Source organism: Cajanus cajan, chromosome 9, assembly GCF_000230855.2.
Source record: "Cajanus cajan strain Asha chromosome 9, NIPB_CcT2T_4, whole genome shotgun sequence".
NCBI classification, from domain to species: Eukaryota; Viridiplantae; Streptophyta; class Magnoliopsida; order Fabales; family Fabaceae; genus Cajanus; species Cajanus cajan.
Window position 1 is genome coordinate 20,435,056 of NC_138525.1, and position 72,089 is coordinate 20,507,144.

At 31.5% G+C, this 72,089-nt stretch overlaps 5 protein-coding genes across 5 annotated transcripts; 3 read left to right on the forward strand and 2 right to left on the reverse strand.

Annotated features, from left to right (window-relative positions):
• The first annotated feature begins 14,541 nt into the window (after window positions 1-14,541).
• On the forward strand, window positions 14,542-16,190 carry LOC145952000 (uncharacterized). Its single transcript, XM_083064216.1, has 2 exons — window positions 14,542-15,553; window positions 15,820-16,190. Exons 1-2 carry the CDS (start codon window positions 14,542-14,544, stop codon window positions 16,188-16,190), a joined length of 1,383 nt encoding a protein of 460 aa, XP_082920342.1.
• A 1,148-nt stretch (window positions 16,191-17,338) lies between these two features.
• LOC109810075 (transposon Tf1-107 polyprotein) lies at window positions 17,339-19,060 on the forward strand. Its single transcript, XM_083064217.1, has 2 exons — window positions 17,339-17,654; window positions 17,997-19,060. Exons 1-2 carry the CDS (start codon window positions 17,339-17,341, stop codon window positions 19,058-19,060), a joined length of 1,380 nt encoding a protein of 459 aa, XP_082920343.1.
• A 16,764-nt stretch (window positions 19,061-35,824) lies between these two features.
• On the forward strand, window positions 35,825-37,512 carry LOC109795068 (CBL-interacting serine/threonine-protein kinase 11). Its single transcript, XM_020354478.3, has one exon. The coding sequence runs from the start codon at window positions 36,035-36,037 to the stop codon at window positions 37,343-37,345; it is 1,311 nt and encodes a 436-aa protein (XP_020210067.2). The 5' UTR covers window positions 35,825-36,034; the 3' UTR covers window positions 37,346-37,512.
• Window positions 37,513-47,114: 9,602 nt separating this feature from the next.
• LOC109806461 (uncharacterized) lies at window positions 47,115-48,666 on the reverse strand. The gene is made up of 3 exons (XM_020368881.3): window positions 48,247-48,666; window positions 48,061-48,107; window positions 47,115-47,709 (listed from the first exon to the last, which is right to left on the reverse strand). Exons 1-3 carry the CDS (start codon window positions 48,419-48,421, stop codon window positions 47,458-47,460), a joined length of 474 nt encoding a protein of 157 aa, XP_020224470.2. The 5' UTR covers window positions 48,422-48,666; the 3' UTR covers window positions 47,115-47,457.
• A 12,501-nt stretch (window positions 48,667-61,167) lies between these two features.
• LOC109789617 (CBL-interacting serine/threonine-protein kinase 2) lies at window positions 61,168-63,826 on the reverse strand. Its single transcript, XM_020348618.2, has 2 exons — window positions 63,670-63,826; window positions 61,168-63,158 (listed from the first exon to the last, which is right to left on the reverse strand). The coding sequence occupies exon 2, from the start codon at window positions 62,772-62,774 to the stop codon at window positions 61,368-61,370; it is 1,407 nt and encodes a 468-aa protein (XP_020204207.1). The 5' UTR covers window positions 62,775-63,158; window positions 63,670-63,826; the 3' UTR covers window positions 61,168-61,367.
• Between the last annotated feature and the right edge of the window lie 8,263 nt (window positions 63,827-72,089).

Genomic DNA, 72,089 nt, shown 5'->3' on the forward strand with positions numbered 1-72,089 from the left:
CTACTATTTTACGAAATATTTTTATGATATAAAGTAAAAAACAAATACTTAACTAAATTAAATTTTATTTAAAATGATGAAGCTAGCTAAATTACATAATTACAACAATATAAGAATTACAAAGTAAAAAAAAAACGTACATAATTAAGATAATAACTAATTTTGTGAATTATCGTTAAATAAAAAAATAAATCAAAGAAATAATTGAAAGTAGATAAAATTGACTTAAAAAGGGATTTTAAGAGATAAAGAGTTAAAGAGAAGAAGAAAAATCAGGATGTTGGTGAGTAAAAAATATACAATAAATTTTATTTATACAAATATTGATATATAAAATTATATTAAAAAACAATTTTATACCGTTAAAAAAATATAAGAATAATATTACTGTATAACGTTAGCTTTTTAACAAAAAAGTTTACCGAATAAAATTTTAAAAATATATTATAATTATAATTTTTAATTAAAAAATAGAAGCTCTCGTGCTTATGTAAGCATCATGTGTGTAATAAAAATTAACCGCAGTGAGAGATGGAAGCTGCATGGATCTTACCATCAACTTTTGAGACTTAACTCAAAAATTATATAATTATAAAATTTAGGAGTTAAAATTGTATAATTGTGATATTTGAGAAATTAAATTATTTAATTAAAATTTAGAAGATTGAAATTATATAATTATGATATTTTAAAAAATAAAATTATTTAATTAAAATTTTAGAGATGAAAATCGTATAATTATAATATTAGAAAAATAGAAAAAGCAATTAACCCTTAAATATTTTATGTGAAGCAAATCCAATTTGGGAAGAAGAGAATGAATGGTTCCTAAAAGTAACTAAAGTAAACGTCAAGATCACAAGCTATGGACAGGTCAAGATATGGGAAGTAGGACCCATGGTCAACCTTAGGAAGGTGATGCTTCAATTATGGGACAAAGGAATTCACGCCAATAATATAAAATAAACAGACATGAAAGTGTGTTTGAAAGTTCAAACCACAATTTGGACACCACATCACTCCCTTCTACATCAGATTAGGTTGTAATGTCTGGTGTTTAATTAATTTCAGCCTATTCTATTTTTTTTATTATATTTTTAACTATATTATTAGTGTGAACTATTTCTCAAAGAATCTGGTTCATTATATATCTTTAATGAAGTCACTCTTTTTAATTATTTTATTTTCATTTAAAAGACTCAATCCTTGTTTAAGAAACAAAATTAATAATTCTCTAGTTTTTAAAAGATAAAATTTTATCAAGCACAAATTGTATATTTAAGAATTGATTTATACAGGTAAGTTACTTACAAAATCCAAAGTTTAGTAATTGCATACACAAATTAATTATGAAATTAATTTAAAACCTATTTTGTTAATATCATTATTTCAAAAATATATATATATATTACATGTGCTAATACCACAAATTTATGATTCAAACAAATAAATTAAATTTATTATTTCTATTTTTTGTTGGATTAGAGAATTAAATATCAAAGAACACAAATAGATAATGAGTACACCACATAAGCTTTATAATCCAAAATCTTGAAACATTAGGTAGATAAGTCTTTTTCACTTATATATTACTTAACATGTTTAACTTTAATTGGTATAAGATTTATTTCATACTTAAATTCCAACAATTCAAATTGTCCAATAATTCAATATATATTTTTAAATAAGTATTTATATTTTAGAGTTAAATATTTTACTCTATTTTTTCATTTATTTTAATCCTCTTATCTAGTATATCATGCATGTATGATTAGTTTAGGTGAAGAAATTAATGAGATATCTAAATTATTAGTTGCAAAAATTGTTATATATTAATTAAAATAATATCAATGTTAGGAATTGATTTAACTATTGGCTAAAATTACTATAAAAAATGAAGAAATTTATGTTTGTGCTAATATATAAATTTAAAAAATATTTTGCAAAAAACAAGATAATGTGGGAGAAAAAATTGAAAGTGTAATAATTTATTTTTACTTAACAATAACATTATAATAACAAATCCTATCTTAATCAGATTAGATAAGTTTAAATTGGCTAAACATTTTTAAAAATCATTTTATTCTCGTTAATGTCTCAATTTGAAAGTGGGGTTATATACATGAGCACATTTGATTTAACATTTCTTTCTCATTACATCTCGATTTGAAAGTGAATCTTTTTCATTTTATAAAAATATTATTTATTTTAGACAAGATTTTTGCGATAATCAAATAAGAATTAAATTTAAAATAATTACCATATAAAACCAAAAATTTTCCCAATAAGCAAATTAGAAGAACAATCGAAATAATTAAAACTAACAACATTTTATTTATATAAAAAAAATGTTTAATTATGACAAGGAAATAAATTAGTAATTAATAGAATATTTGTCAACTTATTTCTACCGATTAATTTTTATTAGATATCATTACCTATTGATAAACAAAAAATATCTCTAATGTTTTATGATACTTAAATGATACTTATTTAAATTGTTATTACATTAATCCCAAATTCCATCCGAAGAGGTATGATTTTCTAAAAAATTATTCATGTAGAAAAAAAAATATCATGTAACAGATGAAGAAAAAAAATTGCATGCAATCAAATCTAGCCTAAGCAGATAATGTGTAACCCAATAAAAAATAAATGGTGAAATGGAGTTGAGGCAACATACCTTTCGTTGTTCGTTTGGTTTGACTAATATAACTGATTCCTGATTGATTGTTTTTTCACTATTTACTCCTCCACAGAAGCTATCCACTTTCTGCATTCTTTTGTGTCTTTGGTTTCTCTATTTTTATTTTTACTTGAATCATTTCATTTAATGATTCTCTTTTGACGTAGTAATATAACTTGTAATATATATATATATATTTTCACAAGGTATTAGAAAGAAGATATTAGAGACCCTGTCCTGGAATTTTTCTTTCACTTTTTATAGTTTAGATGCAAATGAGTTTCCAAATACAAAAATCGAGCAATTTTATTTATTAGTTTTTATGTAATTTTTAAATTTTCTGAAAGGAACTGGCATGAGGTTACCCAATTGGACTAGAAGAAAAGAAAATAAAATGGGCCTTTAGTTTTCTGTCAACCCAATAAGACATGACATAAGGATTCTTGAGCTATTGGCCCAAATTGAGTGGAAAAGTACCGATAGAAAAAGGAAATAAAAACTGTTGCTGGCTCATCAACAACGGAATCCATGCTCTACAAGTGCAGTAAGTTATTAATTTTGTGACATTGTGTAAATTATATTTATGGACAAAAAAGAAAAGTCATCTAATTATAGGAGAAGAGAGAAAAGGCATTAACATAAAAAGGATAAAATAGAGAAAATGTCATATAAAATAATATGTTCATGAAATAATATGGAACTCCCTTGCATCATATCTGCGCATCCTAGTAAGAAGCAACTGCGAAATCATTAAAAATGTTGCAAGCTAGAAACCAAACTCAAGGAAGGGAAGAGAGTAAGAAGAGGAAGAGAGAAACTGAAAAGAAAGCTAGCATGATTTCCGATAATGACACACCATGGAAGTGTTAATTCAATGTGTTTATCTCTTGTTAATTCTATCATTATTATTAGTTTAAAATGTTAATAAATTCTGCTTAGGAGAGAGAACTATTAAATAAAATACAAAACTTACATAATGTTTAAAATTTCAATGGAAGCAACTTATTTAAGTTGCTTCATGCATTGAAAAATGAAAAAGGTGGTCCTTAGTGTGCCATGTCAGTATTAAACAACTCAAATACAAATTTACTCCAATGGTAAGAAACTTTAAGAAATTTAACTTTTAAAAATTTTTTTCTAATCATTTATTAACCAATTTTAAATTTTTATTAAAAAAGATAATTGCACTACAATGAAAGAAAATAAATTACGAGAAAAAATACACAATAAATAAGTAGATATTAAAAATAAAATAAAGCAATAATAAATATATAGACATTATACAAAATTAATTTTCATCATTATTATTTTCGAAACGTTCCCAAATATGTTCAATAAGATCTGCTTGAAATCTGGTAAGGAACCGTTGCTTGAAGAAGCAACTCTCTCTCTTCTTCAAGCAACTCATGTTGCCACATCAGAGTTCTCCAATAACAAAAAATCGGAGCTTAAGTTGCTGCATAGGACAAGTAACTCCCATTAGAGTTGCTCTTAGTACCTGGCTCAAACAATAATTAATTAATTATCAATGAAATTCCCTTCTACTATGGAGCAAATATTGTAGCCTTTCCCTCTACATCGGAAATACCTCGCCTTACACAGTGACGTTTATAGGAAATTAATCAATTATTGAGTTGGTAAGTGGATGAAGTGTGCACTGTGCATTTATCACTTATCACACGTCTTTGGACAGCTGGATAGATGCCTCACTATCTTCATTAAATTGAGTTGAATATAAAGCAATTGATTTTTTGAGAATGAGAAGTGTAAAGTAATAAAGTAAGAATATATTTATGTTAATTTATTTTAAATAAAAATATGAGTAATATATTTACTAATATAAAGTAATCTTAGTTTATAATAAAGGATATTAACAATCGATATATTTTTATCCATTTTACATTGTTCCTTACTTCAAAGAAATATGTGACTCCGGTTGACAACACACCAAACTTGTAGGGAAAGACTAATTACATAGCTAGATTCACTCAAAACAAATATTTAGAAAGAGATGAGAAGAATGTCCGAGGAAACTTTAAGCATGTTGAACTGGCATATCGACGATCTGTTTAAAAAGAAGATACATATTTCCAAGTCCCACTTGAGAACTCACTACAAGAAATGTTATATATAGTGACATATAAAAAGTGTCATTATAAGTACAATATATGTAGGTATATGTCTATTTGACATATAGTTACACACAATTTTAGTGTTAATTTTGAAAGAGATTTAACAATATATTTTGTGTGTCACTATAGTCTATACCCACACTTTTTAATAATATACTAACATATATTGTAGTTATTGTGTGGGTAAAATTAATTTTTAGAGACATGTATAGTGTCACTATAGGGTGTGTGTCACTATATGACAATTTTGTTGTAGTGACTAGAAGCTTTGATTATGATTATTAAAATAACTAATATACAATTATAAGGAATGATACAAAATTAATTATTAAAATCTTGATAATAAATTATATAAACAAATTATAAAGTTAAAATTTTAATCATTAATATTGTAACACCATGATTTCTAGAGTATTGTTGTACTTTTCTTTGAAGTATATGTTGTTATGTTGATATATTGTTCTATGTTGAAAGACTCTGAATTAAGAAATTCTTTATGAGTTTCAAGTTGGTTGAAAGTTTTTTTTTAGTAGAGATTCAATTTGACCCTAGAGAGATGTGTATATAAGGTTTCAATTTAGAATTGAGCTTGATAAGTTCTAATTCTCAAAAAACATAGAGGGAAGAGCTTTGGTCCTAAAAGCCCTACTTCTCCTCCCCTCTAACCCCAGAAACTTGGAACTTGTAGTTGGGTAGTTGATTGGTGATCCCAAACTATTGAGATGGAGGATTAGAGTTGTGTGGAGTTGTCTTTTATCGTTCTTAGCTTCCTTTTCATTTCTTTCTCTTCTTCTACCTTGGAGTAGCTTGGAGTTCTTCCCCAATTCACTTCATTTTGACGTAACGGAAGCTAAAATTCTTGTTTTAGTTGAGTTGTTGAATGAGTTATGAGTTGAATGTTGTTTGAATCTTTGAGATATGTATTTATGTGGATTTATTTCGGAGTGGGTTGCATGTTGAAATTAGGGTTTTGATGTTCTCTTGAATGAGTTAAGCAAAAATGGGTAATTTTGATACTTTGATGGTTGCATGTGGTATTTAATGAAATTTTTTAGTTGTATGATGATAGTAGATGACTATTTATGAGTTGCATGTATAAATCTTGTAGTTGGATGAGTGGATTTCTGGAATGATTTGGTTGTTCTTCCTTTGTTATGTTCGTTGTTGAATCCATGCATGTTTTTTGGGTTTGATTGCTTAGAGCATCATGGGAGGTCACTCAAAGCAAGCATGTACGACCAAACCAAAAGTAATCTTTAGCTTGGCTTGTTTAGAGAGAATTATGATCGCTCAAAGCAAGATACATTAGCTTAAAGTAAGAAATGACTCGCTCAAAACAGGGTGAAATGGTGTTGCAAAGGTAGTCTCTAATTGCATTCACTTGGAGCTAATTGTTTCTAAGCGAATTACGCCTGCTTGGAGTGATGGATGGCTTGCTTGAAGTTATCAGATAGGGGTTCCCAGAGGTGTTTTCTGTTTGGGCTTACTCCAAGCAAATTTTAGACGCTTAAAGCGAGTTCTCGTTGCTCAGAGTGAGCCTAAGGGTACTTGAAGTGCTAGTTCATTATCTATTTTTGGAAATGTTTTTCTATATGATGTGTGAGGAAGAATCAATGTAGTTATTGTATGTTGATTGATGGACATGAATATAGTAGATCAATTTATTGCATGTGTTGAGATGAAATTTTTGTTCTTGTTATACATATTGACCTATGAAAATGATGTTACATATGATGCTAGTTGAAATTTGAGTGAAATTGTATGTTGTGTGATTGTGTAACTGTGTTGAATATGTATGGTGTTGTTATGTTGCTAAGATGTTAAATGCTGAGAGTACTTTAAGTATTTAGGCATGGTATTGAAAACTATGTTGGTCAACTTAAGACTAGAAGAGAGTTTGTGTTTCAAAGTTGCATATCTCATAGAGTAGATACTGTGCTATAGTGCTCCGAGAGCCTAATTTGTTGAAAACCTTTCTTAGGAAGTTGACCCTTGAAGAGGATAATTGAGTCTCCTCTAGGACCTTAGTTGATACTGTGTGGACAAGGTTGAGAAACACATGTATAAAGTTATCAATTAAGTAAAGCACGATATCAAAACTTAATTCCTAATTGAGTATCAGAAGAACATAATATTTGGAGCGTAATCAGTGAGTTAATTCCATAGGGAGCTTAGTTAAGCTAGCTAATGTCATGGTAGGCTCATATGCAACTATTTTATCTTTACAGAGTACTATACTTCTTAATTTAAGTGGCGACATCCAAGAAACCAAGTTGTTGTATTTTGAATTGATATCCAAAATTTGTTTGTTGACCTAGCTAGATTGAAAAGGTCCCTTTGAGTTGTTGGTTCGATAAGATTAAGTTACTTAAACTGCTTACCATGTGTTGTAAGAGATCTCCTAGTTAAAATGAATGATAACGCATATAGTTATTGTGTTGTTGTGCATATTTGATGTGTTGCTTAAACTATGAATTTTATATGCAATATTGATTTATAATGAAAAAAGTTTATGTGTTGAGTTATGAGATGTTAATATGTGTTACTTGTATTGACCTTGGATTGTTATATACTGAGTTGCTTATGTTGATAATGTTAAATATTGTTGGAGTAGTTGATGCTAGTAAATATGAATTATGTTATTACAAATATATTATGATTGTAACTATATTTATTTTGAAAATATTTTTCATAATTTTATAAGAGTTAAATCTACGAAATTAACTCTTAACAGAAAAATTATGTCAGAAAATATCAAATAAATGCCTCATGATATTTATAATAGTCGAAAGAAAATTTAACAGACAAAAAAACGAAAGGCTAATAATAAAATTGAAAAATTACTATTAAGTAAATATAAAATATAAAATATAAAATAAAAACTTAGGACATTTGTTTGAAGTTGGAATTTTATCAACGTGAAACATCGTACTCTATACTAACGACAGAATGAGATATTTGTTGAATATTTTATTTTAGTCTTATTTACGTTTATTTTCTAGAAATGAATGGAATGAAGTGTATTATATTATAAAATAAAATAGAAGAAAAAGGTAATGAAATTGACGCGTGTCTGTTACCTCACGTGGCATGAAACCATCGTGGTTGATTCTGGGTCCACGTGACGTTCTCACCATCCAAGGCAGTGTTTGGTTCCACCGCGTTCACCACTTTTCAGTTTTCCCACACGTGAATTCCGCTGCCGCTGCCGCTGCCAGATTGGATCCTACCACGTGTTGCTTCTAACTTACTCACTGCACTGCAATCATCTCTTGCTCCATGCATACTATGTTTCTTTTTCTCATCTTACTATGTGAAATTTTTTGCCTTTTTTTTTTTTTTTTTTTTTTTTTTTTTAATTTATGAATATTAACAAATGATAATAAAACCTTACCTACTGAATGAGTAATGATTATCACGCAAATTCAAAGTATAGAAAATAAGAAAAATACTTTAAATAATGATAATGCATGTTAATTACAATATGAGTATATTAATTAGTGAAATACTTTAAATTGAACGAGTATATTCAATCGTTTATTATATGAATATATAATGTTTTAAAATTGTCATATGATTGAAATTTGTATTATGAACTGTATATGACACAGAGTGTGAGAGAGAAATTATAATAACGTTGTCCCAATAATCGTATACTCGTTTATTTATTTATTTTAATTATTCTTTTTGTAGGTTTAAGAGTATCATATTTATTAGAAATGAATATTGCAATAAATGAAACCAATTGACACATCGATTTCACGTATCCCCTCCCCCTCCCTCTCTCTCTCTCTCTCACTACCATTAGTTTCAAGGAGTAATCATGAAATCAGTAATAAATTTCAAAAGAAACAAAAATTAACCAAAATGAATTTATTTATTTATTTTACGTGTGAACTAGCAAGAGATAGCGTCTAAAGTGTGTCTTCAACGTTCTTTCAGCACGTGTCTTTCTTCATTAGTATATGTTTAATTGAATGTAGGTTGGAAACTAGGGATGCATAAATTTAGAAGCAGAAATAAACAGGTTAAAATGTCAAGATCAATTAATCTTAAATTGGTACTATAACAAATGACGTGTCAATATTGAGCGGGTAGAATAATTAATGGGAGGATATAGTACTTTCATATTAATTAAATTTAGATATATGTTATGCCAATATATATGTAGAATTCTTCATTTCAAATGTTTATTTTATCCGCAGTACCCCCGTCTCCATAGAAGCGATGGCAAAGCATTGTATTAATATTCTCCACATGCATGGTCCATAATAACTCATATATATCGAGGAAGTTATCCGAATATAATACATATCAATTATTGTGATTAATTGTCGCTTGTTAATATGTTTGAAAATGAGTTGAGTTACATTTAGTTCAATTTAATTAAATTTGACAAGAATTAATTCAGTTTTAAATTTGATACAAATTTAATATATTTCTAACTCGAATTTGATTGATTTAAGGTTATGAATGAAACGATTTTAATTGTTAGTTGAAGCACATAAACTAAGAGTTAAAATAATTTAGATTCTTTAGACATTTCAAATTTGTAATTTGTTTTTAGTTTTAAGATAAAATATTCCTAATTAATACATTTGAACGTAGAGCTGGCAATATTCTCATTCTAATAAATTTTAATAAGACTAAAATTATAAATTTCATAGAAATATTTTATTTTATTGTGATTGTCACGTGACTAAATTACCATACGTGGTTTATTATATTATTATAATGTTATAAAGTATTTTTTATATTTATACTTAATAAAATTTAAAATTATGATTGTTATATTTATTTATTTTTGTAATACATTTTATTGATTGTTGATTTTTATTAATTTAACTGTTTCAATTAGTTGTTTATTTGTGTAAATTCTAAGAATTTGGAAATTTTTATGAGTTTTGTCGTTTAAGAGTTGTTTTAAGTCAAAGTTGACTGATTAGGAAAAAATATATAAGATTTTTCTTAAGATGTGTATTTCATAAGTTTATTTCTTAAGAAAAGTTAAGGAAAAATTAGAGAGATGAGCTTTGGAGCTTAAGAGAATTTTTTTTTCTATAAGTCTATCAAAAAGATTTAGAACCCTTCCTATAGTGAATTATTTAGCTATGTAGAAATTTGAAGCCTCTGTAGCTGAGAATCAAAGACCTTAGAAGAGTGGTGCGAAGTTCTCCTAAAGAGTTTCAATCTTCTTCCTTTCCTCTATTATAGGCAACTAGAGGTAAAGGAAGCTTGTATGTTGATTTTATTGTGGTGTATGAGTTGTATGCTTCTTGAATTCATTAAATTTGTGATTGTGTTGATGATTGGGAGGGAAAATTCTTATATGTGGGTTTTAGTACTACTTGAACATGTTGAGGTGAAATTGGTGTTTTGATCATATGTTGGTTGCATGTTGTTATTCTAGTTGGAATTGAAGTGCTTATGAAGTGTATATGGTTTCTTGAGTTGCATGTTGGTAAATTTATGAGTTTCAAGTGGATTGAGCCAAAATCATAATTATACTAAGTGCAAAAATCACCATCATGTTGGGTGCAATTCATCGCGTCAAGTATATGATGTAGGCCAGAGGCTCTCTACCTCACTAACACTGGGCGCAAGATTGGTAGCATCAGATGTGAGTTGGAGGAGGGCTCTCTAATTTGGTCACATCTATTTGACATGGGTTAAGGGGCATCGAGTGTGGTTGCCTCAAGGGCTCTCTAACTTGGTGACGCCAGACCCTAGTTGAGTGGCACCAGGTGTGATAAAGGTAGTAACTCTCTAGTTGGATGACGTCGAACATGAGTTGAATAGCATTAGACATGTGTCAAGCAAAGGCCTTTGTCTAAATGATGTGAATGTGAGTTTAGTTACGTTAGGCATGATTAACATAGGAACTCTCTACCTCATTCACGTTGGGCACAAATGGATTGGCATTTGACGTGGGTAAGCTAGAGGCTTTCTGCATCAATGACATTGGGCATGTGAAAAATGGCGTTGAGAGTGGACTACCAAATGGAAATGTGATGTTTATTTGACTAAGTGTTGAACATGTATGTAATAAATTGAATTATTCATATGAATTATGTTGTTATATGATTCTAACTCTTTATGCATTGATCTGGAATGATATATATTGATGCTTAAGTTGCTTAAAAATAATAAGTTGGTTATGAGCGAAAGTTTAAATGTAGTGGAGTTGTATGTTGCGTAATGTTGAAAGTAGCTATGTTGAGAATGCTTGAAGCATATAGTTGAGTTTTGTTGATTGACTTAGGACTTTTGGAGAGATATTGTTTTAAAAGATTACTATCTCATTATGAAAATATGGTGTTATGGTGCTTTGTGAGTTTAGTTGTTGAAAAACTCTTCTTGAGTAGTTAACTTTTGAAATAAAATTTTAAGTCTCCTATAGGTCTTTAATTGACACAATTTGGGGGTCAAATCAAGACATACTGATTATAAAGTGACCAAATGTAGAACCATATGGGGCAAGGTCGATTCGTACATGTATGAAGTGACCAATCAAGTAAGGTACAAGGTTATGGACTCGAAATCCTTAATTAAGTACCGAAAAGGGCGTAATACTTGAAGGACAATCCATGAACAAAATCCATAATAAGTTTAGTTATGCATGCTAAGGTCGTGGTAGACTCAAGTTGTCCTAACCCTCATAAGAATAATGAACTATTCTAATTTAAGAGGCAAAATCCAAGAAACCATGTCATGATGTGGATTTTTATCTAATTTTGTGATTGATCTAGTAAGTTCAAAAAGACTACGTTGTTAAGTTGATTTGGTAGGATCAAACTACTTAAACTGTTCACCTGTATTGTAAGAGATCTCTTAGTTGAATGCGTGACAATACATACAATTGTTGTGTTGTTCATATGCTAGGTTGATATATTGATAAATTGTATGGTTGTGTTGTAAGTTGAGATGTTGTTATGTTGTTTATGTTAAAAATATTGATGAGTTGTATTGTGTTGTTCATATGTGGTGTTGACGTATTAAAAGTTGTTAATAGGAGTCGTTGTGTTGATTCTATAATTGTTGAGATGTTGATTTTGATAGTATAATTGTACTTACTTTTGTACCTGTTGTGTTGTCTTCTATAAGTTTACCCATGAATTTTTTCTTCTTCTTGTGGATGGATTGCAATAATTATACTTGTTATAAGAGTAAATAGACTTACTTTAAGGTAAGTTTACCTAAACTTACTTTATTCAATAAACTCATGTTCTATATCAAATTTCAACAATCCAACCGTTAAATTAAAATTTTTTAATGTATAAATCAAGTCTACAAATTGTTAAATTTATATTTCATTATGTTTTCTTATCTAAACTTTATTAAATTAGGTGATTGTGCATCATTTTGTTTTATATATTAATTTCTATATTTTCCTTTGTTTAAAAAAGAAGTTATGAATAAAGCATTGGAACTCTTTTTACAAAATATTGATAAAAAGAACTTAATTATTTTTTCAATTTTTAGTTTAGTAAAATTGTTATATTATTTATTTATTTATATTCAAGATAAAAGGGTGTCATATTCCCAAACCAACATAAACAAAGTTGAGAGTTGTTAGTTGCGATGGGTGCAAGGAATTACATGATTGATGTGAAAAAGGTGGAATGAGGATATAAGATTGAGGGTTGGTTTGGTATTTTGGAGTTGTGGGACTTTTGTCCTGTAGTTTGTGGATGGTAGGGTTTAAATAAGAATGACTTTGACACTTTGTTTACTTGTCAATTATTTTTGGCGTATTTGTTTAGTTGGGGAACAAAAGAAAACCTTCAAGACTCTTCTGAGCTAGTTATTTGCGACTATTAGGCTGTTCTCTACATTAATGATGGTCATGCATGCGAGCCTTACTTTGTTCGACTTAATTGCCACAATTGATAAAAGGCATCAGAGAATGGACCATATAAGGTATTGGATAGTGAAATAAATAATTGTTGAAAATTGGCTTTATGCGGATACCATAAACTCTATTGCAACTACTTTTTTTTATTTAACACATTTATTGATTTCGATTTTGTTGATAGTACTGTATTTTAATTTTTTAACAATATTTTCTTGTTTACATTTGTTAAAATGTTACTATATATTATATAAATATATTATTTTGTAACATTTTTTTGAAAAATGTTATTATAGATAGAGTACCATTTTGTATTTCAATATTATTCTTTCTAATTGTTTTCAAAATCAATGTCCCATATTGAGTAAAAAAAATTTACGTAAGTTATTTTGCAATATTTTTTTGAAAAATGTTACTATAATTGCTTCTAAAATCAAAGTCTCACATCAAATAAAAAAATATATATTTTTCTTATATCTAATTATAACCCATAATTAAAGTCCCACATCAAACAGATTAATGACTCATAAAGAGTATATATACTCATATAGTTATATTTAGGATAAATGAAATTTGATATTCTATATATAATTAGTGGTGACTATAACTATAAAAATGTCTTTCTCTAAAAACTTAAGGAATTCCTAGAAGTTTAGGAGACATAGAAATATAATAATTGATAGTAATATTTAAATTAAAATTAATATTATTTTATAAGATTAACAAAATCTTTGCAACATCATTAAAATGTTACCTAATTATGCAAAAATGTTACTAAAAGTCTTTAGCAACATAGATATATACAACATTTGATAATATGTTGTTAAAACAAATTAGCAACATTTATATATAATTAAGTAACATTTTTCAAATGTTGCTAAATACCATTTGTGTTGTAGTGTATAAATTTAGTTGTTCATCTTTAATTTTTTAATAAGCTTTTTTCTAACCACGTTTTTTTATTTCAACTTGAATTTAAAACTTTATTTAAAACGATGAAGTTGAATTCAGCTTATCAAATGACTTGTTGGTAGATGCAATACATTGAATGGGAAACTAACATTTTGCACTAATAAATAACAAAGTTAAGATAGTAAATATGTTAAGTCAATATTTATTTAATTAAAAGTGTATGACTTTTCAAGTAATTAAAAAACTATATAATTAACGTCGACAGACATGTAATTTTTTAAATTTTGACATATTTATATGTGTACCGTCATGGTCGGATATCGACTCCCTCAAGCCTTCATGGTTACGGTCGGATACCGAGAGGGTGGACATGCGTACGGTGGCTTCGCTAGTGACTCAACCAGCTTCCCAAAGGTGAGCTCGGTTTTCAGCGGACTTGACACGGGAGCACCCCTTGTCGGATCTCTCTCGACACCTCGATCCCTCTCGTTTATGTGGGCTGAAAAGACTACTCGGTCGAAATCCGATTGGGTCCTCGGCATGGGCCCAATCAATCAGAACCTGACTGGGCCCTCGGCATGGCCCCTGTCGGTCAAAACCTGACTGGGCCCTCGGCATGGTCCCTGTCGGTCAGAACCTGGCTAAACCTGTTCCCTTTATTCCCGCGCCATCAAGATAATAACGGTTAGCAAAATCCCGCCATTCTCGGGGGCTAAGAGGTCCACGAACGACATACTATAAAACCCAAAACCCTAGAGTTGAGAAGGCAGATTACACTTTTAAATGCTCTGGCTCTAAGGCACGATCTAGGAAAAACCCTAGTCCACCCTTTGGCCGGAACATTTTGGCGCCCACCGTAGGCCTACGGTGAAACTTTTCCTACGCCCCAAGTCATACAGAAAGACCTACACTTTACCATGGCGAGAGGCGGCAACAACAACAACTCTCAACCCCCTACCATGGAGGAGATGATGGCCATGATCAATGGCCTACGGGAGGATAATGCACGCTCCAGGGAGAGAGAGGAGGCCATTCAGCGCGAGAACGAGGAGATCAGGAGGCGAGCGGATGAGTTACAGGCCAGAATAGAAGCCAACACCAGAACGTTGGAGGAGGATGTCATGATGGAAGTCCCAAGGGATTTTCGGCCTTTCTCGGAAGCCATAGAGGCCGAGGCCATCCCTAGGGATCATCGAATACCGCAGGTCGAACCTTTCGATGGATCGCAGGATCCTAGTCAACATCTAACGGATTTCCGAGCTCAGATGTTGATTTGCAGAGGGAGCATGGAAGTCCGTTGCAAGCTATTCATGGGAACGCTCAAAAAGGCGGCGCTTGATTGGTTTAGTGGCCTCCCCGATCGATCCATCACCGACTTTGACGTCTTCAGTCGGCTGTTTATGGCTCAATTTGCTGCTAATAAGAAGAAGCCACCGATCATGTCGGATTTATTTGATCTTAAGCAGCAACGGGAGGAGTCATTGAAGGATTTTCTGCAGAAATTCAATGAGGTTGCTCTAAGGATAGCATCGTTGGATGAGAGAATGGCGGTCATCGCGTTTCATAAAGGTTTGAGGTCCGGAGCCTTCGACATTGCACTTGAAAGGGCGAATTGCCAAACAATGTCGGAGGTGAGGGCTTTCGCCTTGAGCCACATCAAGACGGAGGAGAACCAGATCATTAAAAGGACAGCTGAGAACCGCGAAGCCGGGGGCAGCAATAAGGAGGGGAACAAGCATCTCCGACCGCGATCAGACTGGAACAAACGACGTGACCGGTACAACGTGAAGGACGACAATTACAGGCAGGCCGATCACGGTGGTCGGTCAAGGGGCGAGTGGACGCGCAGCAATGAAGAAGAGAAGTTTACTCCACTCACTGTACCTAGGCGACAGATACTCCACGATGCGCATCGTTGTTTGAGTTCCCGGCGGCGACGGAGCGTCAGTTGGGCCCTTTCAAAACCGATTGGTGTGAGTTCCATAGGACTCACGGGCACTCAACTAAAAATTGTTTTGTTTTGGGAAGACAGATCGAGCGCTTGATCAAGGAGGGACGACTAAAGGAGTTTGTGGCGAGAAAGCAGGAGGGAAGCTCGTCAGATAGGCGACCCAGGCGCACGTAAGATGACACCAGGAGGGATAGGCGTAGAGAGAGAACTCCTCCCAGAGATGCGCCAGCAAAGGTGTTGGAAGCCCATCAGCAACCCATCCATGGGGATTTCAACACCATCGCAGGGGGCTTCGCCGGCGGGGGAACTACCTCGGCAGCCCGAAAGAGGTACACTCGGTCAGTGCTGACGGTGTCGGAATTCAGGCGACCATCTCAGCCTGAGATTTCGTTCTCAGATGCGGATTACGAAGGAGTAGCCCCTCATGAGGATGACCCCGTCGTCGTATCGGCGATTGTCATGGGGTACAATGTGAAGCGCGTGTTGATTGACCAGGGAAGTTCCGCGGACATTTTATTCTGGGAAACCTTTGAGGGGATGAAAATACCTAACGACCGACTAATTCCTTATGCAGGGACTCTAGTTGGTTTTGCAGGAGACCAGGTCATCGCACGGGGATACGCCGATCTGGAGATGACCTTTGGCCAGGGAGCTTAGATGAAGACGGTGCTCGTTCGATATTTGGTGGTCGATGCTCAGTCATCGTACAGTATACTGATCGGCAGGCCGACTCTGAACAAGCTGGGAGCGATAGTGTCTACTCCCCATCTGAAGGTAAAGTACCCGTTGCCGAGTGGTGTTGTGGGGGTTCTCAGGGTGGACCAGAAGGTTGCTCGGAAATGCTACGGGGATAGTTTAAAGGCGCGAAGGCGACTGTACACTAAGCGGGTAGAGAAGGAGGTCCACTCTGTCGAACTGGATCCTAGAATGGGTCAGTTCGACCACCGACCCGCCCCAGCAGAAGACGTCAAAGAAGTGGAGGTAATGGAAGGGAGAAACGTGAAGATAGGTACCTCTTTGACTCCCGAAGACGAAGAGAAATTGGTGAGGGTCGTAAAGGACAATGTGTCGGCATTCGCATGGCACTCCAACGACATGCCTAGAATTGATCCAAATTTCTTGTGCCACAAGCTGGCCATAGACCCTAGCGCGAAGGCAGTGATCCAAAAGAGAAGGAAGTTTTGCGAGGAAAAACGAAGGGTTATCGCGGAAGAGACGCAGAAGTTAGTGATGGCAGGACACGTCCGAGAAATCCAATATCCGACCTAGTTGGCAAACGTAGTCATGGTGCGCAAGAGCAGCAGGAAGTGGAGAATGTGTACGGACTTCACCGACCTTAACAAGGCCTGCCCAAAAGACTCGTACCCGCTACCGAACATAGACTGCCTGGTGGATGGGGCATCGGGATACGAGTTGCTAAGCTTCATGGATGCCTACTCGGGGTACAACCAAATCCGAATGCATCCCGCAGACGAGGACAAGACCGCTTTCATAGCCGATCAAGCCAATTTCTGCTATAAGGTTATGCCGTTCGGTCTGAAGAACGCAGGGGCGACTTATCAGCGACTGATGGACAAAGTCCTTGTGAATCAACTAGGGCGGAATGTGGAAGCTTACGTAGATGACATGGTGGTGAAGTCGAAAAGCGTCAGTCGACACTTTGGCGACTTGCAGGAATTGTTCGACACCATTGGCAAGTACCAACTCAAACTGAATCCTGAGAAGTGCTCTTTCGGTGTCCAGGCGGGAAAGTTCCTCGATTTCCTGCTGACTCACCTGCGGACAAGTGCTCGGCGATCATCAACATGAGGAGCCCATCTACGGTGAAAGAGGTACAGCAATTGACGGGAAGGATGGCTTCTCTCTCCCGACTTCTATCAAGAGCAGCGGATAAAGCGCTGCCTCTTTTTCAATGTTTGAGGAAGAACGACCGGTTCGCTTGGACGACCGAGTGTGAAGAAGCCTTCTCCGAGCTCAAGAAGTCATTGGCATCCCCGCCGATCCTGACAAAACCACGACTAAACATGCCCTTGTTGGTGTACATCTCGATATCCGACCGAGCTGTCAGTTTAGTTCTGGTGCAAGAGCAAGAAGCTTCTCAAGTTCCTATTTACTTCGTAAGTAGAGTCTTGTAGGGAGCAGAGACAAGATATCAGAGGATCGAAAAGCTGGCCCTCGTGATACTGGTCACTGCGAGGAAGTTGAGGCACTACTTCCAGAGTTACGAAATGATAATTCGTACTGACCACCCGATTCGACAAGTCTTGCAAAAACCCGATCTGGCTGGCAGAATGATGAAGTGGTCGGTCGAGTTATCATAATTCTTCATCAAGTATGAGCCGAGAGGAGCAATCAAAGCTCAAGCATTAGCCGACTTCCTAATAGAGTTGACCCCTCAGGCCGAGGAGAATACGGTCAGTGAAACCTAGTGGATTTTATCGGTTGATGGTGCTTCAAATCTAGGAGGAAGTGGAGCGGGAATTGTCTTGGAAGGCCCGGGGGGAATACTACTAGAGCAGTCACTACGATTTGAATTCCAAGCAAGCAATAACCAGGCCGAGTACGAGGCGTTGTTGGCCGGCATGGCATTGGCGAAGGAAATGGGGGCGACGAGTTTATCAGCACGAAGTGACTCTCAATTGATCACGGGGCAGGTAGCAGGCACGTTCCAGGCAAAGGACCCTCAACTGGCAAAGTACTTGGAAAAAGTCAAGCTCCTATCGGAAAATTTCCGGGAGTTCACACTTAACCACGTATCCCGAGAGCAAAATTCGAGGGCTGATCTGCTCTCCAAGCTTGCTAGCACAAAAAAGCCGGGAGCCGCCCGATCGGTCATCCAAGAGACCTTAGCGCAACCAAGTATTAATGAACCACAGGGGAGTGTTCTTTTCATCGAAGAAGAGCTCAATTCATGGATGGGACCGTACATCACATACTTGACTCGGGGGGAATTGCTAGAGGACAAGAAGGAGGCGTCACTAATACAGAGGGAGTCAGCCAGGTTCGTAGTCATCAACGAGAGATTGTATCGAAGAGGTTTCAGCTCTCCCCTTCTAAGGTGTTTGACCACGTCGCAAGCGCAGAGAGTGATGGACGAAGTACATAGCGGAATGTGTGGAAGCCATATTGGAGGACGAGCTCTGGTATACAAAGTGGCGAGGGCAGGCTACTTTTGGCCGAGTCTGAGAAATGACTGCGTCAATTGGGTTAAAAAATGTGATGGATGTCAAAGGCATGCAACACTGCACCACTCCCCAACTGAACGACTCCACTCGATTTTGTCTCTTTGGCCATTCAACAAGTGGGGTATTGACATACTCGGTCCATTTCTGATTGCAGTGAGACAGCTGAAGTTCTTGATAGTGGTCGTGGACTACTTTAGCAAATGGATCGAGGCGGAGCCAGTTGCAACCATCTCGGCAGAAAAGGTCAGAACTTTTCTTTGGAAGAATGTGGTGTGCAGGTATGGAGTCCCTCAAATTCTCGTTTCCGATAATGGGACACAATTTGCAAGCGCAAGAGTTTGAGATTTTTGTAAAGAGGTCGGCATCTGAATGGCATTTACTTCCGTCGAACACCCACAGTCTAACGGTCAGGCGGAGTCGGCCAACAAGGTAATCCTTACAGGTTTGAAGAAGCGTGTGCAAGACTCAGGCGCTTCATGGGTGGAAGAGCTTCCCCGAGTGCTATGGTCGTATCACACGACTGTTCATTCAACGACCCAAGACTCTCCTTTCAATCTGGTATACGGAACCGACGCCATGATCCCGATCGAAATTGTAGAGCCTTCAGTGCGCACTACAGCTTTTTCTGAGGGAGAATCTGACCAGGGAAGACGAGTTGATTTGGAGTTGATCGCAAAGACAAGAGAAAAGGAAAGGATAAATCAAGTAGCGGCCTAGAGAAGAGCAGACTTCAAGAACAATGCAAAGGTAAATTCAAGAGACTTTGTCGTCGGCGACCTAGTTTTGAGGCGTGCTCAGCTAACACAGATGAGGAACAAGTTATCACCTAAGTGGGTCGGCCCTTACAAAATTGACGACGTGGTCGGCAAAGGGGCTTACCGACTTAGGACCTTGGATGGAGGGATGATACCAAGAACTTGGAACGCGGCCAATTTACGCTTCTATTATAGCTAATCTTTCTTCTTATTTTGTATTAGATGCACTCTTTTCCTAACTCAGTATTTTTTCCCCGTAAAAATAAGAGGGGTTTTGACTGAGAAGGTTTTTAACGAGGCACCACAGCTCAAGTCTATTATTCAATGAACATCATTATTCCTCATATAATTTTTCATGTTTTATATAGAAAAGACCGAAACTCGTGATCGTCGGCAAAATTCCGACTGGGCGAGTATAAATAACTCGAAGACTAAAACTCGTGATTGTCGGCAAAAGTCCGACTGGGCGAGTATAAATAACTCGAAGACTGAAACTCGTGATTGTCGGCAAAAGTCCGACTGGGCGAGTATAAATAACTCTAATATTGAATGATGGAAGATGGACGACTACACTTAACACATTCGGATATTGAACGACTTCTTCATACGAGTAAAGACGATTTCCCATACAGATATCGGGCGACTTTTTCGTACGAGTAATTTGACTCGTCGGTTTATGAAAGTCCATTTTCAACTTAAAGGGGTTCATTTTTAACTTAGACAAATTTGTCATTACTCAGGTCGGCATGTGGATGACTAGTTGCACTGGAATTCAACTTTTCACTTAGAAAAAATTTCGTCATTTTCTAGTCGGTGGTTGAACGACTACCTCCAACAAGGTTCAATTTATAACTTAGACAAGTTTTTGTTACTATTCAAATCGGCATGTGGATGACTAGTTCCATCAAGATTCAATTTTTAGACAAATTTGTCATTACTCAGGTCGGCATGTGGATGACTAGTTGCACTGGAATTCAACTTTTAACTTAGAAAAAATTTCATCATTTTCTAGTCGGTGGTTGAACGACTACCTCCAACAAGGTTCAATTTATAACTTAGACAAGTTTTTGTTACTATTCAAATCGGCATGTGGACGACTAGTTCCATCAAGATTCAATTTTTAGACAAATTTGTCATTACTCAGGTCGGCATGTGGATGACTAGGTGCACTGGAATTCAACTTTTAAACTTAGAAAAAATTTCGTCATTTTCTAGTCGGTAGTTGAACGACTACCTCCAACAAGATTCAATTTTTAACTTAGACAAGTTTTTTGTTACTATTCAAGTCGGCATGTGGACGACTGGTTCCATCATTTTCATTTTTAACTTAGAAAGTTTTTTGGCATCTTTCTAGTTGGTATTTTGGACGACTAGATGCTTTGAGATTCATTTTTACCTTAGATAAATTGTGGCATCTTTCCAGTCGGTATTTGGACGACTAGATGCTTCGATTTTCATTTTTAACTTAGAAAGTTTTTTGGCATCTTTCTAGTCGGTGTTTTGGACGACTAGATGCTTTGAGATTCATTTTTACCTTAGATAAATTGTGGCATCTTTCCAGTCGGTATTTGGACGACTAGATGCTTCGATTTTCATTTTTAACTTAGAAAATTTTTTGCGCGTTACGTGGGTCGGTATTTGGACGACTATGTTCATCTTTTGATCATTTTTCAATTAGCAAGTTTTATACACGCAAGGAGGACGGTATTTTACCGACTAAGGCCACCTTCTGAAAATTTTAAAAGAACAATTTTTACGCATTACGTGGGTCGGTATTTGGCCGACTATGTTCATCTTTTGATCATTTTTCAATTAGAAAGTTTTATACACGCAAGGAGGTTGGTATTTTACCGACTAAGGCCACCTTTTGAAAATTTTAACTTAAAATTTTTTTACGCATTACGTGGGTCGGTATTTGGCCGACTGTGTTCACATTTTGGTCATTTTTAACTTAAAATTTTTTTTTGCGCATTTAGGATGATCATGATTACACGCTCAGATTACTCGGAAAACATCATTCCCTTGAATTATACCAAAAAAGGAGTAAGTTCACATTGAGCTCAAAAAGGAAAGCACAACAATCGTTCTGAAAAACAACTAACAATAGTGCGAAAACACAACATCCTAAACAAAAAACTTAATCATCCTCGGGGGGATCCACCAGTTCTCCATCAACAATCTCTTTGAAGTACCCCACACCCCCAAGATCCAGGTCTGCATGGAGGAACTTCACTTGCTCAATCGCAGCATCAAAACCCGCAGTAAATTTCTTCAAGGCCTCAACCTTGGCAGCATGAAGTTCGGCCTCTGAGTTACTCATCTCAACTTTGAGTTTAGAGACGTCGGTCTCAAAAACTTGGGCAGCATCGGCATTCTTGTCCCGAGCGAGTCGAGTCTCTTCAAGTTCCTTCATCATCAGCTCTTTCTCCTCAGCCCATGCCTTTCTTTCACTTTCGAACTCTCGGCTTTTCTCTCTCATTAGACACCCATTTTAAGTCAGCTTTCCCTTTGTTCAAACTTTCTTCCAGGATGTTCACTCTCTTCCCTTGAAGCTTCAGTTCTCGCGTCAAGCTTCGGACTTTATCCTCATTAACTATGGAAAGAACAGAAAGTCGGTTAGACAGAGACTCGATGCCTTTCACAATGGAGAAAGCACTCATCTTCGACAAGTCTTCCTTGTCACCCTCCAACAGGTCCGTCCCACGAAAGTGGTCAGAATGGTTGAACTTCTCGTCCCAGAATGAAGAGATCTTTTCGCTCTCGTTTCCACGGTCTATGGGCTCCCACCCTTCACCGAGACACATACTCAAGGTCCTTTCGGCCGACTGAGCCTCATTCTCTTCATCCCTGTCACCACCCTCTTCATTGGCAACTATGGTTTCAAGATTCACGACTGATATCGACTTATCTACCTCTCGGCGACGCTTGAGCGGGGGGGCACCAGTTTGTTTCTGCGTAAATGGCGTACTCGACTCCCCCACCCTCTCGGTCGTCGACCCTTCAACACCGGCAGCCTTGGACGCTTCTTGCTCTTTTCACAGTTTCCTAAGCTCTCGGTTACTCAGGCTGGCCATGTTCTCTGCAAAAAGTTCAAAAACACACCATGTTCACAATAAAATTCGGAAAACAAAGCAACTGCATAATCGCAAGAAAAAATCGTAAGTACCTATGTAGATTTTCAGTTGAGTGGGCCTATTCTCTAAATCTAGAAGTTTGGCAGTGTTGAAGATGGTTTTGAGGTCTTCAAGTTTTTTTACATCCTTTCGGTCATTTTCCGATAATACATCAGCCTCTAACCCCTTAATAGGTGAAGGTTTCTCACACCAGTACAATGGATACCCTTCGAGTAAGTTTTCGTTACCCGTTGTACAACGAATCCGGAAGTAGGCCCTCTTAAAGTCTTTATAGGATTGCTGGAATAGGGATAATAACCCTTTGCCAGTAACTCCACCCACCGACACCCAACTACTACGCTTAGATATACGACTCTCAAAAAAGTAAAAGAACTTGTTGGTAGTAGGCGAAATACCGAGACCCGAGCATAAAATTTTGAACCCACGAACAAAGGCCCATCCATTCGGGTGAAGTTGGGTGGGAGCCACGTTTAACACTCGAAGCACTCCTTTCTCACACTCGGTAAGTGGCCACCTAACCTTAAGTTTGGAAATAAGTGTAGTATAACAAAATGTAAAGCGTTCTAACGGCGGGGCACTAGGGAAACTAACACAGACGGGTTCCCTATCTACACACGGCTCACAAATAATAATACCAGCGCCCTCCCTACACACTACATGCTCCCGACAAAAGCTATCTATGGCAGCACAAGAATTCAGGGTTGAGTCACATTTCAGCAAATCATCCCTAACCCATTTGTACAACTCCTTATAACTTACGGTGGCCATTTCCATTTTATAAACAAAACCTAACTTTACTGACGGTAGAGGAAGAATTTGGCTTCAAAATAAAAGCTACTAAGACAAGGGGATAGATGTGCGTACCTAGGGTTCACTCTCACAACCTTTTCCCACCCAACACAGGCACAGAACCGCCGTGCGCCGCCGTAGACCACAAGAAAGCAAGAAACTGTCACCGGAGGAACGGCATGCGCAGAGCAAGAGGCAAAAAACGAAATCAAAAGGTTCCCAAATGACGCATATTTATAAGAGCAAGCGCGCCGGGCTTGTTATCAGTAAAAATCATAGAGGTTTCAACTCTGATATCGCGCCGGGCTTGACTGATGTCGCGCCCGGCATGGTGGTTCCAGAGACCACAATTCGAGTCTTGCGCTGAGCGCGAGGTAAAACACGCCCGGTGCGTAACCTTGATATGGTCAGTTTTGCCTAAATTTACTTTGAAAGGAGGCCTTATAACCACCCGGAAACAGAGTTACCTCATTTCTCACACTCCAAACAAAATATACCCTATATTTACTCATTCAAACATGATTCAAACACTTAACAATTAATACAAACAACACATAACACAAACAACATATAACACAAAACTTATATACATATAAACAAAACAAGTCACAAATAGCTATAAATACTAAATCGCCATTCTAATCCCCGGCAACGGCGCCAAAAACTTGTTGAGATTTCCGTTGAAACACTTTTGTTAATATTTGTAAATTCGTTTAATTCTATCAACGGTCTCAAACACGGCAAGTATACTGGCCGTTCAAGTAGTAAAAATATCGTATCCACAGGGATTAGAAGGTAATATAAGCATTTATTGACTATTTGTGACTAAAGAATAATTCCAATTTATAGTTTGTCATGTAAATGTGAGATGAAGAGCATGACTATTGGAATGTTAAAATTATAAAAAGATTAGTTTTAGAATGGGAAAGAGTAGAAATGGGATAATGGTATTGTGAGGTTGTGGGGGTCAGATTTCACCGAACGTAACACTAATGTATCCTTAATCTCTTGTTGAATTCATTGCTTAGTCAACCCATAAGTTTACTCAAACCTAATCCCTTAGAGAAAGAGCCTAGGTGCGGATATTGAATATCAATCCCTTGAGTACCCAATATCTACACCCGCATTACGGGCTAGGGTTTAAGACTACTAATGGGTCAAGCTCTATCCCTAGATACAATCACCACTAGGCATATGTTTCAGAACTAGTTTCAAAGGTTATTTTCCAATACCCATGGAACCTTAAATCATGCAAAGGGTGATCAATCCAAAGCAAGCATTAAGAATAGAAACAAACACAACAAAGAATAAAACAACATGTATATATATCATTAAAATCGTAAAGATTACAATAGAGTACGTTGGTTACATCTAACCCCACAAAATGGGTGAAACCACTCAACAAAGAGGGCAAATACAAAATAGAGATGGAAGAGGAAGTGAAGAACCGAAGGAAAGATCCGCACACGGACGATCCCAAGCCCTGGGAATCCCTTCCGCAGTTCCTGGAGGCGCCCAATGTGAGAATGGAGGTTTCTCCCCCGAAAATGGCTTCAAATACGGGCCTGGGAGATCAGATTAGGGTTCCGCGCCCGGCGCACAATTCTTCGAGCCCGGCGCAAGTTCTTCCAGAGAAGTCAAGCACTCTCTGTCTCAACACAAGCCCGGCACAATTCCTTTTGCGCCCGGCGCAATATAACTGGCAGAGATGAAATACTCTGTTTTTGTCACGCCCAGCGCGGGTTATATTGAGCCCGACTTAGAACCTCTTCTCTGCTCCTTAGCTTCTTAGGTTTCCAATCCTAAGAGTCTTCAACTTTCCACTCTTCCTCAATACCTGCACAAAAAATGAGGTGGATTAAGGTATTGTTAGATGAATTTGGGTTAGTTATATCTGCACACAAAATGAACCAAAAATAGAACAATTATATTGCAATGGTTCAAAGGATGAGTGGAATTTGTTCAATAAGTCTCATCCAAGAAGAGGTAAAATTGAGACTTAACAACCGTCATGGTCGGATACCGACTCCCTCAAGCCCTCACGGTTACGGTCGGATACCGAGAGGGTGGACATGCGTACGGTGGCTTCGCTAGTGACTCAACCAGCTTCCCAAAGGTGAGCTCGGTTTTCAGCGGACTTGACACGGGAGCACCCCTTGTCGGATCTCTCTCGACACCTCGATCCCTCTCGTTTATGTGGGCTGAAAAGACTACTCAGCCGAAATCCGATTGGGTCCTCGGCATGGGCCCAATCAATCAGAACCTGACTGGGCCCTCGGCATGGCCCCTGTCGGTCAAAACCTGACTGGGCCCTCGGCATGGTCCCTGTCGGTCAGAACCTGGCTAAACCTGTTCCCTTTATTCCCGCGCCATCAAGATAATAACGGTTAGCAAAATCCCGCCATTCTCGAGGCCCAAGAGGTCCACAAACGACATACTATAAAACTTAAAACCCTAGAGTTGAGAAGGCAGATTACACTTTTGAATGCTCTGGCTCTAAGGCACGATCTAGGAAAAACCCTAGTCCACCCTTTGGCCGGAACAATATGTAAGTTTAGAATTTTAAAATTATGGGATGATAAGTATCCCATATGAATACGATGCCATTTGCCACCTGTTTTTATCCCGAGAATAGTTTTTGTTCTATAGGTAGAATAGTCAATAATAGTGCTCTTTTTTGAATGAAAAAGTTGGTAAAATATATTATTCTATGAAGATTTGGTAAAATATATTCTTAAGCACGAAGGTAGAAAGCTTTCACGAATCGCTATATACTATAGATGTCGACCGTGCCTTCCATGTTTACCATGTGCTTATCTCTTCGCAGTTCCGTGTAAAGCCTCTCGTAATTGTATTATTGACTTGGCTGTAAATAGTGGAACTTAATATTTTAATTAATTAACACATGTTTTATATTATGATGAAATAAAAATAATTTATCCTCATACAGAATGAACAGACATTTGGTACGTGTATACATGTTTTTGATCATTTTAAACTGCAATCCTTCACGTGAGATCATAGTTTTATTCTGGTGGTCAAACATATACTTTGATTCTCATCTAGACATCATTTTTTCATCTAATCGTACTATATTCACTATTTAGAGTAAACTTTTATTAAATATATAATTAACTTCGTTGAAGTAGGCACCACCTGAAGGATGTGCTTATTTAATGGAATTGCATCGTCTATAGTTAAGAAGGAATTTCAGGTTTTATATATAAATATATATAAAAGGTGCAGTTATATTTCAATGGTTGATATATATACATGACTTATAAAATAATTATCGTAAAAATTAATAAATCCATCATTAAAAATAATGATATATAATTGAATGACCGTATAAAACAATTTTATATATTAGTGATTAAGTTTTTTCTCTTAAATTTATCTCATAAGTTAAAATGTACTGCAACTTTTATATAATTTTTCTCCTTTAACAATTTTATAGTTTAAGGTACATAAGTTCATTTAACTTGTAAAAGAAGTTTGATTTTTTTTATTTCTATTTTATAAATATTTATAAAGAAATTTATCCAAATATTTGGTATAACACTAACATATAAACTAATAGCTAATTAAAGTTATAAGTTACAATTTAAAATCTTTTAAGTTAATTGATAGAATTGAAAATAAAATTAATTGATAAATATAAAATGTCATATTTTCTTATTTGAGATTAAAAAAAAAAGTTCAAATAAATTGTTAGAATAAAAATAATAGTTTCTTAAGTTAGTTTATTTTCATAATTGTCCAATTAATTTATAAAAATAAACTAAAAACTATTAATATAAACTTGTGTATCAAACAAACTTATAGATTAATCAAACTAATTTATAAGCTACTTCAACTCTTCTAAACACGGCAAAAAAATTTAAAGTAAAATTAAAACTTAATTAATCATTCTGGAACCAAACTCATCCCTCAATGTACTCAGTCTCCATAATGCAGCAGTGGCAAACCCTGGACCCTGGTCCGTATATATAGATCGATGAACTTGTCAGAATATACGATGCATATAATTTAATGTGATATGGTCACTTGCGAATGTGACTACATTAGATTGAATCAATATATTGTGGCTAACATTCGTAAGTTATCCGAATACGATGTAAAGCATATGATGGTTGAATGTGATTGTCACAAACATGATGAAGGTAACATTGTTCGATATGAAGAATATTGTTGTGGCCTGACACTCTTATGTTATCCATTCTCATCTTATCCAAATATATATATATATATATATATATATATATATATATATATTTCTCATAAATGATTAGACCAAGTGATTGTCACTTGCAAATTAATTTGTTGAAGACGACCTCTAGATATATATGAAATATGAGTGAACGCATGGTGGATAATGTTGTACATTTTGATGTTTGTGATTATTGTTGTTGCAGTAGACTATATAATATATCATTATCATGAACTATGAAGTGCTATCGAATCTGCGAATTAGATTGTTAACGAACAAAATATCTTATGAGGTTGATACGTATAACTTTATAGTTTATACTTTTAAGGATTTATTAACGATGAGCAAGTTTTTCAACATTTAAGAGCTTCTCCCAAGTTTGATATTGCTGGGTGCATGGAGATCAATATTGTTTGGTGAAGTGATACTGATTTAAGAGGGGTTTTTTTTTCTTTTCTTTTTTCTCTACATTATTTCCAAAATGGTTGCTCCAATATTTTAGGCAATGCTTGGTGATACTGACTTTAAGATCTTGAAGTTTGGAGTGACCTTAAGAATAAATTGTCCCTAAATTCATATTACTTGGTAGAAGCTACATCAATTTTAAAAACTTGAAGGCCAGAATGACCTCTAGAGAGTAATTTTGTTTGTCGTATTGTTGTTGATATGAAGAGTTTTCACATCATGAAGATCGAATACAGGATTTCATTTAAATTTATTTACATTTGAATAAAAATTATTCATAGAAAATATAAAAATAATTATACAATAAATATTTATTCTCATTAAATATGTATTTTAATTGTTATAAGTTTTAAAAAATTTGATTAAAATAATCAATACAAATATGATTAACTAATATAATTATTAATTTTATATAATTAATATTATAAATATTTGTATTTAGGATTAACCATTTAATTAAACAAATCTTCGAAGATATATCTATTCATTTAATTAACAAAATTATCATAAATAAATAGATACATATTTGGTTATAATAATATATATTTATATAATTTTATTTACACTAAATTACACTTTTAGTCTTCTTATAATATGAAATCTATAATTTTGATCTTTTAATTTTAAATTTTGTAACTTTAATTTTTTTAATTTTATAAAATTTGCAATTTTAATCTTCTTGATTGCTGAAATTTCATTTATTTATAATTAAAATTATAATGTTAGCTAGTCATAGTATGATATTAAAGAAATGACACGATAATTACTATGTATTAATATTTAAACTAAATTTCACTTTTAATTTCTATTTTTTTTAATCTCATTTCATATCATGTTACAACTTTTATGAGATAAAAATGTAAAATTAATATTAATATTTCAAATATTAATTTTTATATTATTTATTTATTGTCAAATCATAATTAAGGTTATAATTTTAACTATTAATAGATAAAAAATTAAAGAAAAGACCAAAATGATGAACTATGATTTCAAAATCAAAAATTGAAAGACCAAATTACGTATTACATATTATATAAGAAATAAAAGTACAATTTAAATTTTTATTTAATATGTAAAAATTCAATAAACTTAACTTTCTTACTGTATAATTAAATAATAGTATACAAATATTTATTTTATCAGTAGTAATTAAACTTGATAACATAAAATTTACTATATACCCATTCTCAACCACAACCGAGATAAACACCTCTAATACAGTATACAAATATAAATATTTTATATAAAAAAAATTTCAACAACTCACTCACGTAATCAATTGAATTAAATCCCTTGATATAATATAAAAATGAATAATAGTATAAAAATCTTTACTTTTTATTGAGCTCTTAAAAAGTCAATTTTATTGATAAGTGAAGTAATAATTAAGTTTGATTAAATTTAAATTATTAGCTATAAATGTACCATTAAATATTAAATTTCATGATAAAGAAATTTTTATTACAGATTGATTGCTCAATATATGCATATTTATATTTCTTAGTAGTTTCATTCACTATGTAAATAGAATATATTTTTTTAGTGGTATGTGAATAGTACTTAATTTATGACAATATGATAGATTTAACATTTACTTTTAAAATTTACTTAAAAATTAGCATTAAATATCAGCTTTTAGTCAAATCAAATATTTTATTTTATCATTTTACATAAAAGAAAAATATCATATTGTATTTTAATAAATTTATTTATTTTTCAACAAAAGTATACATGTATAGAATTATAAATAAGCATACAATTAATATGTATTTAAATATATCTTAATTTTTTTTCCTTCTGAAAAAAGGTGGTACAATGGAGAGAAAAATGTGTCTTAGATATAATTTTTAAAAATACTAACGTAAAATCAAATCTTATATATAAATCACAAATAATTATATTAAAATTCAGTTTTTGTTTATTGTAATTATTTATAAATAAAATTTTAATATTTTAAAATATTTTTACACTTTTATACCTCTGTATAAAATCAATTCTTATATATAAATCACAAATAATTATATTAAAAATTAATTTTTGTTTATTATAATTATTTATAAATAAAATTTTAATATTTTTAAAATAAATTATCAATAAATAAAAATAATCTTGTGTTATAATATAAATTATTTATCATAAATCTAAAATAAAATTTATATATATAAACATATATTTATTTAAAATTTCAATATAATTTATATATTCAAACATAATATTTATTTATATACATAATTTATTTTAAGTTTTAGTTATGTATAATAAATATTTAACCTATACATTGCACATACTAAAATACTAGTGATAAAAATACTTGAAGTTAAATATTTGTACGTGATTAAAAATTAAAGGGTGCGAATAATTTTGAGTAGTTATTTAAAAGGTGTGAGAAATTAAAAAAAAAAAAAAGTTACAAAGAAAGAGAATAAAAACTAAATAAAAAATATGAGAGAGAAATAATATTTAAAAAATCAAGAGATAAAACAGTAAGTAAAATATATACACCGAAAAGATGTATCATATTTATTAATAGTAAACATAAATTAATTAACATAAGCTATACAAATATAATCAAATATTATAATTACCATTATCATCTAATATATTAATTAACTAATATTATAAAAAAATGCTAAATAATTTGATATACATTAATTTGTTATTAGATGATTAATAAAATTATTTATAATATAAGTATATTTTAATTAAATTATTTTAACAAAAATGTTGAATATGTTTCATTGAATTTATATTGTTGAATCAATCTCCTATTACACAATTCTCTATCTTGTGTGATAGTATTTTTAAGAATTTTTCTTTAATGAGAGAATTTATAGAGATTTTTTAACTTCTTATGTAATTTAATTTTATTTATCATAATTATTTAAAAATTAAAATATAATATTTTAAATTAATAATCAATTAATAAAATTATTTTTTTGTTATAATACAAATTATTTATCATAAATCTAAAATATAATTTATATATTTAAAAATATTTATGTATAATAACTATAATGTTGAGCTTCTTGTCGAAGTTCTTGAGTTTTCTTCCCCTTCTCTTCTTAGTTGCACAAGCTATTTAGCGAAAGGAGAGTTTGCAACTAGAAGCTTGGTGGGAGAGCTTAAAACCTTGGAAGATTGCAATTGTGGTGCGGTGTAGAGTTGGTGGAGGTCGGAAGCTCGAAGCCTCCTTTGTTCTTCTTCCTTTCCCTCTCCTCATTTCAAAGGCTTGGAATCAAGGTAAAAGAAGCTAGACTCGACTCTTGATGAGTTGTATGTGCCTAAAATTATTTTAAATTCTTGGTTGTCCGGCAAAAGTTGAGGAGGGATTTTTGTGTATGTTGAGTTCTTGGCGTTTTGAGCTAATAGGGTGATTTTGGTGAATGATGCAAATTAACTTGCATGTGCTATTTCTTGATGATTTCGAGTCTTATATGGGGTGTGTGAGTTGTTGGATGCAATGCATGTGTTGGATTTTCTGTATTTTAGGTGAATGAGGCAATTTTTGTGATTTGCATTGTGTAAAAATCACAGTCACACTAGGTGTGCTTTCATGACGCCTGCAGACGCAGTTCCAACCAGGAGTCTGTGTCTCGTTCATGTCGAACACAAAATCGGTAGCATCGGGCTTAAGGAGAGAAACTCATCTTGGATTGGGAGAATAGGGTCGAGCATGAAAGCATAGGAAAGTCTCTAATTTGGTGACGCTAGACCCTAAATGGGTGGTGCCAAACGTGATCAAGACAAAGACTCCTTGCCTGAAGGACTTCACGCACCACTAAGATGATGTTGGACGTGCATCAGGTGGAGACTCTTTGCTTCATATGAGGTTGGATGTCAATTTTGCCATGCCAGACTTGAAATCCTAAGGAGTATCCACCTTGGCACGCCAGATGTAGTTTGGATGGTGTTGGGTGTGAGTGATGTAAAAAGTTTCTTGCCTCGATGGTGTTGCAAGCGAGGTATGTTGCATTAGGTGTGGGATGCTTGGATGATGAATGTGTTTTGGAATGTTGTATGATGAACATGAGTAGATATGTGAGTTTTATTGCATATTGTATGAAGTATGAGGATTGTAATTCTATACGTGTTGATTGGACATGACATATGTAAATGTTTGCATGGTATTAGATGATGATGAGCATATGTATGTTGTATGCATGTATATATGTTGTTGTTGATCTCTATATGCAGTGACGGATCCAAAAACTTTAGATAGTGGAGGCAATACTTATTCATATATTTGTAATATTAAAAAATTTATATATAATTTTTAAAAGTATAAATATATTTTATAAATATTTTTTACAAGTTTTTATATTTATAATTACGATTAAGGATGAAAATAAATTATGTTAGACTATATTATATTATAATTTAATATGTTTGAACCTAACTTTCTTTAAAAGATACATGTTCTAAATATGACATATTTATTTATCATAGACATTTTTTAAATATTTGGTTAAAATTATAATTTTAAAGACCTACTTTATAATAATTTAACACTAATAAAAATATAAAAATAAATATGTTAAATTTTATAAAAATCAAGTTTAATTTATTTATGATATAAACATGTTTTTAATATGTGATATAAATTTTTAGATATTAATTTATTTTAAAATATATTTTATAATAAAAATTATAAATAGAACATAAATCTTCCAATTTTTCCAATTTTGATTTTTTTAAAATTAACGTATACAATTTTACAATTTCTACTATTTTAATTTTTTTTATCATCATATACAATAAATAGAAAGAATTACTATATTACATTATATATGTGAGCATTAATATATATATATTATAATTAAACTTTTTAAAAAAATTTAATTTATTATTAAGAAATATTTTTTTATCACCTATGAAAACTAATTTCATTAAAAAATTTAACAAATATCAAATAAATGAGCAATTCTTCCAAATTTATATTTTATACATATGATAATTTAAATATATATATATATATATATATTATTAGAATATAATTTTTATTTTTTAAAATATATTATTTTTTTAATAAAAAAATTTGTATATGCAAAATGGTAGTGGGGGCAAGTGCCCCCACTCTCTTGTATGTAAATCCGTCTCTGTCTATATGTATTGACTGAACGTGATGCATATATATTATGTATGATGAGGTGTAGATGCTGAGAATGCAGTACAACGATAAAGCATGTTGGTTAACTTAGGACTTGAAGAGAGAAAATTGTTTTGACAAAAAAAAATCTCACATAAAAAATCTTGGAGTGGTGCTCGGGTAGGCCACTAATGAAAAATCCTCCTTGAGAAGGTGTGTCTCTTGTAGTGGGTTTTGAGGTGTGTTGATGTTTCCTCTAGGTTCTTAGTTAGTGGTTGAGTAAGATCAAATATCGAGAGTTACAATCCTTAACCAAGTACCTGGAAAGGTTGTGTAATTCCTTGAGGATGGTTAGTGAGCTAACTTCACATGTGACTAGATAATGCATGTCAAGGTTGTGGTATGTCTATACCCAGTTGTACCATTCCTAACGGTTAAACCGAATTTTCTTAGTATAAGTGACGATACCTGAGAAATCAACAATTAGGGATTGGTATCCCATTTTAGTTATGATTGAGTGACCATATTTTGGCCTGAAAATGATTAGGTTGGTTCGGTAGGATCAAACCACTTAGATTACTTTGATATGATAGGAGATCTTCGTAGGTGAATATGTGACGATGCATTAATTAAGACATATGTATATGATGTGTTGTTGATTGGTGTTCATATGCATTGGATGAATATATTATTGTATAATATGTCTTGGTGTGTGGTTCTCAAACACTGGTGTTGGGTTGTGTTAGTGAATGTTGTAAACTATGGTGTATTTTTGGTTTGTTTGCATGTTGAATAGTGATATAGATGTTTTTTCTTATACTATTGTGTTTTTGAAATCTAAATTGTCCTAATTTTTCATGTAATTTGGATTGTAATGATCATGATTTTTATGGGAGCGGGACAAGATTAGTCATAGTAGAATTCATGGAGATATTGTTGGGGCATTTTGGTAATGTAGTCTTAGACTACTTTTTATGGTCTATACAGTAGTGTTTGACCAACTCTTATGATTATATATTGTTTTATATTATATGATTATATATATATATATATATATATATATATATATTGTATATATTTATAGAATTATTCTTAGTTGCACTTATGATTATCATAATGTGCATATCTATGTAGAGTGAGTATAAAATCTTAGGCATGTGAATAGTTTTACTGCTAATTTATGATTCCACAAAATATAATAACCATGACAGATTGTTATAATAATTATAAATATAATTTATATATCCAATCATAATATTTGTATATATATATATATATATATATAATATTTTATAAATTTTAATTATTTTTTTATTCTAAAAATTTGATTATATTATATATAATAAATATATGTGTGTATTATATAAACCAAAAATACTAGCTTTTATCTATAAATATAATTGTATTATATTGTAATTGTCATGCTAAATATATTTGATTATAAATTGATCTGCATTTAAGTCATTCAAATTTAAATTAATATTTATCAATTTATAATGTAATTCAAACTCAAATTTAAATCTAAATTCACTTTAATAATACATGTTTCTTCATAAATGACATCGGTATTAAATCAAAAATAGGACTAAAAAAAATTATAATAATTACACTTTATTCAAAAATGAAACCGAGACATGACCATATGATTTTTTACTCGGTGCATTCAAGTCGCTCATTCAATCTATACTTGAAATATATTCAAACTCAAAATATAAACTTTTTAGTTTGTATCAATATATGCTCCATTGATATTAGTGGAAACTAATTCATTTTAAAATGTAGAGATCACTTTAACAGATTTTATCTCTTTTAATAAAATTATCTTTATATATTTTATTAGAGATCAAATTCTTATTAATGTGCTTAAACAACTCAACTATATCCTTATTTAATCACGATTCTTGATTATCGTAATTATTAATTTTTCATTAGTATCATTAAATATTTCTTTTTAAAAAAATGTAGTATTATTGAATATTATTATTTAAGAACTAGGTGCTTAAAACTTTGAATAGATATTCCTGAAATCTTTTGGACTGAGAAACCAGTCTCGTTATTTTAAGATCAGAATACATTGATATCCTTTTGATTGCTAATTACACATTTATGATCGGACTACCAGTAAAAGACTTAATCACGATGAGGTCTTTAAGTTCAAATTTAATAATATACCTCCGTCTTTAATTATAGAATCATTTTAACTCAATTATACTCTTTTAAAAAAGTAATTAATTAATAAGCAAAAATTAAGATATAGTATTTTAATTCTGTAAAGGAAAAGGTCCAAATAAAATATGTAAACCGTCTTTTTATTCCTTAATTAGTAGCAATGTCAACGAAATACAGGTCAATCTCAGGGAGGACAACTGTACAAGAGAAAAAACAAAACAAAACGACTTCCGTAATATTTTTCATAAAACCGGCACCGACGTGGCAATATCCTATTGCAATGTTCAACATCACGTCCCAATCAGAGAGCACCACGTGTATGGCCACAATTTTTTCACTAACACCAAACAAATCTGGAGAAAAAAAAAAAAAAAAAAAGGGAATCAAATCACGCTCTCACCAAGCAAAGCAGTATAGTAACTGACAGACACACGCAGTCATCACGCGTAAGGAAAAACGACCTTACTTATCATTTTTCATTTTCTTTATCTTTTCAATTTATTTATCCACACGCATTAAACATTACCAAATAAATAGCCTTTCGGTCCAGGTTCAAGCGTTCAACAATTAACAACAAAGCCAACTCATAAACTTCAACGCCGTTGTTTCCTGAAACTTCTCAAAACATCAACAAAACCACCCCAATTACGTTTCCACTAACCAAAAAGGAAAGCATAAATCATCAATTACGGTGCGGTGAAGGCAATGCCGGAGACCGAAAACGCGGCGGAGAGCGGCGCCCTGTTCGGAAAATACGAGGTGGGGAGACTCCTAGGATGCGGGGCGTTCGCGAAGGTGTACCACGCGCGGAACACGGAAACGGGGCAGAGCGTGGCTGTGAAAGTGATAAGCAAGAAGAAACTAAACTCCTCGGGTTTGGCCTCCAACGTGAAGCGCGAGATCTCAATCATGAGCCGCCTCCGCCACCCCAACATCGTCAAACTCCACGAAGTGTTGGCCACCAAAACCAAAATCTACTTCGTCTTGGAGTTCGCCAAAGGCGGCGAGCTTTTCGCCAGAATCGCCAAGGGCCGCTTCGGGGAAAATCTCGCCAGGCGCTATTTTCAGCAGCTTATCTCCGCCGTGGGGTACTGCCACGCGCGCGGCGTTTTCCACCGCGACCTGAAGCCGGAGAATCTCCTCGTGGACGAGAGCGGGAACCTTAAAGTCTCCGACTTTGGGCTGAGCGCGGTGAAGGAGCAAGTGGGGGTGGATGGGTTGCTGCACACGCTTTGCGGGACCCCCGCTTACGTGGCGCCGGAGATTTTAGGGAAGAAGGGTTACGATGGGGCCAAGGTTGATGTTTGGTCGTGTGGGATTATTCTCTTTGTGCTTGTCGCTGGCTACCTTCCGTTTAACGACCCCAATTTGATGGTCCTGTATAGGAAGATTTACAAAGGGGAGTTTCGGTGTCCGAGGTGGTTTTCGGTGGAGTTAAGGATGCTATTGGCCAAGTTGTTGGACACGAATCCCGAGACGAGGGTAACCGTGGATGGGATCATGAAGGACCCGTGGTTTAAGAAGGGGTATAAGGAGGTTAAGTCTGAGGATTCGAGTGTGAAGAGGGATGCGGGTGAGGGAGAAAGTGAAAGTGAAAGGGTGAAGGATTTGAATGCGTTTGATATTATTTTGTTTTCTTCCGGGTTGAATCTCTCGGGTTTGTTTGATTCTTCTTCGTGTGGGGAAGAGGGGGAGAGGTTTCTGCTTAGGGAGGCGCCGGAGAAGGTGGTGGAGACGGTGGCGGCGGCGGCGGCCGCGGAGGGGGTTGTTGTGCGGCGGAGGAAGGAGTTCGGGGTGGAGTTGGAGGGGTGTGGGGGTAATTTCGCGGCTTTGGTGGAGGTTTACCGGTTACCGGGTGAGCTGGTGGTGGTGGAGGTGAAGAGGAGCGATGGGGACGGTGCGGTTTTTAGGGATGTGTGGAGGAATAAGCTGAGGCCCTATCTTTGTGCTGCGAGTAGCAGTACGACGTCGGATCGGGAGGGGACTGGGGCGCAGCCGGTTGCCGGTTCATCATGATTTTTTTATTGGTTAAATTGAAATAAAATTGAAAAGATACGGGAAGTGAAAATTGAAAGGTGTTGTGGGACACATGTGTCAGGACTGAGGATGCTACCTCATATTGTATATTTTTATTATGCTTATATGTAAAGTATACTATTCAAGTTTCGGTTTATTTTTCTAAATTATTATCTTTTTTGCAGTTTTTTTTTTCTTCTTTAAGATTTTTTGAAAATATTTTTTTTCAAATGAGTTCATTCGCTCTGATTTTGCTCATGGTGGAAAGCAAGAACTACAATGGTTATAAATTCTACACAAAATTGCATTTGCAGATTATTGTTCTCTTGGACTGTTTTTGGGTTTAAAAAGATCTAATAGGGTGTTTGAAAGACTTGATTTGTGTGTAATTTATTAGAAAAAATTTTAACTTCTATTTTCAGTTTTGTAATTAAATTTAAACAAAAACATTTTTAATCTTTCTAAAGTAAAACAGTTTTGGTTTTGATTTTTATAAAATTATTAAATTTTGGTTTTAATCTTCGTAAAACAATTTCTTTTATTTTCATTCTTTTATAATTTGAAACCATTATTTTATATTTTTCAATGTTTATTTTAAGATAAATAAATAATAAAATTTATTTCACCCCATATTAAAAAAGACCTAGATGAAGACTGGGAATCACATATTAAGTGAAACTTACTTAAATTTTACCCCATGATAAAGAATGTATGCAAAAATAAATAAATAAGCATTGGACTGTGTATAGTACTATCATTTTTTTAATAAAAGATATCAATGTATTTTATTTTATTGAGGGAAAATAAAAAGAAAAAATTAAATTAAGTTGACTTTTTTAATTTTATTTTTAGAACAATTAAATTAACTTCTGACAATAAAAAATTTAAAATTTTCTTTCTTTACACTCTCTTTTTAAATATTGGAGTGTGTGGTACTACCATTTAAACGTTGTACTTTATTTTTCTCCCATAAAAACATATCATAAAATATTCATTCATTCATTCTCAATTTCAAAAGCCACAAAATAAAATTTTGGAAAATAAACTTTGGATATATTTATTACTTTATTATACAAATGAAGTACATCTATTAGTTTTAAACCAATGACTATTTTTGATCAAAAGATTTGACTAACTACCTTTATTTAATAATGTACCATCAAATTTTAGGCCTGAATCATATGTTAATTATGTTTTCATTGTTCTGTATTTAAGCCTTATTTGCCTACTTGACTTGAGTATAGAGAGTTTTATATCCTACTAATTTTAAGTTGAGCTATACACGTGTTAGATTTGCGATTCTAAATCGATTTATCACTAAATATTAGGCTTATTTTCTAATACCTTTTGAAACCTCGATCCGAGTACACTAGTTGTTATTTAAAAGATTTGGAAGTTAATCCACTAAGATGGATGACAACCTCACAAATAGAAATTTAAAACAACGAGGATCACAACCTCACAAATCATATCAATAGAAATTTATAATTATAGTAATAGAAACTCAAATAGTGTTACTTAAAGATGGTTTGATATAGATTTTTTCATCGGAAAATCTAATATACACCATGTGAAATAAAAGAGAGCGATTCTCCAGCTTCGTAATTAGGTTCAGCCACAATATTCAAAAGTTGGTGATATCTATTTATTGTCTTTAATAGCAAATGGACACGCTACAGTACTTTCATTGTCTCTGCCGTAGGATTTTCATTTCATTGATACAAGCTCAAGTAGTCCAAAATTGAAAGAGTGCACTAGATTTTTAAAACGATCTTCCCTATACATGTGCTTTGAGGTTGGGTTCACGGCAAAGAAAATGACTATACTTATGTGTTGGAAAAAAAATCCCCCTCACATACATGTATTAGACACATATAAACACAATACAAATATAAAATAAAGGCATGAATTTAATATAATTTGACACCTCTTGTTTATAATACAAGAACATCTTAATATATTTTCATTCCCTTAAATCATATTACAAGTTTTTTTTAACAAATTTGAAAAACATTTCTCATTACAAAAACTTCATTCCGATCATATAAGGTGATGTCAGTAACCCCCTCTTTCTCTCATAGATGATGATCTTTTTTCAATAATTACTACTCTATTCATTCATAACTTTATATATATATATATATATATATAATCTATTTGTTATTATTTATAAATATTTAATGTAAATAAAATCTAAATACTTGTATTTATACCTATTTATCGTAACTAAACCCTAAAAAGTAGTTGTTATAATTTAAATAATAACAAATAGATCATATGTGATTCAATGTAAAATAGACATCCTATAAAATTTTAATTTTTAATGAAAATTTTTATATATCATTACAAGTAATTTTTTTTTTTTTTTGTATTAATTAACTGATGCCATGTGTATGGTTGAAGTTGCCCATGCAAAAGCCTCTACTACTAGTGGATTAAGTATCACCTCACAATATTTGTATGATTGAATGTCACTTGCGCCAAACCAAACTTCACGAGAGCAATATTGCAATGCGTCAATCATCTTAACTTTAAATGTGATTCTCTTTAACATGATTTTCAGTGATTATTTTCAATTCCTTCATAATGTCTTAACCAAAAAAGAGAGAAAGGTGGGGCCATATTAATCCAAATTCCTAGCATATAGTATAGCATATGAGAAAGGTTGCGTATAATTGAACCTCTGAATTGAACCACATATCCACGGTAGAGTCAATCTTAACCAAAAAGCTAACCAATACAAGTATTCTTCCGGAGTCTTCCTCTATTAATGCATGATACATACAGTTCATTATCTTTTTTATTTTTTATTTTTAATATGTCCGTCTCTTGATCATTTCGGATGCATTTTTGTCTCATTACACAGAAAATATGGCTGGTGTAGAATTAGTGAGAATATGCCTAAATATATATTAGCTTGCAGAAGAAAATAACTCTGAATTTCATGATATGTGTCTTTGTCAGTGACGATAGTTGGAAAGTGGGCAGGAATCAAAGTGCGACATGACACGTTGTTTTTCATAAAATAAAGTCTTTTGAATTATAAGCACACAAAAAAAATTCTTATAATTTAAAATTATATGATATAAAAGTATCCTAAAATATAAATATCTCCCTCATAATAATAATTAAAAAGACAACTGAATCTAATGTGCGATGCCAAACATGGCTGGTCTGTTATGGGAACTCTTTTCTATATGTGTGTATTATTATATCACTAACCTTTGTGGGTCATGCACTCATGCCAAATAAGAAATGAAAACTAAAGTGGTAATCATGCTAATAATTGTAACAAGAGATTACGGACAAAATTTACAAAAAATAATGCGAATGACAACATTCTAGCTATTCATCACTTTGACCCACAACAGAGAATAATATAATAATTAATACTAAGAATACGATGATGAGATTGTCATGTAATCAACACAAATCATTTTTTTTTTTAAAATAGGAAACTAATGTCGAGATACTTCTACTACAATGACAAAATTACATTATAATAATTCTCATTTAAATTAAATTATTACATTTAAAAATATTATATTTTGTACTTTTAATTTTATTTATTGAATCTGCTGATGATATTTTTGACATTTATGATGATTTAAAATTTTGGATCCAACACCTGGATAGCAACATTAACATGAATAACTTCATCAGGAATTGAGTTCTTGGATTTTCTCTTTTGAGGACTTCTCTATACAGATACCAAAGCAAAACAATTTTTTGGCAGTTCTTTAAACTAATTAGTTTTGTCGATGGTTCAATGTAAAAGGGTACATGAAATTGTTTGTTGAAACGGATTGGCTTTAATCTTAGAACTCTACATATTTGATAAGGTGGATTTGAGCTGTGCATGATGATAATTCACACATATTTCCATATTTGTCAAGTGTATTACTGTAGGAAACGAAAAATATATAGTGGATCCTGTCTTTTGAGCATAATTATATAGATGATGGTTCACCTGGGAATCAGATTATGTCAAGGAACTAAGGGAAATCTTAGAGGTTGTAATTCTAAAGGAAGATAGGACAGATCGATGGGAGGGGATGCTTGACGGGACTGGGGTATTCACCGTAAGGTCTGCATATAACGCTCTACTAACACAGGCACTAGGAACCCAACAGATAAGGTTCACATGTGGCGTGTGGAAGATTAAAATCCCACCAAAAGTTAAAATCTTCATATGGAGACTGTTCGTGAACGCTTTACCCACAAAGGAACAATTATTGAACAAGAATGTTGCATTACAAGCATATCAACAACGCTGCCCGTTTTGTAATGACGCACTAGAAACAATTCATCATGTCATATTCTCATGCTGCTATGTTGACAGAGTGTGGAAATAGTGGTTGCAGCTATTATGGAGCCCGTCACCCCTGTGCCACACTGCATTTACTAATTTCTCAGCTCCACCCTCCATAATATCCTCTAAAGAACAAACAGAAAGATGGTGGGTATGGTGGGCTGCAATGTGTTGGTGTACATGGAAAATGAGAAATCAGTGTGTCTTTGAACAAGGTCAATTTGATGGTCATAAGCTGGGACAACAGGTGCTAATGTTCTCATGGTCTTGGCTGTCAACTTTTAACAACTTCTTTTCTTGTTCCTTCACTCAATGACAGCTGAATACAGGCCTCTGCTTACTTGAGTAAGGAGCCTACGAGTAACAGGCCAGGTCGGATGGTGATGATTAGAAACGGTGGCATTGGATATAATTTGTAGCAATCTATGTGAGGCAGATTGGGGGTTGGAGATGGTTTTGAGGGCGTCATGGGTAACTGATGGAGGGACCCAACATTCAGTGTTATTGCGGAAGGATAATGGTAGCTGTCATGTCATTCATTAGGATGAAGGTAAGGGGCTGTGTTTGAAAGTTATGCAATCCATTATATAATGGAATACATAGGTGAAATGATCTATGGTAATGCCACGAGTCAACAAGCTTCCACACGTAGTGCCACGCCGATCACAACCTTCTGCTTCGAAGCATGTTGTGGCAAAACTTCCATGAGCTTGCTGGACAATACCTACCGTGGTTTGCCTGACGTGCTCCAATTATGTTATATACTTGGGGTCAAAGCTTAGTAAATTACCTAGACTAATGTGGGTATGGTTAATTTGATTTGGGAATTTGCAGAGGGTAAAGTATATTATTCCTAATAGCCACAAAATCTTGTACATGGGATATGGTACCCCTTGTACCAATATTATATATATTTTACTTTATTTGCTGTTCAAAAAAAAAATTATAGAAGGTTGTATGTATTAGAAATGTTTCATTCACACTTTTTACGCTGTCGAAAAATGTTGAGAGTATATATTAGATTTGAATTTTTTATAGATATGCAATGTATTATTTTAAAGAATTTATATACATATATTTATGTAAGTCTCTTTGGAATATAATAATGTAAAATTGACAAGTTTTTGATTCATAAGAAAGAGAACAAAGAAAAGAGTGGTGTTTAATGATGGAATCCTTGTTGCATGTGAAAGGAAGAATTTGTGAGCAATATGAAGGACTCCTTGATTCCTTGGATCAAGCTCTTCAAGGTGGGCATGTTTTAGGATGGAAACCAAAAATGGAAAGATAAGGTGAAGGTGTTTCATGAAAGGTTTGAAAGGAGACTCTAGGGTTTGGCTCACTCCATGGATGATGAAGGTCACTTCTAAGGTTTTCTCTCAAGGTGAAGATAGGTAGGGTTTGACCGAATATTAATCAAGAGTGACTAAGAAAAATATAAAGGCTCAAAGGCTCTATCTATATTAATTTCCAAAGTATTTACAAGGAGGTTAACCTAGGGTATTTATAGGAGGGAGGATGTACTTAGGGTTACATTTGAGAGTGCATGGCCTAGTAATGCAAGCCAAATGCACTTCAAATGAAACATAAATGAACCATAGATGCTACTTGGTGGCCAATGATGAAATATTTGGGTTTGGTTAAACTACATCTAGGTGCATGATAAGACCATGCAACCTAGGTGCCCTCTACTTGGTCTTTAAGCCTTGCCAAGTCTAAAAAAATAAATCCAATGCCATCAAAAATCACGTTGAGGCCTAGTTTCCAACCTTAATAAAATATCTTAGCTATAAAATAAAATCCTATAATCTAAGACACCCCATAATACAAGGGTAAAATGGGAAATTAAAGACAAGGGCAAAATAGAAATAAAATAAATAATATGCTAATAAGGCTTAGGAGAATACTTGATACTCTATGATCATGAGGAGAGTATCCTTTGGTGTGTGAGCTTCCTCCCCCTCTTCTATCCTCCTAGCTATGGACCTAGTGATGAGGTCCACATGTGTCTTCAAGGATGGTCTTCCATCATGTTCAATGTCTCTTACTCTTACTGATTTTCAATATTTATAAGAGAATTTATTTTTTATAGGAGGAGAATAGTGTCTGTTGTAGCTAAAATAACCACAAGAATTAAAAATAATTAATTTTAAATATTTGATAATTAAATTTAATTAAAAAAATTATAACGATTATATTATTATATCTCATTAAAATTCATATTAATTAGGTTTTAAAAACTAAAATTAATAAAATAACTATTTTAAATTTAAATTTAAATATAAAATGATTTCACGAATAAATTAAATTTTGAAATATTTCAAAATGTACAACAATCCCTCACGTATTTCAAAAGTTTATAAAAAATTGAGTTCTCATATTGGATGTAATGCATTAGACTTGGTGTAACTAGTTATTGAACTAAACTATATTGATAAAACTTAACACATAATGTAGTGAGTGTAGCAAACTATTGAACTCAAAACATTTGGTGTATATTAAGGTTAACCAATCACAATATACCCTCATAATTCTTGTCATTACCAATGTGTTGTACTTTTAGGCTATTCGTGCATTTAGTATTCATGAGTGTTCTAGATATCTCGTCAAAATCTCATATAAGCAGCCTCTATTTGACAATACTCATATAGATGATTTCATCAATTGTATACTACAAATTATACACCATTCATAAGAGATATAAAAATAATTAAATTCTTTATAAAAGGTCAAATTTTCTCATAATCACGTAAGACTTAACAATAAAAATTATTCTCTCATTAATGCATCTATAGCATTTTCCCATACCATAGGAATAAATAAAAAGATCAAACTAATTAAAATAATTTATATAGTTAACAGAACTAACAAGTGACTTGTTCTTCCCATTATTATTTGTATTAAGTGACTTTAATAAAATTTCGTTCCCCTTAAATTTTTTATAAACAACTCACAATGTTTAATAAGCAATATCTTTCTTGGAAAGTCAAAGGATCCGTCAAATCCATTATTGACTATATACTAATTTCCATCTTTTAAAGATATTGTTATATCACATCACTTCTTAATTTTATATTCTCAATAGAATATCTGCTAAGAGGTTCTCAACCAGTAAGCCTCATAATCACATCTTAGATCAACAACACTAATTCAACAATTATATTTGGTAGATCTCAAAATAATTTTACTAGAACAAAGTGTAATAACACAATATTAGTGGATTTTTGTCTCATATGGATCCAAGATCAATTAATCATCATTGTAGTTTTTTAATACAATGAAAAATCCACAATGTTAATACCATAATTTATGAAATCTCTGTAACATCTCAAGTTATGTAAAATTTACAATAAGCAACATCATATTTAACATTATAACCAATCATGTTACTCAAAATTGTTAACAGTTTCACTAGGTCTTCTCTTATTCATGTCATAAATGGCTATAATAATATTAATAATTTTTGGCTTTCATACATATAGATAAATATTTAATTCTCCCCAATGTTTCAACACAAACAATTAAATATACAAAGTCTCTTGAAGCAATGTGCTAATCATGATTATGAATCACGTAACATGCGATATGCATTTAATTAGCAATTATATTCATAGTTTTAAAAATCGGACCGGTCATCAAACCAGTTAGGATACTGGGTCAGTGAGTCAAAGGTCGAACTAGTGGGTCACTAATTGAACCGCATGACCCGATTTTTATTAATTTTTTAAAAAAATATTCATGTTAAATATATTTTATACTTATAAATTTCAATAAATTCATATCCAATTTTAAATTTCAATTTTCATCTTATTTAAAATTATCTTTATTTTTATTTTGTATAAAGAAATACATAAAAAATTACATGTTAAACTGTATATTAATATAAATTAAAAATATAAATAATATGTACATATAATATGCTTGCAATTTATATCATAAAATAATATATGTAATTTCTATATAGATATTATATTATTAAACATATAATTTAAAATTAATAATATACTATAAAAGTGATTTAAGTTGCATATATTATAAACAAATACATTAGAACAAGTAATCATTTTTATGTTTAATAAGACTTTTTGCTCTTCCATTAATAGATTCAATTCTTATTGTTTTTTTTGTGGTTTGTGGTCCCTTAAAAAAAATAAAAAAAAATTTGTGGTTGAACCAGTTTGACCCATTGATTCACTGGTCGAACCGAAAAATTGACCGATTCAATCCGGTTTGAAACGGGCCGGATGCATAACCGATCTAACTTAAGATTCGGACTGGCTAGACCACCGGTTCTCAGTTCAACCGGTCTGACCGGCCAGTCCGATCCGATTTTTAAAACATTGGTTACAACCCAAAGTAATTTAATTGTCAATTAACATATCATAATTGAATATAATAATTCAATATAACAATAGTAAGTTATTTACCATGAGAAGCTAATAGTCCTTAATAATTATCTAGAAAAAAAACTTAACACATGAAACTTTACTTGACCAAGAAAATTTATATAGATTCTTACCAAATTTGGTTGACAAATTAATTATTTTCTTCCATTGATATGAACTTCTTCTTCCTATGAAATCTGTCGCTCTTCAACAAGCTCACTAATGACAAAATCACCTCGGATTGCCCGATTGATACCTTGTTCTCCTTTACATGTGACAGCTGCACCAATGTGAATGTCACATTCTCTTTTGCAATCTCGTGCTCAACTCTCACACTAGTTGACCATATTGCAATGGACAACTATAAATCCTTTACATTATTGTCCAAAAATGCTAAGAGTACAAATTGATTTAAATTCTTAAGATGTGCAATGCATTGTTATACTCTGACACAAGTCCCCTAAGATACAATAAGATCTTTTCAATATTAGGTTAAGGATGCAAAATTGACAAGTTTTAACTCAAGAGAGACACTATAGAGAAAAGAACAATGCTTAGCTCCTTTGACTCCTACCGATTCTCAATATTTATAGAAAGAGAATATTAATCGTTGTGACTATAATTAATCATGAAAATTAAAGATACTTAATTTTAAAATATTTAATAATTAAAATTAATTAAAATTACAATGATCATGTTATCATATCTTATTAAAATTGATATTAATTAGGTTTAAAAATTTATAATTAATAACCTAATAATTTTAAATTTTAAATTAAATTTAAAATAATTTTACGAATAAATTAATCTTTTAAAACAAATAAAAATATACAACAAGCTATGCATACAAAATAAAAAGTTGTATTATAAAATCCCAGCTAATTAATATAGGAAAACTGTTATTATTAAATGAGAATGCTTGCATCGGCTCACTTTGGAGTTTTGGTCATCCTTTGAAATTATTTCTATATAGACATTATTTCTACATAGAGACATTTATTGATAGGTGTAATGATAATTTGATTATAAATCTGAATTTAATTGTCATGTATACACAATACAAAAAAAATATTTTGCCATTCAGCCATTTTTAAATTAACTTATAAAGTTACTAAGTTAACCAACTTATCATATAAAAATTTATCCCGTTAATTAGTTAAAAAATGGGATACAGTATCGGGATTTATAATTAGTCATATATATGGGGACTAATTTAAAAAATGACATTATTATTATTATTTTTTATAAATAATGTCATCTTTTTAAAATCGATTTTATTAGAACAAATTTAAAAATAACTGATTTCTTATTTTAATCTTGTGAGTGTGAGACATAGCCCACAAAGTGTAAGTCACCAAAACTTCATGGCTTTAACGTGAATACCTATAAAGCTAAGATAGTAGAAGAAAATACATTCATGGCTTGTACAATTTGTTGACACATTCACACATCCAAATTATTGGGTAGTACTCAGGGCCCATGGGCTCTATCTCCAGCGGCGACACCGCCACTAGAACGCGTTTGCAGGGTGTACATGACCCACACTTGGACTCACAATTCGGTGGCGTTGACCCAGGCCCACGCACGTCACTTGTCGCCGAGCCCACCGGTGAGCCCGTTGCTGACTCCTCTACATCCAACCTTTCTCCAATTTCCCCCTTATGCTTCTGCGCAACAATCATTACCAAATGATTAACCGCTGCTAAATTAATGTTTATTATGGATCGACTTACTCGTATCTCTAACAGTTATACACAAATATGAGATTAAAGTACACTCTAATTATCATCATTCGGTCTTAAAGTACATCTAAATGTGTGTTAATTAAACTAACGGGGAAAACTTTTCAGTACAGAATTAGATCAAATGAATTATGGTACACTATGAAGATGATTGGATTATGAATAAATTGATAGTAAAGAAGTGTATTGCGAAAAGAAAAAATAATGGAACTGTAGAAATAGTGAATAAAGAAAGTACAATGAGAAGTAAGGGCAAATAAAAGGACCAGTTTATACCTGAAAAGTATCAATATCAACATTGGCAAACACAGAACACCTAGTATCTGCAACAGAGAAATGAGGAATTAGATAAAAAAAATGTTATAAACTTGTCATTTGATGATGTTAAATAATAAATATAATTAGAGAGGTGAATAAAATTTATAGAAAAAAAGTCAGAGTAATTAGTAAAGTAAGATTAACCTAAACATCGAATGGCAGAGGCAGTGGTGAAGATCAGTGTGCAAATTACGAACAAGAAAAAGGTGACAGAATTTGTCTTATTCTCCATGAACATGCAATAACAAAATTCCTTCAGAGAATTATTCTTAAGAAATGGATGAGACAAAAGTTGTTTTCCAATTAGCTCCCAGAGCATCAATATTTATACGAAAACAAATATCATAAACTAATAAAAAAAAGAATCTCATTGAATCCCGAAAACACGTACAAAATCTTAAAAACATGAAATTATTTAAATAAATATTATTAATAGTAGATACACACTTTATTCAAATGGTTATTTTTCCCTATTTTTTAATTTTTAAAATATTAATTAAGTAGAAATCACTAAAGTTATTTAAATTTCTTAAATTTTAATTGAAAACATATTTTAATTTAGATAATTTATTGTATATCATCAATTTAAAATATCTTAAACTTGACGTCGTGGTTTAATTTATATATATATATATATATATATATTTATTTATATTTGTACTTATCAATTTAAAAATATCTAATATATTTAAGAAATATTTTATTTTTAAAAAAATAATTATAAATTATAATTTTAAACCAAATAAAATTATTAATAATTTATAAAGAATAAAAAATTAATATTATACCAATCCTCTAATTTGAAGAAAAATGTTATTACAATGATAATATATTAATAACATTAATAAAATAAAAAACAAATAGTAGATTAATACTATAAATTAAAAATAAAAACAAATTACTAAAATGATAATATATTAATAATCTAAATTGTAGGAAATAATATTAGAAAATAACTATAATAAAAAGTTCTAAAAATAAGAATTCTAAAAAAATAAAATTTTCATACCCATATATGGTAAAGATAGAAATTTTAAAAAAATTCTATGTTTAATTAAAATACAAGAAATTAAAAAGTATTGTGAAATCTTAAAAGTTTTTTTTTAAATTGCTAGATGAATGAATTACATATAAATTATATTAAAATTTTTCACAAAATTTATTATTCAAAATAATTTATTGAAATTTTTATAATTTTGATTTTTGAATACTAACAAAAACATTTTAAGTGAAAAAAGTCTTAATTGAATATTACCAAATTTTAACAACGTTCTAAAAAATTATAATTGTCTGAATTGAGTATTAGGGGTGGGTAGATGGGCTCGGGTCCGCAGACCGGTCTGTAAACCAGCGGATTTTGTGGATAATGTACCCATTTTTTTTAAATCTGTATAACTATGTTTAATTTTTGAGTTCGGCCCGTGAAGTTCGCAAACTTGACAGATTTAATCTGCGGGCTTGCGGACTAGTCCACGAACTTCACTAATTAATATTTTTTAAATATTACAATTTTAATATTAAGTTGTGTATTTAATTTTTTAAATTATTATGACATTAAAATTATATTTACTTGGCATGTATTTGTCATTTGAATTATTTTTATGATATTTTGATGCTTTTATTATTGAAAATTTGGTATTATTATTTAAGTATTTGTAATTATTTTTATTTTAATATTTAGTATTTTAAACCATTTTAACTATTGATAAATTTTAGTATGATAAAATTTAGCTTATAAATAAAAAAATATTTTTTTCTTCTAATTTTATGTATTTTTATTTTTTAAAAATTTATTTTTTTGAACAATTATTTAGGCCCACGGACCGGTCCATTATCTGCGAATTTTGACGGACCAGATACGGACTTAAAAAATAAGTCCATTTATTTTACGGACCGGATTTATCCGACCTGTATAAAACGTGAGTTTTACGGACCGGTCTGTATACCCACCCCTAATCACAAAACTTTAACATATTTTTAAAAAAAATCTTAATTGTTATTTTTGAATACTATATGGCTTTTTTACATTTCAGGTCCCGATCATATATCACAAGTTTCTTTTTAAAAGATATATATATATATATATATATATATATATATATATATATAGTTTTTTTTAAAATCTATTGAAATTCTAATCCAATATATTTCTTTAATCATTTAATTAATATTTAAAAGAGAAAGATATTTATATGTCTATTTATCTTCTCCAATCTTTATAAGAGAGACAAAATTTTATCTAATTAATTTTAATCACTTATTATCCTTTATCTACAAAATTATTTATTAAATAAAAATATATTTTTAAAATAAAATCATTACAATTAACAACTAATAAATAAAATCAAACAAATAAGTGAATTTTTTTTTTGTTTATAGTGATGAAGGTGGTATGTAAATATTTTGGTCTCAAGGATGAGAAATAAGATGTCAACACAGAGATGATTCCAGTCTTACAGATATATGACACACTCATATTTTCAAACTAATGAGCAAGTTATAGAATAAATTAAATTGCAGAGATTGTATCAATTAATGCATATTGGTAATTAAGGAAATTAATCTAGTAAATCTGTATGTAGGGTATCTGTTATAAGTATAACTCAATTAATTGCATGGTTACGTTTTCTAATTTGAGACATGTTTTTCAAAATTTTCTAATTTCATTTTATAGAAATAGGATAGTTGAAAACAAGCTTGAACTTTGAAAATTAGCAGTGTCCACACCTGAACAGAGAGGAATAGTACTCCTATAGGAACAAATTTCACATGTCTATATCTTTCTTCTTCTCAAAGTATCATTTTTAATATCATTTTTAATAGGTTAAAGTTTTAATTTGGTCTTTTATAATATTTTAAAGTTTTAATTTAGTTTTATTTTAATTTTTGGATTCGATTTAGTCTCACCTACTAAAAAAGCTAGCAATGTTTGCCTTCTGTCTAAATTTTTCAACCATTGTTTAAGAGTGTCCATGTAATTCAGAATCACGGGCGTGATTCTCACAACTCTTAATAGATTTTTTTTATATGATTCACACCGTATGAATCATGGGCGTGATTGAGAATCACGAGTATGATTATCACGACTCTTTAACAGTGTTTGAGAAATTTAAACGGATAATAAACATTGTTAATATTTTTGACAAGTGAAACTAAATTGAATCCAAAATTAAAATGAGACTAAATTAAAATTTTAAAATATTATAAAGGACTAAATTAAAATATTAACCTTTTTAATATCCTGGGCTAGAGAAAAGCATTGTAAAGATCAATAAATGAAAGGGGGCTTGTAACTTACCTTTTGCTACAATTGACTAACTTTGCTACAATTGACTACACAAGTAACAACAATTGAAACAGAAATCACATGCAGCAATATTAATTATATTACTCTTCATTCATTCGATATATAGGGATATTTAACTTAGAAAGAGGATTGCTGAAAGAATTATATGACAATATCAATTGTGTCCCGGCAAGAATTATTGCATTGAAACTAAATTTTTGGAAGAACTTTAATGTAATTTAATAATCGAAATCGATTTGTTAACATAATGACGTGTTCAAATTTATGTTCTCGAATTAAAAAATGTTGAAACTTCACAAATAATGTCCAGAAAATTATAAAGAGAAAAGATGATGTTGAGAATAATTTCTTTTTTCTATAAAGTGTGATATTTGTACCATTTTATAAAGTAAAATATTAGACTATTGACATTCTATTAAAGATTAATAAATGCTATCAAAAATAATATTCTGAATGTTTTTGAATCACTATTAAAACCACATATAAAAAAATTAAAATAAAATAAACGCTGCCAATAATCATAAAATTAAAGGTTATTATAATTCAATGGGAAAAAAAATAAAAGTCATTATACCAATAATCTCCTACTAATGACAATTAATAGAGAAAAAGGAACGAGATAAATAAATTTTTGGACAAGGAAAAAATATTATGCTTAAGTGTTAATATCTTTCTATACAAGTTTGTTTTGTTGATTTTCAAGAAATAACACCACCTCCTAAAGTAAATACATACTCATTGGTAAAGCTTACTTTATCATTATCTGAAATTTAATTTGAATCACAAAACCCTTCTAAAACAATTAGAAATTTAGTGAAATGTGAACTCTAGTCTATAGTACCCTTTAAATACTTTAGAAGGCACAGAAGTGCATTCTAATGATCACTATTTTGATTATGAGTGTATTTGCTTAATCTACTTATAACATATGCAATGACAAGTGTAACGACTCGACTTGGCCGTCACACTGCGGAACAACACGACACACTACTAAAATATATACTAAAATAGTATAATAAACATATTTACAACACAAGTTGCTAAGCAAGCAACCAAAAAAATCCAGTTAATTATATATAACAAAATATGCTATTATAAGGTAACCTACAAAATAAACATCCACTCCAGGCACTTTGTTAAGTCTCAATTTTACCTCTTTTTGGATGAGACTTATTGAACAAATTCCACTCATCCTTTGAACCATTGCAATATAATTGTTCTCTTTTTGGTTCATTTTGCGTGCAGATATAACTAACCCAAATTCAGCTAACAATACCTTAATACACCTCATTTTTTGTGCAGGTATTGAGCTAGAGATTTGAGGATTGAAGATCTTTGGGATTGGAAACATAAGGAGCCAAGGAGCAGAGCAGAGTGGCTGCGCCGGGCGCAAGATGACGTCGTGCCGGGCTTGAGAAGAACAGAGCAGTAAACTTCTGGAAGTCATACATGCGCCGGGCGCGAGACTCCACCACGCCGGGCGTGATCGAGGCAGAGAGTACCTCAAAACTCTCTGGAACAAATTGCGCCGGGCTTAATAGAGAATTGCGCCGGGCTTGATCTAAGGCAGAGAATGCTTGAAAGCCTCTGGAAGACACTGCGCCGGGTGTAAAAAGTAATTGCGCCGGCCTTATAATGAGGCAGAAAGTGCTCAGAAGACGCTGCGCCAGACGCGAAGACTTATGCGCCGGGCGCGAAACCCTAATCTGACCTCCCAGGCTCGTATTTGAAGCCATTTTCGAGGGTTTCTCCCACATTCTCACATTGGGCGCCTCCAGGAGCTGCGGAAGGGATTCCCAGGGCTTGGGATCGTCCGTGTGCGGATCTTTCCTTCGGTTCTTCATCCTCCTTTCATCTCTATTTTGTATTTACCCTCTTTGTTGAGTGGTTTCACCCATTTTGTGGGGTTAGATGTAACCAACATACTCTATTGTAATCCTTACGTTTTCAATGATATATATATTTGCTGTTTCATTCATTGTTGTGTTTGTTTCTTTGCTCAATGCTTGCTTTGGATTGATCACCCTTTGCATGATTTAAGGTTCCATTGAGTATTGGGAAATACCTTTGAAATTAGTTCTGGAACATATGCCTAGTGGAGATTGTATCTAGGGATAGAGCTTGACCCATTAGTAGTCTTAAACCCTAGCCCGTAATGCGGGTGTAGGTATTGGGTACTCAAGGGATTGATATTCAATATCCGCACCTAGGCTCTTTCTCTAAGGGATTAGGTTTGAGTAAACTTATGGGTTGACTAAGCAATGAATTTAACAAGAGATTAAAGATACATTAGTGTTACGTTCGGTGAAATCTGACCCCCACAGCCTCACAATACCATTATCCCATTTCTACTCTTTCCCATTCTAAAACTAATCTTTTTATAGTTTTAACATTCCAATAGTCATGCTCTTCATCTCACATTTACATGACAAACTATAAATTGGAATTATTCTTTAGTCACGAATAGTCAATAAATGCTTATTTTACCTTCTAATCCCTGTGGATACGATATTTTTATTACTTGAACGGCCGGTATACTTGTCGTGTTTGAGACCGTTGATGGAATTAAACTGATTTACAATTATAACAAAAGTACTTCAACGGAAAACTCAACACACTTCCTGTGGCCTCTAGCAGCCATCTCCCAACCTATCCCTACCTTACTCCCATACATCCTATGATCATCACAGTTCAAGTCTCTGCCAAATCAATTTCTCCTAGGGATGCAACACTCAAATCAGAGTTATAGCTCCAAGTCTCAGCCTTTATGTTTTCTCTCACAGCTGCAACGTTGATTTAGCACTCTAGCGCGAAATGTAGAGCTTTCTGCCCTTCCATGGCTTCCCACATGTTTTTCACCAAAACCCATAAAAAAAACCTACAATCCAAGGAGACCCAACATATGTAATTGTAAGAAAACAACTCTACCATCAACATGCAACTCAGAAAACATCACATAACCCACATGCAACAAGAATTCGATTCAAACCACCACATTTTCTCCCTTCCACTCAACACCTCACTTTCAACTCAAATGCTACACAAGTTTATCCCCATTCAGTCAACCCATCAAACAACACCACTTTCATGCTATAAGCAACAATCAATGATAAATTTCAAGCTTTTCTTACCACGTAATGGATTGAAAATCCGAGCTTCAAGCCTATAGGAATGAAGAGGAAGAAGAAGAAAATGAAAATGCTTCGAGAGGAAGACTCCAACAACCTTGCTGCTTTCCTTGCTTCTCACTAGTTCAAACTTCCAAATCAACCACCAACACCATGGCTCAGCCAAGAAAGGGAATGAGAAAGAAAGGCAAAATGAGAGGGATGGAAGGCTTACGGGTCTCACAACCTTCCTAACAACAAGAATTTTCATCCTCGAAAATTGACTTACTTGGGAATAGGAAAGGATATTGCTCTCTACACTACTGCTCAACTTCCTAAGTAGTCTCACTAGTAGCTGCATCTCACAAAATCTTCACCAATCCAATAGACTTGCCTCTCAACTCTTTCAACTTGAAATCAATCACAACTACAAGTTTCTTCTCGTATGTTAGGTTTTCCTTAATCTGAATTTCATCCATCTCCACAACATGACTCGAGTCATGAACATACTTCCTTAATTGGGAAACATAAAACACATCATGTAGGTTACAGAGAAAAGGTGGCAAAGCCAACTGATATGCAATCGGACTTACACAATGAAGGATCTAATAAGGACCAATAAGTCTCGGTGTCAATTTCTTGGCCCTCGTCGCCCTTCCCACACTAGAAGTGGGTGTCACCTTTAAGAATACATGTTCCCCCTAATTAAACTCCAAAGGCTTCCACCTTCTATCAGCATATGATTTCTGCCTACTCTGAATAGTCCTCATCTTATACCGAATTAGCTTCATCTTCTTAGTAGTCTGTAGGACTAACTCGAGCCCCACAACTACTCACTTACCATCTTGGTACCAACATAGAGGAGTCCTACACCTCTTGCCAAACAAGGCTTCAACGACGTCATCCCAATACTAGCATGAAAGCTATTATTATACGTGAACTCCACTAATGGTAGGACTTCCTCCCAACTCCCCAAGTGGTCTAGCACACAAGCCCTCAAAAAATCCTCCAAGGATTGAATAATCTTAATAGCTTGACCTTTGCTCACTTAAAAGGTCATAACTGGAGTTCTAGACCTCCTTTTTAGGTGATTTCGGTGCCATTGGAAAGCTAACATCCAAGGATACAACTTTCATGAAGACCCCAAGACCAAATTCGTTCATCTAACCTTGGTGCTGCAACGCTCAATTTAGCGCTCTAGCTCCAACTCTCTGCCAGCTTCATTTTCTCCTGGTGCTGTAGCTCCGATTTGGGCGCTGCAAGCCTGGGAGGAATTGATCTAGTGTAATTTATGAGATACATGACACTACCAATTATTTTAGCACACACAAGTTGAGAAACATTGATTCCACCATTTTTTTAAAAGATGAATGCTAGGATCACATGGTGTTTTAGCATACAACATCAAAACTATTTAGTTTTCTCAACAATTTTTCAACGTAATGAGCTTGACTTAAAGATAAATCATTTTCAATTCTTTTGTATTTTAATACCCAAAATCCCATGAGCTTCTCTTAAGTCTTTCATTTCAAAATTTAAACTTTTTTTTCCAATTTCAATAACCACTTTTAATGAAGTTCCAAAAATCGACATATCATTAACATATAAGCATATAATAACACAATTGGAATATATCATTTTTATATGCACACGAGAGTCTGAAGCATTTAATTCAAACCCATAATTAACCAATATATTATTAAACTTTTCATACCATTGTTTAGGTGTCTATTTTAAACCATACAAAGATTTTTTTAACCTTACATGTATTGTGTTCTTGTCTGGGTACAATGAAGTCTTCTAGTTGCTTCATGTATATTTCTTCTTTTAAATCTCCATTTAGAAAAATAATTATTTTTACATCCATTTGATGTATAATTAACCAAATTATAAATTATTGCTAAAGCTATTAAAACACACACAATGACAATTTTTGTTACCGGTAAATAAGTATAAAAAAAGTCAATACTTTTTAGTAAAGGCCTTGATAACTAATGTTCCCTTAAATTTTTTTATTGATCCACCAAGCCTATATTTTCTTTTAAAAATCCATTTATTACCTATGATTTTACAACCTTTGGACAAATCTACTAGTTCCCAAGTATTATTACTTGTTATGGAATCTAGTTCACTTTTAATAGCTTCTTTTCAAAAGATAGAGTCTATTGATTTTTTTACTTCTTCATATGTCTTTGGATCCTCTTCTAACATATAAGCATATATAATTTCTTCATTATTTTTATCAATATCTTCTATTTCTGTTAAGAAAAATGTTATAAAATTTGGACCAAAGTTTGTTTTTGTTATGATCCTTTTACTTCTTCTTGATTCACATATATCAACATTTTGCACACGATTAGGGATAGAAACAAAAGTAACAACATCACCCAAATAATTCATTTTTTTCTCAAGAAAAACATGCTAAAAAAATTTAGCATCTCAAGATTTTAATATAGAATTATTATTTGAGCACATGAATCTATACGCAATACTATCTTGGATATAACTAATAAAAACAACATCGATTTTTTTAGAACCAATATTTGTTCTTTTAAAACTTGGTAGTCCAACTTTAGCCAAAAACCCCACATTTAAAAAAAAAATTAAGATTGGGAGGAAGACCTTTCCATAGCTCATAAGGAGTTTTATCCAATTTTTTATGAGGGACCTTGCTAAGAATATAACATGCAACTAAAATAACTTCCCCCACATATAGTCAAGCATATCATAATTAATTATCATGGCATTCATCATATCTTTAAGATTCATATTTTTCCTTTCAGTTATTTCATTTTGTCGTGGTGTGTAGGATGTAGTAAACTCATGTATCATGCCAATCTTTTCACATAATTCTTTAAGGCTAGTTGGTATATATTCACCACCCTTATCTACTCTCAATCTTTTTATTTTTTTGATTTAATTGATTTACTACTTCTACCTTGTACTTAAAAAACATAGTTTTAGCTTCATCCTTAGTTTTCAAAAGATAAACTTTTGTGTATCGAGAATGATCATTTATAAAAGTAATATAATATTTTTTTTCCTCCTTTACTTATAGTATTTTCAAAATCAGCTAGATGACACTAATCCAAAGAGTTCAATTTCTCTAAAAGTTATTAATTTAAAGGATGACTTTGTATGTTTGGCTTTTGTACAAACAACTCATTTATAAATAAAATCTTCTTTTATTAGAGGTAACAAGTTCATATTACATAATCATTTAATAGGAGCCATATTAATATGTGTTAGTCGTCCATGTTAGAGATTAATAGATTCAACGATATAAGCAGAACTAGAACCATTGTCATTTATTTTAACAGTGTTTAAAATAAACAAACTTCCAGATAAATACCCCTTTCCACAAAATCTCCATTCCTAGTTATAATGACTTTATCAGATTCAAACACCATTTTTAAACCTGCTTTATTAAGTAAAGCCCCAAACACTAGATTCCTATGCATTTCAAGAACATATAAGACATTGTTCAAGGCCAAGGTTTTACCAGAATTGAGTTTGAGAAGAATTTTTCCTTTACCGCACACTCCAGTAATAGTAGAGTTTCCCATGTAAATAGTTATTTCATTGACATTTTCCTCAAACTCTTGAAATAATCTCTTGCTTGCACAAATATGTCTTATAACTTTTGTGTCCAATATCCAATTGGCTACATTATTAACCAAATTTGTTTCTCTTATTGCAACAATGACTTCCTCATCTTCTACCAAGTTTGCTTGAGGTTTTGCTTCAATTAATGACCAATAATTTGTCCTTTCTAATTGCTATTTGGCTTGTTCTTGCAAAAATGGCATTAATGTGCTTTGTGCCCATTTTACTCGCACACAAAAAAAGTCATCTTATTTTTTCTAGGCCTTATCATAGTACTTGTTGAACTGCTTTTTGTCTTTGTTTTGCGTACTTTTCGTTGTTCCTATATTTCTTTGAAATTTTTCCTTGACTGAAGTACCAACAGATTCAACAAGATTAGCATTAGAAAAATTAAGAGGGGGGTAGAAAGAGACTTATCCTTGATATGATTTGCTTCTTTGTCCTCATGTAGATAATGAGTTTTTGCAGGGTGAAGTCTTTCTTGTGTTTTAAATGGTTTCTGAACTCATTCCAATAAAAGGGAAGTTTTTTGAGCAGGATATGTTTGCTTATAATGTCTAACAGATTTTAATGCCTTCATTTAGAACATCAACAACCAAGTTCTCATATTCATGCATTTGCTCCATTATTGGTTTATCATTGACCATTTAAAATTGTAAGCATTTTTTAGTAACATATTTATGACTACCAGCATCATCCGCTCCATATTTATTTTCAAGTGTCTCCCAAATAGATTTTGCATACTTGTTTAAGATAAAGAGAATAAAAATGATTGGTAGGCATATGATTAAGAAGATGACCACATATAACAATTTGTTATGTTTTTCATGGTTCTTAGTTGTCTTAATTGTGACTTTGAAATCCTCATTACTTCCCTCAAGAGGAATGGTAGGTATATCTTTAAATAAAACATAGTCAACCTTGAATTGTTTGAAAAAAATGAGCAATCTTCGTGACCATTCCTTATAATTTTTTCCATCAAATAGTTCGAGGTTAGAAATATCACACAAAGTATTATTGAGCAACAAAGCCATTATAAAAATTTTGCTTTCAGATTGAAGGAATTATAGAAAAATAAAAGTTGTGTTATGACAAAAACCATTGTATTGAAAACAAATTTTTAATGGATTTCTAGTACAATCCAATAACTAATTTACTAAAAGTGGCATGTTCACATCCATACACTCGAAGTTACATTATAACCTTACAAACAATGTCCAAAAAATTTTAAAAAAATGAAGTGCAAAGAATATTTTTTTTTCCCTAAAGTGTGATGTTTATACCTTTTTATAAAGTATTTATAAAATAAAATATTAGATTGCTGACATTTTATTAAAAATAGATAAATACTATAAAAATAATATTGTAAATACTCTTAAATGACTATTAAAATCACAAATCAAAAATTAAAATGAAACAAATACTACCAACAATCATTAAAATTAAAAGTCAGTATAATTCAAAGTAAAAAAATGTCATTATACCAATAACTGCAACTTACCTTTTGCCACCATTGACTACGCAAGTAACACAGATAGATGACATGCAACAATATTAATTTTTTTCATTCACAATAAGCAACTTCCAGGACACACAATTGTTGCCTTGACATCATAGCCACCTTCAGATAGCAGCAACAAAAGACAAAAGTTAATGCAGACCTAGCCAACAACCACGTGTTTTTTTTTATATAATTAATTTTTCGACTTTCCATTTTCCATTTTCCATTTTCCATTTCCATTTCCACTCTCTCTCTCTCTCTCTAGCGGTTCATTTGCTATATGTATAGTTACTTTCAATGGTAATAATCATAACATTTCTGCAATAATACCTTTATCTACTCCCTTACTTAACATGTGGCTTAGACTTCTCTGTTAGTAATTGCTTCTTGATTTTGTGTAAAGTTGTAAATGGGAAAATTTTCATTTTAACTTTCCCTGTGTTGTGTGGTTTAAGTTTTCTCTCGTTTATAATCGAGTCTTCATCCAATATTTAACAAAATTAGCTAACATCACACCATTCACAAAAAAAAAAAAAAGGACACTAGCATGAACCTGTTATGTTAGCTGGTAAGAATAAAAACAGTGTACCATTAACTAGACTTATACCTAAATTATTATTTTTATGAGAGTAACGAACAATAAAAGGAATATCTTTTGTTTTGAATAAATTAACGACTTAAATATTTGATGAAATTAGATAGAAGGACTGACTATAAATGAAAGAAAACTTATCTAATTCATCAGTTATTATAATTAGAATATGAGAGACTTAAAAAGGTTTATTAAAATACAATCTTTATTAGAATGAGAGACTAAAATTTGATACATGAGAGATTTTATTTTTCTGCAATCAACATCCTTCGCTTATTAAGTCTGACTAAAAAATAAAAATACAATTAAACCTTTTCATTGGTTGGGTAGGATGACTTCACTTTTTTTTTTGGTTGAATATGATAATCTAGGATGTCCAAACACACACACAGAATGCAACTTACTTCACCCAGTCTAAAGAAAAAATCTTCACAATTTCTATGAAGTTCTTCATAAAAGACAAGTATAATTTTGGAACTTTTTGTACAAGTTTAGACTTTCTCTTGCTGCGCGGAGTATTGGCTTTATTAGAATTGGTTTTCGAAGAATATAATTCAGGTTGTAGACAGTAGCTTCATATCTGAAAGTAAAGATCTGTCTAGTTTTCATAAAAAAAATAATGTTCTAATATAAAACCTGTAACTAAAATTAATTTAAATACAAATCTCATTTCTGTTAAAATCAGTTCTACTCAGCTTCAAAACAACTGTTAGTGAAAATCAGTATTCTAGACAGAGAAGAGTGACGAGGTGTATTTTAAACTTTAAATTATAAGGTTAATTTATTAAAATTAATTGTGTTTGATTAGTGACTCAATTACCTTCAGAAGCAGGTATTTGTATATAAAAGGAAAAACTGTTCGCTAGAAATAATTAATAAAAAAAAAGAAGTAAACATTCAAACTAAACATCTGTCACTAAGACTCTCAGTTCTTAGTTATTCAGTCATGTCCTTAGAAAATGAGGAGTCATTAAACATTCAAACTAAACATCTGTCAACAGAATTTGAGATACAAGACGAATTACAATAAGGTCATGGTTTTGCCAAACAGAACAAAGATATATAGAGATAGCATTATAGAAAGCAAAATTACATATTACGTGATGAAGAAATAATAGGCATGAGACATTGAAAATTAAGAAAATGTTGAATTTATGACTCTGATTGTTGTTGCTGCTGTTGCTCCAACTGTTGTGAATGTTCTTGGTCATCTTGCCAAATCCAAACAACATCTTTAAGAGCAGGCATTATGTCCTCTTTCAATATTTTCTCATATTCCAATGTATCTCCATTTGATTTCTTCACCTCCACTAAATGCAAAAGTGGAGTGACCTCAAAGATCTCTGCATCAATGGATAAAATCCCTTTTCTACCTTCTTGAAAGCCCTCCAATTTCAACAAACCTGCAGCCCTTTTCTTTATTTTCAGCTTCAGCCGCTTTGCGATTTCTCCTAGTCGAGAGATAATGACTGATGCTGGTTGTCTTGTTGTAAATCTTGCTTCCCTTTTTTGAAAACTGTCTTCAAAGAAACCACAAAGATTAAAACCAGGTGAAAGGGAGATGATATCAAAAGCATTTATACTAGCCGGCACAATTGGCTCTTGCTGTGCTTCTGCTGCTAAACTATGACTTTCATCACCACATTGTTCACAATGATTTGTAACCGATGAAGAGATACTCCTGTTTTTCCTTTGAGTTATCTGTCCACCATTTGGTCCCTTCCTAAACCAAGAACATTGCTTAATTTTATCTATAGAAATCCTAGTGTCCGGATTCGGATCCAACATCTTGCTCAACAGCCTCTGAACCCTTTTTGGGAACCAACTAGGACATCTAAACTCTGCCTTACTTATTTTCCTATACATCTCCATCAAATTCGGATCTTGAAAAGGAATATAACCAGCCAACAAGACAAACAAAACTACCCCACAAGACCAAATGTCAGCTTTGGCACCATCATAACCTTTCCTTTTGATGACCTCAGGAGCAACATAGGCAGGTGTTCCACAAGTTGTGTGCAACAAGCCATCTTGCCGTTTGGACTCAGCCAGGGCACTTAACCCGAAATCTGAGACCTTCAAATTCTCATTTTCATCCAATAGAATGTTCTCCGGCTTTATGTCTCTGTGGTATACACCTCTACTGTGACAAAAATCTACTGCATTCACTAGCTGCCTGAAATATCTGTGTGCAACTTCTTCTTCAAGCTTTCCTTTGGCCACTTTCTTAAACAGCTCTCCACCTTTAGCATATTCTATAACAAAGTAAATCTTACTCTTGGTGGCCATGACCTCAAAAAGCTCAATGATATTTGGATGCTTGACCAGCCTCATGACAGATATTTCGCGTTTGATATGATCAACTTGTCCAGTTTTGATAACCTTATCCTTGTCAATCACTTTAATAGCCACACTTTGGTTAGTTATTGTACTACGTGCATAGTAAACCTTTGCAAACGTGCCTTGGCCTAGTAACCTTCCCAGTTCATATTTTTGCAATAAGATATTTGATGTGTTCTCCATAGAAAACTTTGAAGTAAGCACAAAACAAGATAGCATTCCCAAAGCCAATTACAATTTCAATATCATTTACAATTATAAATAATAAATAGAAATTAAGCTATTCAACCATCTTCAAGTAAGTAATGTTCTAACACAACAAGCATAACAAAAAAACTTGCATGCAAAATGTGCATCAAGGAGTAGTGGAAGAATAAGCCAGAGATTTTTGCTCCTCTGTTACCAAGTATTAAGCAGGGCAGTGAAAGCAAGCGCATAACCTTATGAATCTCAGAGACCCAGCACATTTTCCTTCATCACCTGCTGTGTCTATGCCAAGCACAACCAAAGAAATTGTACATGCATGCGTGTCAAATAGGCGAGGAACTTCAGAAGTTGACTCAAAATTTTGGTGGATAATTTTCCTGAGTGTGTACCCACAGTCTGGAAAAGCATAGAAGCATTAATACTCATTTCAATCTTCAAAAATTGTTTCAGAAAATTGTGTTTTTCTTTGACTACATATCAATATAAATGATAACCAAAGACTAATGAATAATGATAGATCGGAGTCAAAAGTTCATGACAGAATTCGCAGCAGTAATCAGATTCATCCTCTCAAACTATACAATCTTTAAAACCTTCACATAAAAATTTGATTGCAATAGAAAAAGCAACAATTCTAAATATTCCAATTCTATTTCTGTTGATTTCAATATCAAGAAACACATGCATGCATACAGAGTGGCAATAGTATAATTATAAAATATTATAATCTCGATTACATTCTCACTCTCCAACTGTGTACAGTAAACAAATAATAATAACATGTGCTGAAATCATACTAAGAAACAAGTTGGTGTGATCCCACAAACTGAGGCAGAAAACAAGAACAGGAACAAAACCAAAACATAAAAAAAAAAGAAAAAGGAAAAAGAAACACAATGGACCAAACCTTAAGAATTGAGATAGAACCGAGGTAGACACAGTTGTACTAGTACATGTACCAAAGCAGAGAAAGAGTTGAAATAGAGATTTGATAAGGCGTGCAGGAGAAAGTGAATTAATTAATTACTAAAGGTATAGCTATTAGTTATTGTGAGGCATAGCATTCATATTATATATTCTTGTAATATGTGGACATTAGTTTAATTATTCTGGATGATATGCGATTTGGGGGATTACCATGATAACCAAGGAAGACAAAGAAAATATAGCCAAACACGTGTAAGCAAATGAATGCGTCACGAGCAGGGTTGAATCGGGAAGTTCCCACATCATAAGATACATTTATCATGATGCCATGTGGTTGGCTATTTGTATTGTAGCAAAATAGTACAAAATACACCGCTAAATATCCGATACTTATTAGTGCCACGTTTGACACGCCGCCATGATGTTCTCGTGTTGTTTAGGTAGGAGCTGATTTGGACCCAGTGACCTATACACATCACAAGAGATCGACAAAATTCAGACTAATATCTAATCAATTAAGTGTTTTTTTTTTTTTTTTTTTGTTGATATTTCTATTTCTCACTATTAAGAGATTTTTTTTTTTGTTTTGTTTTTATTTATTTTTTTAATCAATTGTCCATTTACAAAATCATGGTGAAAAAAAAACAACGTATACAAGTGAAAATAATTAACAATTTTCAAAATAATTTTGGAAGATAAAATTAAGTTTAAACCTATTTTATATGATCAAGTTTCAGATTCAAGCTAATTTGTATCGTATCAAGGTTTCTTTTTTTTTTTTAATTATGTAACTTTATAAAAAAAATAGTGTAATTTAATTTTAATTTTAAATATATTTGATTAAATTATACTTTTAATTATTTTATTTTCTTTTTTAAGATTCATTTTAATCTTTCTTTTAAGAGGATTTTGATCTCTTTTATTTGTTAAAATGTTTATTAGGATCATTTATTTTATATATTTGGATTGTTTTGCTCATTTTTAATTTTGAGATACAATTTTAAATTAACTTTTGATTGATTCAAGATATGAAACTTGTAAGATAAAATAGATGAAATAGATAATTTCATAACTGTTATAATAATATTTCATAACCTTCATATATATATAGAAAGAGAGGGAGAGAAAGAAGAGATCTGTTTACTCCAGGAGTAATTCAAATTGACAAATAATCATAAAATTATTTTATACATTGATTTGAATTAATGAAACAAAGTATCAAATAATTTTCAAATTTTTTAAAATTTGCATATTTGATTTATGCATTAAAAACTTTAAATTCAACGGTTAAATCGTTGAAATTTAATGTAGAATATGAGTTATTAAACAGAATAAGTCTAGGTAGACTTATTCTTAGAATAAACAGATCCTTACTCATATATATATATATATATATATATATATATATATATATATATATATATATATATATATATATATATATATATATATATACTAAGCATTTAATTCTATATACTATAAAAATTTAAAACATATCATTTATTTTATTTTTAAGATATCTTTTCTAATGATTGATAACCTATTTAGTTATATTTTTAATGAAGTATTTTTGAAATTTTTCCATAGCCTCTTATATTTAATAATATATTATCTCCATCTAAATTTAAAATTATTTAAAAATAAATTATCAATAATAATTTTATTTATATTTTTTATATATAAATTAAAATAATTATCTTAAAATAAATCGTATTAAGAACTATTTTTAAATGAAAGGGATTTTAATTATTTTTTCTTTAATAATAGTGTTTTAGAATTTTTTTCTTAACTTTTTTATCTTTTTTATCTATCATTTTTATTTTTAAATTGAATTCATCCTATATATTAAACTAGCTAGAATATGTATCTCAAATTAGAGTATTTTTAGGCATCAATTTTCATAAAAATGTTTTTAGCTATATTTATTATAATTCTGTCATTTCATAATTTTGTTCTTTGATTTGATAAATGCTGTTGAGAGCTTTGGGGTTGGATTATCCTGAGAGCAGGTTGATCTTTAAAAGGTTAGACTAGTGATAAGTAGAGTCTAACTCATGAAAAAGGTATAAAATAAATTTTTTTAAAAGGAAGTGTATAACTTAAGTTTTTCAAGAACTCTAGAAATAAGCTAGAGAGAGTTTATCTCCTCCTTCTCCCTTCTTTCTTCTTCCTTCATACTAGAACTTTCCCTTTCTACCATTTTCTCAGCTGATCCTAATAGTTGTGGGTTAGAATCCAAGCTTGTAGAAACATAAAATTCAAGTTGGGGTTGTATGGAGTTCCTTTTCTTCTCCTCTTATGGATTTGAGTCTCCAAGAGGTAAGGGAAGTTGTGATTTTTAATTTAGGTGTGCATTTTGTTTGTTGTGGTGATTGAAATAAATTAATTAAAGGTGTTGAGTGATTGAATGATGAAGTTGAGAGGGTTTTTGTGGGTTTTGTTGTTCAAAGGGTGTTCATGGAGTTTCATGCTTGATTCTTGATTGAATTGTAGTTGCATATTGATTTTGATGATGAAATTATGTTTATTGTGTTGAATGATGTTAGGATTTGCTAATTTTTAGGAGAGTTGGTGAAATAAGGTTATGCACCGAACGAAACTTTAAAGAGATCTCTGTCTCAATCATGTCGAACATAAGATTGATGGTGTTGAATATGAGGAGAGAGACTCATCTCATATTAGAGTCTCATCGGGCGTGGGTTGAATGGTGTCGGATGTGAGGAGAAATACTTATCTCTACTTGGGTTCACACTGGATGCTAAAGTGTGTGATGTCGAGCCTGAGTTAGGCAGAAAGCTTTCTACCTAATTGGGGCTAGACATGGGTATTGTCACGCCAGGTGCAGGAGCGTGGGACACCCCTTACCTCAATCATGTTGGGAACGAGTGGTGCGAATCGAGTGTGGGCGAGATAGGGAGCTCCTTGCTTCAATGGTGTTGGATGCCTAGTGAGTGGTACTGGGCGTGAATTTTATGATGAAAAGTTGGTTGTTGAAATTGTTTTACAATTGATGAATGATGAATAAGTTGTATAAGTGGTATTGTAAGATGCTATATGTGTTGATATGTAGAAAATTGAATATGTTGCAAAGTTGTAAGTTGTTTTAGTTGCTTAAGATGATTTCTAATGTTGTTCAATCAAAGTTGTTAATGCTGCAAAGATGTATGATGTTTACGTTGTTTAAGTTAATATGTTGTAAAGTTTAAAGTTGAATGTTGTGTGAGTTGAATGTTGAAAGATGATAAAGTTGTTAAGTTAACAAGCTAAAGATATGTGATTTGATACAAGTCTTAGTAATGATACATAAAAGAGGAAATTTAAAGATGTTTTTGAACTTAATATCCAATTATGCAGATATACATTATGGTGCTCTATGAGCCCAAATTAAAATCCTTCGAGTAAGTTGACTTCTGAATGGGTAAATTATTTTTCAGTTGTCTCCTCTAAGTTCTATGTGATATCTGTGCGTGGGTAATGTCAAATCACACATGTATAAAATGACTAACTGAGTAAAGTAATAGGTCTGAGACTTAGTCTTTAACCTAATATCGGAGGATTACAATATTTGTAGGGCAATTAATGAGTTAATCCCATACCCAAACTATTTTTTCCTTACATAATACCATACTTTTTATTTAAGTGGTAAAACCTGAGGAATCAATCTAACTTTTGCTAATTGTTATTTTTTGCCTCAGTGTTAACTGTTGGTTCTGGTATTATACCAACCATTGTGATTTAATAAAGTTATGTCACTTAAATTGTTCACCATAAGATGTAAAAAATTTCTGTAGTTAACATGCGTGGCGACACACTAAATGTGACGTATACATTGAAATGTTGAATATACTAAAGTTGATTAAGTTGTTATGCTGAAATTATTGTTATGATGTTATATGTTCAATATTGATATGAGGGTGATGTTGATTTCATGTTGATCATGTGGTAGTCACTGAAAGGTGCTTAATGTTAATTATATGTTAAACATGTTATGATAATGTTGTTTATAAATTGTTGTGTTAAATTCTTTTTACAAGTTTATCCTGTATTTTTCTTGTGGTTGAAACTATGATAATTATACTTGGTATGAGATCATGACAGGATTAGAAAGATAGTTTGTATAGTTTGGAGAATAGTTACATTAGAGATGGCTAGTTTTGATGGCTATTCTTATGTAGTCAAATTTTGTATAAATGCGAACATTTAAATTTATTTTGTACTTAGTACTATATTTTGATATGACATGTATATATATTTGATACTAGTTACTAGTTGTATTATAACCTTTAGTTCTAATATATATTGTTTAGTCTTCTATTACAAAGTAGTTATTCAGTAATACTATAATAACCTGATGAATCTTACATTTATTCAACAAGAACATATTATAGATTTTTTTTTATAACCTCTAATATCAAACAATATATTATTTTTAACTAAATTTGATCTTGTTTTTAAAAGAAACTCTCAATGATGATTTTATCTATATTTCTCCCTACATAAATTAAAATAATTCCTTTAAACGAAAATGTTATTAATTATTTTAAAAAAAGCTTTTGTAATTATATTTCTTTCATTAATAATTTTTTTTTTGTGAATTTTTTTTCTCAATTTATTATTTCATCTAATTTATCATTTTCATATCTATTTTTAAATCAAATTTCAATATCTTTAAAAGAAATTAACATAATTAAAAATAATTAAATTATAATATTTATTTATTACAAATTTAAATTATAATATTTTTTTTTGAAAAAAGTAATTATTCATTATAATTTTTTATTATATAAAATAAAATTTTATACTAATAATTTTATATATCAATTTTTATATATTAAATGTAAACAACTATCTTAAGAATATTTTTAAGATTTAATTTTCGATGAGAGAGTTATTATAATTTTTGTTTACTTTTTCATATAATTTATTTTTTTTATTTATCATAATTATTTATAAATTAAATTTTAATATTTTAAAAATAAATTATCAATAAATAAAAATAATCTTATATTATAATATAAATTATTTATGATATATCTAATATGTAATTTAATTATATATTTATATGACTTTTAAATATAATTTATATATTAAAATATAATATTTATTTGTATATATAATTTATTATACATTTTAATCATATATTATAAATATTTACCACGTGTTAGGTTAAACTATTAGTAAAAATAATAAAATAAATTAGTTATTATTAACGAATGCATTTTCAGTTATTTTTCTTTAATTGAAAAAATATTTTAAGAATTTTTTTAACTTTGTATATCTTTTAATATACTATTTTTATTTTTATTTCTGAATCAGATTTTAATATATATTTTTAAAAAAATTGTCAATAATTATAAATAAACACATTGTAATGTAATTATTTATCATAAAACTAAAATTTAATTTATAAAAAAAATTATTTATTAATGTCATAACTGGGCCTACAACGATAACAAAAATAAAATAAAATTAAAGTTAGAAGAGTCACCACTATAGTTTATAGAAAAATCATGTAAAAAACTGAAAAACAGTCTTGAACCAAGAAAAAAGTTCGAGAATTGATTACAGACAGAAGTTCTAAGACAATTATTTCTGATTAAATTTACATGATTAATATAATTTAAAAATTATTTATTTTATCCTTAGAAAAATAATAATATTATTATTTTTGTGTTATTCATTTTTAATTTTTAATTACTAAAGAAATTTTATAATTTTTAAAAAAGAGAATTATTATTATTACTATTATTTGATTTTTATAATTTTAATTGTTTTGCTAATTGCTATTTAGAGAGTTCTTGCAATAACCAAATAAAAATAAAATCTAAATAGTTATTGTTAACAATTTCTTATTGTCATTTTTATGTATATTTTAGAAAATGCTTAACATTTGATAATTCTTTAACAATAATTAAATAGAAAAGACAACCAAATGGTAATTACTAATAATATTAAGCTTTCACAATAACAAAACATTGAAAGGAGATCCAAATGTTTATTGCCTATTAATATTAGGATTTTGTGATAATCAAAGATAGTTGACAGATTCAAATTGCTATTGCTAATAACCTATATTAATTCTTTAACAATAATTAAATAGAAAAGACAACCAAATGGTAATTACTAATAATATTAAGCTTTCACAATAACAAAACATTGAAAGGAGATCCAAATGTTTATTGCCTATTAATATTAGGATTTTGTGATAATCAAAGATAGTTGACAGATTCAAATTGCTATTGCTAATAACCTATATTAATTTTATTATTATTTTATAATATTTAATATTTTTATTAAATTTTTATAGTAATTAAATAATTATCCTTAATGATCTTATTTATAAATTATTATTTTTAGACAATATTTTATATGTTAATAAGATCTTCATGATAATCAAAATATCCAAATGATAGTTGTTAACAACTTTATACATAAATATCATTATAAAATATTTAATAAATAAATAGAAAAAAAATTTCAAATAACTATTAGTAGTAGTGCTTTTTTTAAAATATTTTAATTAAAAGAAACATAAAAGATTCTTAATTAAGAAAATGAATAACAATAAAATATAAAATGAGAAGATAATCAGATGAACCTCAGGAGGGCCACGCACAAGCCCAATGACCTCATACTTCTGCAGTGGACATCTCGAAAGAAAAGAATATTCTTTTAGGCTAATATTTTTCGCTAAGCCCACCAGAAACAAAAAAGTAGCATAGCTCCAAAGTTTTGAATATGCCTAAATTATTTAGAAACTTTTTTATTTTTTATTTTTGTGTTTTGTAAGGTTGAAGCTCTTTTTAATATAAGGAGAGTGAAAGATGTATGAGCTTATCTTACACAATGTGAGACTTTTTCGTGAAAGTTAATCCAAGTGGACTCTAAGTTTATTTTATTTTATTTTATTTTATTTTTATGATCGAATATCTTCTTTGATATTAATTTTCATTGAGTATAAAAGTTGTTTTTATTTTTGTTTTTGTTTTTGTTTTGTTTTGTTTTTTTATCAAAAGTGATTTTGCTTTTTAATGTGTACTGTAGGCACGAGTTGTAACTTTTTCATCAAGATTTTCAATGCAAAAACACTCTAAACAAATAATTATAGTTAGAGATATCACATTGTCTTTTTTTGAGGTTGAATAAAAATAATAATTTTTCTACCATGATCAATTAGTTTATTTTGGAGTTAATTTTCATTAATATAGAAGTTGATTTTGATTTTCATGCTATAAATAACAATTGCAAATTGTTCAAACTTTCCAAGGATGCAAGTAATATCTCAAATGAACTATTATATTCAAAATATGACATTGTAAAATGTAAACTTATGGTGTACAACATAATTTTCTTTTTCATAGTTTTTCATTTTACCTGGATTATTGATAAGAGTGTTCATACATTTCATTATTATTTTTATTTCATATTATTTTTTTTACCTTTCTTTTATATATGTGTGTGAGAAATGATCAAATTATTTTAAGAGTAACACTTGATAAAATTATTTCACTCAATAACTCACAGTGTATGTTGAATTTTATTAATCTAATCGTTAAATTAAAACTTCTTAATATATAGAACAAGTTTATAAATTTTTGAAAATTTTAAAAATTACATGATACTTCGTTATAAAGATTCAAATTGATGTATGAAATATTTTTTTTATAATTATCCATCAATTTAAATTAATTAAACAAATTATCAAATAGTTTTTAAAATTTTTTAAAATTTGTAAACTTGATCTATGCACTAAAGAATTTTAATGTAATGATTGAATCATTGAAATTCAACATATAGCGTGAGTTATTGACTATAATAATTTCATCAAAAGTTACTTTTGGAGTAATTTGATCACTCCTCTCTGTCTCTCTATAAATTATATAATTCAACATATATATACAATGAGTTATTGTAACCGTTGATTTTGAGGTGCTTTGATTTATTTATTTGATTAATTATACAAATTATGTCATTTAATTTTAGTTGTGTTGTTTTTAAAACTTTGGAGTCATGTGACTTTAAGGGTTAAGTTGTCTCTCAGAATAGCCTCAGGTATGGCATGGTTAAGTTTGTTCATTCCTAGGAAAAGTGATATGCATTTGATAAGTATATCAATTGACGTAGTATTAAACAGGACAAAATTCTAAGTATCAAATCCATAAAGACTTGGATTTATAATTGTTTAATATAATATTTATACCAAATAGGCAAATTATTAAGAAATTAAAATTATTCAAAAAGAAATTGTTTAAACACAATAAAATAATATTGAAGTAGTAAATTGTAAAGAAGATTAATCAATAATAAAAGCAACCAGGAATTGATTCACTAACTATCTCTATGTAAAATCTTATTATTTTCCATTCAACATTGCAAGTATACTATTAATTCGCCAACCCA

Bases quoted from the DNA above. Each gene is read 5' to 3' on its own strand.
- LOC145952000 (XM_083064216.1), top strand. From the start codon at position 14,542: ATGGAGGAGATGATGGCCATGATCAATGGCCTACGGGAGGATAATGCA. The intron at 15,554-15,819 runs GTGTGAGTTCCA...ACACCATCGCAG, and splicing joins GGCCCTTTCAAAACCGATTG to GGGGCTTCGCCGGCGGGGGA.
- LOC109810075 (XM_083064217.1), top strand. From the start codon at position 17,339: ATGAGGAGCCCATCTACGGTGAAAGAGGTACAGCAATTGACGGGAAGG. The intron at 17,655-17,996 runs GTAGAGTCTTGT...CTTCAAATCTAG, and splicing joins AGTTCCTATTTACTTCGTAA to GAGGAAGTGGAGCGGGAATT.
- LOC109795068 (XM_020354478.3), top strand. From the start codon at position 36,035: ATGCCGGAGACCGAAAACGCGGCGGAGAGCGGCGCCCTGTTCGGAAAA.
- LOC109806461 (XM_020368881.3), bottom strand. From the start codon at position 48,421: ATGCTCTGGGAGCTAATTGGAAAACAACTTTTGTCTCATCCATTTCTT. The intron at 48,108-48,246 runs GTTAATCTTACT...TCTCTGTTGCAG, and splicing joins CTCTGCCATTCGATGTTTAG to ATACTAGGTGTTCTGTGTTT. The intron at 47,710-48,060 runs GTATAAACTGGT...ATTGTTGCGCAG, and splicing joins TTGATATTGATACTTTTCAG to AAGCATAAGGGGGAAATTGG.
- LOC109789617 (XM_020348618.2), bottom strand. From the start codon at position 62,774: ATGCTATCTTGTTTTGTGCTTACTTCAAAGTTTTCTATGGAGAACACA.